The 69,275-nt window shown below is 34.4% G+C and overlaps 5 protein-coding genes across 40 annotated transcripts; 4 read left to right on the top strand and 1 right to left on the bottom strand.

Annotated features, from left to right (window-relative positions):
• Positions 1 to 4,616: 4,616 nt before the first annotated feature.
• On the top strand, positions 4,617 to 7,895 carry LOC18427809 (Peroxidase superfamily protein). Its single transcript, XM_006836855.4, has 4 exons — positions 4,617 to 4,865; positions 5,263 to 5,451; positions 5,527 to 5,689; positions 7,366 to 7,895. Exons 1-4 carry the CDS (start codon positions 4,650 to 4,652, stop codon positions 7,755 to 7,757), a joined length of 960 nt encoding a protein of 319 aa, XP_006836918.1. The 5' UTR covers positions 4,617 to 4,649; the 3' UTR covers positions 7,758 to 7,895.
• An 8,484-nt stretch (positions 7,896 to 16,379) lies between these two features.
• Positions 16,380 to 21,384, top strand: LOC18427810 (Got1/Sft2-like vescicle transport protein family). 15 transcript variants are annotated; one of them, XR_016043841.1, is made up of 6 exons: positions 16,380 to 16,967; positions 17,409 to 17,462; positions 19,532 to 19,605; positions 19,885 to 20,002; positions 20,124 to 20,186; positions 20,953 to 21,384. XR_016043841.1 is itself a non-coding variant. In XM_088851312.1 (6 exons), exons 1-5 carry the CDS (start codon positions 16,836 to 16,838, stop codon positions 20,144 to 20,146), a joined length of 318 nt encoding a protein of 105 aa, XP_088707438.1. In that variant the 5' UTR covers positions 16,383 to 16,835; the 3' UTR covers positions 20,147 to 20,186; positions 20,953 to 21,384. The 15 variants fall into 15 exon arrangements, 5 of the variants coding, with proteins under 5 accessions (XP_088707438.1, XP_088707437.1, XP_006836919.1 ...); XR_016043843.1 differs by having other exon boundaries at positions 16,383 to 16,967; positions 19,532 to 19,609; XR_016043842.1 differs by having other exon boundaries at positions 16,383 to 16,967; positions 19,532 to 19,609; positions 20,128 to 20,186.
• Positions 21,385 to 22,765: 1,381 nt separating this feature from the next.
• On the top strand, positions 22,766 to 29,310 carry LOC18427811 (P-loop containing nucleoside triphosphate hydrolases superfamily protein). 21 transcript variants are annotated; one of them, XM_088851302.1, is made up of 10 exons: positions 22,766 to 23,151; positions 23,663 to 23,725; positions 24,924 to 25,001; positions 25,814 to 26,034; positions 26,303 to 26,391; positions 26,741 to 27,025; positions 27,250 to 27,393; positions 27,704 to 27,954; positions 28,250 to 28,408; positions 29,099 to 29,310. In XM_088851302.1, exons 1-5 carry the CDS (start codon positions 22,918 to 22,920, stop codon positions 26,370 to 26,372), a joined length of 666 nt encoding a protein of 221 aa, XP_088707428.1. In that variant the 5' UTR covers positions 22,766 to 22,917; the 3' UTR covers positions 26,373 to 26,391; positions 26,741 to 27,025; positions 27,250 to 27,393; positions 27,704 to 27,954; positions 28,250 to 28,408; positions 29,099 to 29,310. The 21 variants fall into 21 exon arrangements, with proteins under 21 accessions (XP_088707428.1, XP_088707429.1, XP_088707415.1 ...); XM_088851303.1 differs by having other exon boundaries at positions 27,704 to 27,754; XM_088851289.1 differs by having other exon boundaries at positions 26,319 to 26,391.
• A 7,586-nt stretch (positions 29,311 to 36,896) lies between these two features.
• Positions 36,897 to 38,209, top strand: LOC18427812 (RmlC-like cupins superfamily protein). Its single transcript, XM_006836858.4, has 2 exons — positions 36,897 to 37,081; positions 37,798 to 38,209. The coding sequence occupies exons 1-2, from the start codon at positions 36,996 to 36,998 to the stop codon at positions 38,000 to 38,002; spliced, it is 291 nt and encodes a 96-aa protein (XP_006836921.2). The 5' UTR covers positions 36,897 to 36,995; the 3' UTR covers positions 38,003 to 38,209.
• A 2,023-nt stretch (positions 38,210 to 40,232) lies between these two features.
• Positions 40,233 to 52,735, bottom strand: LOC18427813 (CLP protease regulatory subunit CLPX1, mitochondrial). Of its 2 annotated transcripts, none has more exons than XM_088851288.1 (15): positions 51,750 to 52,735; positions 49,932 to 49,993; positions 49,647 to 49,747; positions 49,394 to 49,477; positions 47,865 to 47,911; positions 44,100 to 44,174; positions 43,917 to 43,994; positions 43,549 to 43,605; positions 43,113 to 43,183; positions 42,911 to 43,010; positions 42,444 to 42,548; positions 41,994 to 42,056; positions 41,781 to 41,903; positions 41,095 to 41,253; positions 40,233 to 40,456 (listed from the first exon to the last, which is right to left on the bottom strand). In XM_088851288.1, exons 1-15 carry the CDS (start codon positions 52,680 to 52,682, stop codon positions 40,385 to 40,387), a joined length of 2,130 nt encoding a protein of 709 aa, XP_088707414.1. In that variant the 5' UTR covers positions 52,683 to 52,735; the 3' UTR covers positions 40,233 to 40,384. The 2 variants fall into 2 exon arrangements, with proteins under 2 accessions (XP_088707414.1, XP_088707413.1); XM_088851287.1 differs by having other exon boundaries at positions 43,911 to 43,994.
• Between the last annotated feature and the right edge of the window lie 16,540 nt (positions 52,736 to 69,275).

Below are 69,275 nucleotides of genomic sequence, written 5' to 3' on the forward strand. Positions count from 1 at the left end.
GAATTAGGAAATTTCGAAATGTAGAGAGAGAGAATTGCAAAATTTCGAAATTGGGAAAATTTCAAAATCCAGTGCGCGCGCGCGGGCGAGAGAGAGAGAGAAAGAACCCGCGGACTAGTAGAATTTAAAAATATAAGAAGAGCCCGCTGGTTCTCCTCTATGAAAAAGTAGAACGTGCGTAAGGGGACGCAGTTCTACACTAGCGTCCTCCGGCACACGTAACATCCATCGTGTAAATGGATGTCAATGAGTGGTGGCCCACCTAAATTGACGATTAAGGGCGTTAAAATAATATTTTCAAATCTTATTTCTTATTTTAAATATTTATTTCTTTTCCAAGGTTATACTAATCATTAAGGTTGGCAACAAGCAAGCCCTAAGTTAGGTCAGCTGTGGCCCTGGTTCAGCCCTTATCCCTATAGGGCAGGGCATGCCGCACACAAATGAAGCAAAAGTAAAAGAAAAAAAAAAAAGAGGGTTGGACCAAGCCAAACTAGGCCAAGCTGTTTGGAAATCCTAATCATAGTTTAGATTCTCAATTTTTAAAATTTTAGATCTAAAAACTAAAATTTCAAATGGATTTTATAGAGGCCTCATTTAAATTTGTTGGCACGTGTGGCCATGAGGCCTCATGTGGCCTTGCCAACAATTTTAGGCTTCCCTACTTTTATGAGAGGAATCCTATGTTTCATTATATTTATCAATTAATAAGAGTGTAACAATTATTTATTTTATAAAACATTTTTCCAACGTTCATATGGATGAGTATCCTTGATATCAGGGAGGACTTTTTCTCATATACCCATTGAAGAAATATGAACATTGGCTCATCTTCTCCCTATAAATATGTGAAGCAAGAGAGAAGGAGACACAAAAAATACACGGCAAATTACATAACCTTTAGAAAATGATCATTCTCTCAATTAGGTAGTTCTTAATTAAAATCATAGCTCACCAACCTCACGGCATCTCCCACCCCCCCCCCCCCCCCCCCCCCCCCCCGCCCTTCCTTTCTGATATCAGGTTTGGTCTCATCCGCACTCCATTCAAAATTCACCTTAGAGATGGATTTTCTGACTCCAAAGTTTCGGAGTTTAGAATCTCAATCATGGTGGACATGAATATGAACAAAGAAATTATGTTTTAGAAATAATAAATAGCATTGTAATGTAATACTTGTAAGAATGGAATGAAATGTTACTGATTCTCAAAAAAATCCCAAACCGGTTGGCCAAACACGCCAAACTAATTCGCTAAAAAGATTGGATCGAGCTTGTCAAATCTCTGGAGTTTCTTTCTATTCAAAAGGAAAATGAAAAAAGCAGTAGGAACCAGTGGGAATGAGCAAGCACAGGGAGTCTTTAGACCCGAATTGCCCATTCGCCGATTCTGACCTGGCTTGGCCAGTTAGGAGCTGTCATTGGGTTTTTACAACACTGATTGAGGTCTTGTTGATAGAAATGAAGTACGAGTAGAACTTTATTGGTTACCTTTCCCACTCATGATGTTATGTGAATATCCTTCCAATGTGTTCCATATGCTTATAAGATGGGATTGATTACAAAGAGAGTCCTAAAGAAATTGGAAAAGTTTATAACTTAGTCTTGTTTTTAAGTGGGAATAACCAGTTTACTAGTCCTTTACCCGAGGGTTTGATTGGGCTTTCCCAATTGGAGTTGCAAAATAATAAGTTATTTTTTACATGGATTATCTACAAAGAGACCATTTGTCTTTTGTATATAGAGGTTATAATCATTCTTGTCTTTTAAATTTCAAAATGGGTGGTTATGAGAGTTTCATTAAATATACCCAAGTTCCAAAAAAATATTTTTCAAACTAGGTGACTCACACCAAGTCATACAATTTGATATCAAAAATGATTGTGACCTCCATGTATAAAAGATAAATGATCTCTTTGTAGACAATCACATTTATAAAATCTTGAATCTAGAGTGCGGACTCACAGTGATTGGTACATCCCAAAGCCCACCTCAACCCAAGAGACTAGCATGCATCTCTAGAGCTCCACTCCTCAAGCAACTCCCTGTTCCTGGCATCTCCCTCAAACACATATACACACATGCATGTCTCCCATTCTTTTACTTTATTTTGCCCTGACTTAGAAGCAAAGGAACCCTCAATGTGTACTTCACTAAGGTTGCTTAAGGACCACAAAATAACTATACAAAATGAATGTCAAAGAGACCCACTCAAATCTTCTCCACTTGGCATTCTCTGTCTCCCACCAAAAAGTAGTGTTGTGACCATAGGTCATTGGAAAATGGAGGCAACGCGCTTTCCTTTTTTACTGTCGAAAAAGACCACCATACTAGGGTCATTGAAATTTTAAAAGATATTTATGCGGAATTGTATATTATAAAACTATTTAATTTTGGTATATGGAGGTCTCAAATTTTAGCCATTGAATATGAAGACTTCCAACATTTCAAAAATTTTATATTAGACTTTGTGCCCAATCAACGACACATCCTCAAACATGCAATTTCACGTTTGATTGTAAATAATAATTATAACCTCCTTGTTTCAAAAGTAAATGGTCTCATTGTATATGTTTCTTACTATATATATGTCCTATATATAGTTCAATGGTTTTATCAAATGGATGTGGTTTACATAAGGTTGCAACCTTAAACAATCCAATTAAGGGGCACCTCTAAATTCTATCATAAATGTAATTTTGATGTAAAAAATTTTAGGATGGCTTGAGAATCTATTTTCATCTTTAATTATAAAATTTTAAACTGTAGAAATGGTTCAAATCAAGTAGATCTATAAACACATGAAATCTTGAAAATGGATGATACAGATGATGTGTTACAAGATACACTATTTCGTGGACTAAATATTTTTTATTTTTTTATATTCATACATCTTGATGTCAAGATGATCAATTAAAGGGTTTTCCAACATTCAAACAACCTTTTATAAATGATTTTTGAGGTGCACCTTTAATTCTACATTTTAAGGTTGTAACCTTATATAAATTTTTTCATTATCAAAATGCATATAATTTATGAACTATTTAAGGTTTTACCTATTTTCAATTACTCCAACTCGAACATAGGTACTTTGATGAGCTTTTAGAAATTAGATCACTATATATGAATAAAATGTTGCATAGTTTATATGTTAGGCTGCAATCGCTGATAATTCACTATTACAATAAAATTAATCCTCATAATCATGACATAAACTTACAAGCAACTTTGTGTATAACTTTATATTCATGAAAAGCTAATTTACCTGGTTGCTTATTCAAAGTAATTAGCTGAAATTACACATTTTTAACTAGAAATAACTAAAAAGAGCTAAAAATCACTAAAGAAGTCAAACAATTAAATAATATGAAATAAATAGTACGTATCAAATAGCTAACAGAATAATATTTTACAGAGTATGTCATGACATCATCCACTTACATTTTCAAAAAAGATTCCTAATCTATACGACAAAAACAGGTACCGATCTATCTGTCTTCTCCAACAAAAAAAATAAATAAATAAATAAATAAAATTCCTTCAACAAATGTGCTTGGCCTGAGAACCACCAGGGAGCCCAATTCTCAAGTCCATTGCATGGCCCTCTCTCATTTACCAGTAGGGTCCCACACGTGTGCAATTAGTGGACATAAGATCGACACTTATACTTCAAACGTGTGGAAATGCGCATTGCCTCTACCTATCAGAGTGGGCAGCTCATGTAAATGGTGCAAAATAGTTAAGTGGAGGCATGGACCAAGGCACTAGCACACCCTAGCCATACTCTTTACTTAACACCTCTCTTTCCTCTTTGATCACTTTTTGACAAATATCATTTCTTGCTTTGTATTGGGAATCCTTTTCATCATCCATTGAACTCACACACTTTGGTTTGTGGAAGAGAAGACTCCAGATGTACACACATACATTCTTTCTCTCTCACACACACACACTATCTCTCTTCTCTCTTCTCTCTTCTATATAAGGACTCAAAACCTCAAAGTTATATGACTTCCACTTTCCATGCTAATTTCTTTGCAAGTTTTTGTAGCCAGTTATCATTCTTTGTTTGTTTGCTCTCTCCCTCTCTCTCTCTCTCTCTCTCTCTCTCTCTCTCTCTCTCTCTCTCATATATCTATTAATCTCCTAAGAAATTTTCCTACCCCAGTTACTATTACTTTCATTTGCTCTTTCTGTCATACTAATTTCCTAAGGAGCTTCTCCACCCACTTATCTCTCTCTTTTTTTTGAACATTACCCAGTTATTTCTCTCTCACTTAACTAATTTCCTAATATGCTTTCCTAACCAGCTACTATTTCATTTGCTTTCTCTCTCTCTCACACACACACACATACACTAATTTCCTTAGAAGCATTCATACCCAGATATCATTTTTTCATTTGCTCTCTCTCTCTCTCTCTCTCTCTCTCTCACACACACACACACACACACAAAATTTGCATAGAAGCTTTTATACTCAGATATCTTATCATTGCGCTCTCTCGCTCTCACACACACAAGGGTCCCAAGAATCTTAATCTCTAAGAGTTCCACATTCTATTCCTGAAGACATTCCATATTTAATATCTCATAATTCAGGTTTGCAACCCCTATTAGAGCCTCTAGAATCTCTTGTACATATAGCAAACATGGTCATGTCCAATTTCCTAGAAATGCTTTTGCTAGTGGTGTTAATAGCAAGTAGGGCCATACTTAGATCAAATGCTCTCAGTCTGGATTATTATGGTGCAAGGTGTCCTTTCGATGAACCAATTGTTAGGAATACTGTGAATAGAGCTTTGCAAAGGGATCCTACACTTGCAGCTGGGCTCTTGAGGATGCACTTCCATGATTGTTTTGTTGAGGTTAGTTTTTTTTTTATTCTTTCTTTTTTAACATATTTTTCTTTGTTAAATTTCATTTAGATGTAACCTCAGTTTTAAAGCAAGGACTGGGTTAGGACTTTGCCAGGTTCCAAACCCAAGGCAAAGTACCCGACCCGACCCAATATCATCCGGATCACAAATTTTTATTTATTTTTGGGTGAGGCACTCGGCAAGCTGGCTTGCAGAGTACGAGTCCCAGTCCGACAAGTCCCTTAGGATCGACCCAAATAAGGTTTCCCGAGAGAGTAACTGTGTAGTATGCTCCCGTGGTAGTAGTCTGTAGGCTATTATTATATCAAAGACATCAGAGCATCCTAACCATAAGAACCTCTGTCTCTCTCATGATCACATATGTATTGAAAGGTTTCATTTTTAGGGGTGCGATGGATCAGTTCTAATTGATTCAACAAAGGATAACACGGCAGAAAAGGACTCTCCTGCAAATCTAAGCTTGAGAGGTTATGAGGTGGTTGATGAAGCCAAGCAAGAAGTTGAGAAACAATGTCCAGGACTCGTCTCTTGTGCAGATATTCTCGCCATGGCTGCTAGAGACGCAGTTCTTTTGGTGAGCAATCAACTTTAAGACTCTCTCTCTCTCTCTCTCTCTATTTCGTAGTAATTATAAGTTTGGTTTGTGCAGTCAGGAGGTCCCTTGTATGATGTCCCAAAGGGACGAAAGGATGGAAGGAGATCAAAGATTGAGGACACAATCAATCTTCCACCTCCCATCCTCAACGCCTCCCAGCTTATCAAAACCTTCTCTCAACATGGTTTCAGTGCTCAAGAAATGGTAGCCTTGGCAGGTCTCTCTCTTTCTCTTCAAATTTTTGTTTCTTAAACATAGTAACACCTCGAGATCACGGCAGAGTGCATTACGTACAGACACAAAAAGATACTGAAGTACAAAATGAGTCAATTTTGGATTAAAACTATGCGGAAGGTCAATCGACTGGAGGTTTTTTATTTTTTTCAAAATTGCCTCTCAATCCAAGGATATGCTATACTTTTTCTTTTTTGAGTTTTTTCAGTAGTAGGGTTGTGCTTTAATGTTTGAAGCAATGCCCAATTGATTCCATGTTAACATCATCGGACCACCTTCTTTGGTGCTTTTCAAAGCGGTCTGAGATTGGCATCCTCTAACCGCAAAGACTGACTTTGTTAAGCATTCAAAAGCGGTCCGTGTTGCCTGCCCATTCTCGGACCACCTTCTCTGGTGCTTTTCAAGGCAGTATGAGGTTTGCATCCTCGGATGGAATTAACTCATTTATTTGCCAAGAGATAAGATGATACGAGGATGCCACCTCGTACTGCCTTCTGGATTGGGCATTGCCCCTCATACTAGGGCACTGCCCCTCACACTAGGGCATTGCCCTGCTAGCGATAAAGCTAAAAAATATATATGATTTAAAAATGGTCCAAAGATGACATCCTCAAACTGAGGGGAAACCTTAGAAAAAATAAAAAAAATTATGGGTTGACGACCTTCTACAAAATTTTTGTCCAAAATTGACCCATTTTGAACTTTTTCCTATTTTTTTATATCCGTACGTAAATTATTCTTCATTTTATATTATATGTCCGTATAATATATTCACTGTGAAAATGCTTGTGAACATGTAGCGCAAGTACAGTAACAACACATGTTATAAATAAAAAATAAATGATAAAAAATAGAAAAGTGGGGAAATGCACATAGAGGAAAGGATAAGACAAGAGCTAGTGCAAATGGGGCATTTCCTTTCTATGTATATTTCACAAGCCAATAAGAAGCTAAGAAAAATAAGAAAATGGTGAATTATATAATTAAAGGGTTTGTATATTATCTATAGTACAAGATCACAACTATGCCTAGTTGTGGGTTATCTAACTAGTAGCTAGGAATTTGTCACTGAATTTTGAAAAAAAATAAATTAGCCATATGGTCAATTAGTACACCCCAAATTGAGAAAAAGATGATGATGATCTCGATGGCACACCCTACTGTTTGATTTCGCATCTAACTACTAAGGGCAATTATGACATTCTCGTATCAACACTAAGGGCAATTATGACATTCTCGTATCAATACTTAGGGCAATTATGACATTCTCGTATAAAAAATAAATGGTATTATTGTATATTTTTTTTGAAAGTGTACAACAAAACTATTTACCTTTGATAGAAAAAATGCAAAAAATTCATAATCATCCAAAACCTAATCTTTTGTACAACATAATCTTAATCATCCGCAGCCGTCACATATGAAATCTGGTAGATGGGGTTGGAACAACGTCTAACCCCCATGTGTGAGAAAGTTTTCCTTGCACTTAAGGAAACCACACACTCTAGCCATCAAATTTTACATTTGGTAGCTAAGGGTGTTTGTGACCTCTATGTATGATCGGTAACAGTCTCATTGTATACAATCCAAAATTGAAAAAAGCATGAAAGTATAGATTGAATATAAATTGGCCTCGTGTCTCTTTCAATGACAATGTAGGTGGCCACACCCTCGGTGTTGCCCGGTGCTCCTCTTTCAAGGGTCGCCTAAGCGACTCAACTCACAGTGCAGATCCAACCATGAGCCCGGACTTCGCTAAGACACTCTCGAGCACGTGTGCAAAGGGAGACAACACCGAGGCACCATTTGACCCAACGAGAAACATGTTCGACAATGCATATTTCGTGACCTTGCAGAGAGGGGCTGGCCTCCTCTTCTCTGATCAAGCCCTCTTTGTTTCTCCTAAGACCAGAGGAATTGTGAACAACTATGCCATGAACCAGGCCATGTTCTTCTTTGATTTCTCACAGGCTATGGTTAGGATGGGGCAGCTTGATGTGAAGGAGGATGATGAGGGAGAAGTGAGATTGAATTGTAGAAGAATCAACTAAGAAAATAAAGAAACGGTGGATGGTTGAATGTTCTTTGTTGAATGTGCAATCACACCAATATTGTAACTAGTTTTCTTCTTGTTAATTTAGATTTGTTTGTTGGAGTACTTAAATTAAATAAATACTATAGTTACATTAGAGAATGGCCATGTCGGAAAAAGATGTCATCCCGTCTTTCATAAAAGTATTGGGTGTGTCAGTCGACTTGTGTTTGCCATGGTTTTCGAATGATTTAGGACTAGAAACACATCCTAAATCATTGAAAGTCCATTACCACCTCGTATCCATGAATTGAAATCTCAAAAAATAGCACAAATATGATGGTCTTTGAAGAATTATAATAAATGGTCTAAAAAATAAGTACATCAAAAAAATATCATTTTCATGATCAAATTTGATGAGTGTCTCCTTTCATATTCATCGTCGTTGTCTAGATGATAAACTTGAGACCAGTGTTGTCAAATTCGCTTTGCTTCGGCCAAAAAAACCAAAGCCTTCGGATTTTAGGCTTAGACCGAAGCGAAACGAAGCCTGATGCTGTCGCTTCAGTCAAAATTCAGGCCACTTTGGGCTGCTTTAGTCAGATTCGAGCCGATTCAGTCGAAGCTTCGGCATTTTTGGCCTAAGCAAAGAAATATCTATATAAAGTTTTTTTTTTTTTTTTTTTTTTTTTTTTTTTTTTTTTTTTTTTTTTTGAAATTTGTATTTTTCATTATTTTTATACATTTTTTATATTTAAATATCTAATTTATTATATTAAATTAAAAAAAAAAGGTCTGAAGTCTTCTCTCGAATCTGGCGAAGCACTGAACTACTTCATTTTTCTCACCAAATCGAAAAAGAAAGACTCTTAAGCGAATATGACAACATTGCTTGAGGCTCATATTTTCCCATCATCGTTGTTGTGGTCTACTCCAACTAAAAATCATGTGATGGGTATTTTAAAATTAAATCAAAAAAATATATTGAATAGTTAATATCTTAGATGTATTTTGACAAATTTCCCAAAAAAAAAAGATCTATCTTGGTGGCTCATATAATATGAGCGACAAGAAATTCTATTTGAAGGAAAACATCACCAAAATGCTCTCTTGTCATTCGACGTAATATTTTCCTTTTCTTTCTTTTTTTGGGTAATTAAGTAGAGAAGATATGTCTCTATCTGTTTTTTCAAGTAGATTAAGGATTAGTTTTTTTAAAGTATTATTAGAATGGTGTTAATGGTGGGAATGAAAATCACAATGTGGTGAATAGAGTGTGGGGTGCTACCACCACAACCCCATCCCCTTTCCCTCAATGTAATATTTTTCACTTATTAATGGGTAACTCTGCTAATTAATTGCATGTTGGACCATTCAAATTGATCTTGATATATTCATAAGATAATAAACAGGAGTATAACTTTTAAAATTCTCACCATTTCTTATCTCCCCTCCAAATTTCTTGAGCTCTTAGGCTCTTTTTTTCTCCATCTAAACTCTCAATCCGAAATTTTAATTACTACAAAATCATTTTGATTTACCTAGTTTATGCTTTATCAATATATTGATTTAAGAAAAAGTATGTCATGAAGAAGAAAAAAACAAAAATAGAAGACTCAATTAAAATTTTCATAAAAGGCTATTACATGCTAAATATGCCCGCTTAAAAGATGAATTTTAAAAGGGTGATGTTATATAAGGTGCCCATCTTATATTATACAAGTAAGACGCACCTTTAAAATTTGTCGGAAGATATAGTTCTGCTTTTGAAAACTTTAAAATGGTATGAAAATCTATATTCAACTATAATTATAAAATTCAAAAATCTATTTTAAACTATAATTATAAAATTAAAATTCTAAAATGGTGCATATTGAGCATATCTATATACACTTTAAAATATTGAAAATAGATGGTTACAAGCTAAATTATTTTTAGACTTCAAATTCTTTTTTTCTTTTATATCATACATGTTGAGGTGGAAATTATCAATTTGAAGGTTTTCTAACTTCATACGTTATTTTCTACTAATTTTTTTGGTGCACATTATTTCTATAGTATAAAGATCATAAATGTGAAAAATAAATAAAACTTTAAAAAGTAAAAGTAATAATATTATGAAGGAAATATTTGGACCGTTAGTTTCAATTTACTTTAGATGAAGTAAACCCATTTGCATCTATCTTTAAGGTTAATGCTTTAAACCTCAGGGGATGCAAATGTCGAAATGTATCTCCAACGCATGAAATAATTTTTCGAAAATTTTTCCATTATAAAAAAAAATTCTATAAAGTATTCAGCATTTCCAAAACAAAGATACTCAAATGATAAAAATTTAAAATAGAAAATTAAACACCTGTAAATATAATATCAAATAGATTTAAAAAATATAAAATTTTTTAAAAATGTATTTTGATTTTTTAACAATTGGCAAAACTTTTCAAAACCTCATCAATACTCAAAACGTTTCAAAACCTCATCCATACTCATTTTTGGGTGAGTAGATAAAAATTGTCTTCATAATAGTCTTAAAACAGTGAAGACACCATGGTCTATTGAAAACCATGATGGTCATAGCAAGTTGTAAGTCAAATATAGCTTTGAAGCATCATATCACTTAAAGAGTTTATTGGATGATCATGGTTCTAATTTAAATAATAACAAATAAATAAATAAATAAGATGTGGATGGAGTTTGTAAAAAGAAAAATGATTTTATAGAATTTTTTTCAACTTATGTGAGTAGGATCCCAAAAAATCACCATTAAATTTGGTACGAATCTATAAAAAAAGTTAAATTCTACACTTATATTATAATTTTTTTAAAAATCTGTATCAATTTTAATGATAACCCTTTATAATCCTACCCAGCGTTTTAAAAAACGCCGAGTCGAATCGGACTCGCCCGGTTCGACTCGAAAATCGTGAAAAAGGGACCGGATCGGTGAAAAAATCGGAAATCGTCCGGTTCTAGAGAGAACCGGACGATTCCGCACAGTGACTCGCCGATTCACTGTGCGGAATCGGCGAGTCCGTGAAGAACACGGGTTGCACAATGTTCTTCATGGATTCTTTGAAATTTGTCATTCTTTGATCATTTTTCTTGTTTTTTTTGGCATGTGATCTGATTTGCAAGCTGTAAACAGCTTTATTCAGCTTTTTCAAGGATTAAATGGTAGAAAAATTTGTTGTTTTTTTATCACAAAAAATTCGGTGTTTAGGGTTTCCGCCTTTTCTGAAATTTCATGCCAAATAGGGCATGAATCTTTCAAAATTTGTAGGCATTTTGATCTTAAAGCTGTGAATCAAAACCTTTTGTTACTAATTTGTGATAATCGTTGAGAAAAACAGAGTTTTTTGGAGATTGAAGGCTTCGGTTCACAAAATCAGCCCTGATTGCTCTCGCCGACAGCTGGTTTTTTTTTTTTTTCCGCCATTTGATTTATTTCACGGCATATTTTGAACATAATGAGTTCAATAATTAGGTTTTTAATCTTTATTGTGTCTAGTATGATTTAAAATTTTCAATTTTACTTAATCTGGTCAATTACAGCAAGAAATTTGATATGAACACTGAGATGTCTGCGGAACCAAATTCCGCTGTTTTTTTTTTTTTTTTCCGCCTTTTGATTTTGTTTTCATTATATATTAGAAATAATGTGTTAAAAATTTAGGGTTTTGATTCCTTATATTGTTGTTTATCAGAAAATATACTCAATTGGATGTAATTTATTCACTTAGAGGTGAATTTTTGAGTTAAAATCGCTTATGTAAAACGACTATGTGAAGAACAGATTTTTTTTTTTGTAGCCGATGATAGAATTTTTTGTAATCCATGATCGAATTTTTTGTAATCCATGATCGAAATGTTTGTTTTTTATTCTTGTAATCCATGATCGAATTTTATTTTTTATTTTTTATTTTTGTAACCCATGATAGAATTTTTTGTAATCCATGATCGAATGTTTTGTAATCCATGATCGAATTTTTTGTTTTTTGTTTTTTATGTAACCCATGATAGAGTTTTTTGTAATCCATGATTGAATTTTTTGTTATCCATGATGTAATTGTTTTTTTCTTTTTTTGTAATCCACGATCGAATTTTTTGTTTTTTTATGTTTTTTTTTTTTTTTGTAATCCATGATCGAATTTTATGTAATCCATGATCGAATTTTTTGTAATCCATGATAGAATTTTCTGTAATCCATGATCGACTTTTTTGTAATCCATGATCGAAATGTTTGTTTTTTTTACTTGTTATCCATGATCGAATTTTTTATTTTTATTTTTTTTTTGTAACCCATGATTGAATTTTTTGTAATCCATGATCGAATTGTTTTTTTCTGTTCTTGTAATCCACGATCGAATTTTTTGTTTTTTTATGTTTTTTTTTTTTTGTAATCCATGATCGAATTTTATGTAATCCATGATCGAATTTTATGTAATCCATGATCGAATTTTTAGAAAATTTGTGATTTTTTTTTTTTTATCCATGATCGAACTTTTTGAAAATTTGTTAATTTTTTTTTTTAATCCATGATCGAATTTTTTGAAAATTTGCTGTACTTTGTTTTTTTATTTCTTTTTATCCATGATCGAATTTTTTGAAAAATGATGATTTTTCAAAAAGATGTGAAAATCGTGATAAAGTTTTGATTATCATGATGTATTAAACCCAATTTTTTATTTTTATTGTTTGAGTTTGCTGTAATTTTTTTTCTTTTTTTTCCATGATCGAATTTATTGAAAAATGATGATTTTCCGAAAAGATGTGAAAATCGTGACAAGGTTTTAATTATCATGAGGTATTAAACCATATTTTAAATTTTTATTGTTAAAGTTTTTGTGAAAAAAATTGTATGTTGATGGATTATTTATGCAAAAAAATGCATGTTATTATATTTTTAATACAAAACTGTATTTTTTTTTATCTGTTATTCATGGATTTTTTAGTTGGAATGACTGATGTTAGCCGGCTCTTTGAAGAATTGTTTTTATTATTAATTTTTTAATGCAAAAAATGTATGTTCTTGATAATTGAGTTGTAGCCATGTTTGGAGCTTGCATTTTGTATTATTCTAAATGTTTGTAATTGATATGTACGAAAATATTATTGTCAAAAAAGGTATTTTGCAATAACAAATAACAACGAATATGACTACATGAACTACCGCAACATATTATCACTACATATGATAATTATTTTTCTTTTTGAACTGTCAGGTTAATTTAAACTTTTTACGTCTTAAAACAGTTGAATCATGTCAAGATCTACAGAAGACCCTGCATGGCAACATGGGGTCAGACTTGATCCCAACAAGAAAGACAAAATTATTTGTAATTACTGTCAAAGAGTGATAAGTAGTGGGGTACATAGGTTCAAGCCACACTTGGCAGGGGTTAAAGGAGAAGTTTCTGCATGCACTAGTGTCCCTAGTAATGTAAAAAAACAGATGGTGGCAATTCTTAATGCTAGCAAAGGTAAAAAAATTGCCAAACATAGAATGAATGAGGAGATAGCTAGTTTATATACACCATCAAGCAGGAATGATACAGAAGAGCAATATAATTATGACCTAGAAGAGCAATATAATAATGAGCTAGACATAGCCACAAGATTGAGTTTTTATGAACAATATCAGAGGGAATGTGGGTTTAGAATGCCTGGTGGGTCTAGCTCAGACATGCATGGTGGGCTTAGCTCCGATATGCATGGTGGGCCTAGTTCAGATATGCATGGCGGGTCCAGCTCGAGCATGTATGGCGGGCCCAGCTCAAATATGTATGGAGGGGTTGGTGGCAATATGTATCAAGGAGAATCAGTTGTTGAAGAAATTGTTTCTAAGTTACCTAGGAGTGCCAGTATTGCAGGTCATGGTCGTAAAGACCTATTTCTCTCAAAGCCTAAGTCACAACAGATGACCATAAAAGGCATGGTTAAAGGTACAAGAAACATGTTATGGAGATATGTTGGTAAATGGTTCTACGATAAAGGGATTCCCTTTGATGCAGCCAATAGCCCATATTTTCCACCTATGATTAGTGCAATCCAGAGAGTCGGGCCCGGGGTAAAACCCCTGACGGCATATGAGCTCAGTGGGCCAATATTAGATGAAGAGGTAGAGGAAGTTAAAAAGTGGATTGAAGAATATAAACAGAGTTGGCCAAGGACAGGAATTACTCTCATGAGTCATGGTTGGTTGAATAAAGTTAGCAAAAAGGAGTTTTTAAACTTCTTGGCCTATTCCCCAAAAGGTACAGCTTTTTTGTCTAGCAAAGACGTATCAGAGACGAAGAAGGATGCAAACTTCTACGTACGACTATATGATCAGATAGTGGAGGAGGTGGGAGATAAGCATGTAGTCCAGTTTATTACGGACAATGCGCGTGCATGTGTTTCTGCGGGCAGCAAGTTGATGGATAAGAGGAAGCATCTAGTATGGATCCCGTGTGCTGCACACAGCATCGATCTTATGTTAGAGGAAATCGGTGAGATCAAAATTGTGAAGGAGACTCTAGATGAAGCAAGGTTGGTGTCGAGATTTATATACAACCACTCTAAAATATTATTTATGTTTAGAGAACACTCTAAGAAAAAAGAGATAATCAGGCCTGCCATAACTCGCTTTACGACCGATTACTTAGCTGTGGACTCCATTCGACAATCTGAAGGTGCATTAAAGAAATTGTTTACTTGTGAAGAGTGGTTCAATGACCGCCTCTCGAAGTCCAGTACCGGTATAAAAGTGGATAACATAATCTCAAATAGGCTGTTCTGGTCTCGATGTTCTAGTGTTGTAGAGGCCACTGCCCCTTTGGTCACGGTGTTAAGAATGGTGGATGCTGATAAGAAAGCTATCATGGGTATCCTTTATGAAGGTATTGAGAGGGTGAAATCAGCTATTGGGGAGAAGTGTAATTTTGCTAGCAAAGTGATCGAGATTATAAAAAAGAGGTGGAACACCAAATTTGGACGTCCAATTCATTATGCTGGTAAATATATATTTATATCATTACAATGTTTCAGTTTAAATCATTTTTTTATGAAATTGTAAATGACATTTTTCTACCTATATATTTTTTAGGTTACTACTTCAACCCAAAATTTTTCTATTTGACACCTGAACAACCCCACAAGATTATGGAAGGGGTCAGATACACTATTGCAAGGTTGGAGAGAAGCCATCGAAACCAAGTAGCAGCAATACAAGAGGTATTATTTAATGTTTGGGTAAGAACTTCATTGAGTTGTTATATTTGTAAGGAATAATGCACTAAAACGTAATATATTTGTTTTAGCTTGCTATGTATAGGGATGCTATAAGATCCTTCGGAACTAGACTTGCCAGAAATTCTCGAACTATGATGGATCCAGGTTATCCCCTCGCTAATATTTTGTTTATTCATATATTTAATTTTATGAATTGTTCTTGCCCTTACAATGCTTTTTACATTTTAATCCAGCTGAATGGTGGGAGATATATGGTACCGATGCACCTCACCTAAAGAGGATAGCAATCAAGGTGCTCTCCCAGACATGTTCTGCTACTGGCTGTGAGCGCAACTGGAGTACGTTCCAATGGTTGCACCCTACTAGAAGGAATCGACTCGCTTCTGAGAAGCTTCATAAACTAGTCTACGTTCATTATAATTTAAACCTCAGAGAGCGACAAATAAGAAGGAAGCTTGAAGACTATGGGCCGATAGACTTAGACACAATATTTGTCACAGACATAGCAGACCAATGGGTAGTAGAAGAGGAGGAGCCAGTGTTGCACAAGAGAGCGCTCCTTAAGGCTATCGGTGATGAAGATATTGAAGAAAGTGATGAGCAGCATGAAAGAAGAAGCAGCCAGCCAATGTATCCACAATATGTCGGTGATATTGCACCTAATGAGGGAGAGTGGGAAGGGGGTCTAAGAGAAAATGAGAGAGATGATGATTCTGAGGCCACCCTATCCCAGCCATATTATTCACATATCGAGTCCCAACAGCAACAGTGTAGGGATGAGCACGACAGTGCAGGTGAGCATGAAGGATGGACAAGCTTCGAGGATTTTGGATTGGGAACACAATAAAACACTAACACTCAGGGATTTGGGAATAGTCAGACACCCGCTAATATCGATGATTCGTTTTTAGATCGAATCAATGAATTGTCAAACGAATTCAATCAATGGCACCAGCGTGACCAAGAAGAACAACAACGTCGTCTATCATTTTATTTTTAGATCGTATGTTACTAATTTTATGCTTTATTGTAGTATGTATGTTGATATACTTATTCCATGATAATTCTATGTTTATCCTTTTGTGTGATGTAAATTAAATGTTGAATGGCGGTTCATACAGGGAAAGAACATATCAATATTCGCATATTCATTCAAAAACAAGAAAATTCTTAATGGAGTACCCTTATTTCTTATTGAATTCCTAAAAAAAAATATTTATAATGAATTTTAATAATTTTTTCGGATTTTTTTGAAGCTTTATTCTTACCAATTCACCCGATTCTCAATCAGAATCGCCGATTCGCCGATCCGGATCGGTTTTTTGAAAGCCTGATCCAGGTCACCGATCCGATTTTTAAACCATTGATCCTACCCATTTGGGTAAAGGAGGCCCTGCGTGATCATTACTCTTACGAAGGATCTTTCCTCTTATAAAAGTTGAAAGCTACTTTTCTTTTTCTTTTTTTTCTAATTTGTCAAAAAAAAAATTAAAAGTAGATTTATGCTAATTTCCCAGCAACAAACGACCTTTTTACTGATTCGAGTGAAAAGTGTCACGACATTCTGGCGAATGTATTGCAGGAAGACTGAGGGTGAAATAGTAAAAGCTTCTCTACTCGAGAGCGACCATAAATTTAAATAAGCTCTAAAATAGTCTGAGAGCCCTCTCTTTCTTACGCGCCATTACTGAATGTTGAAGCTAAGAATTCTTCTGATTTTTCAGATTAAGCAATAAAGTGTGCTAATTCTGGAGCAAAATGCAGTAGAATTATCAGAAGAGATAAATTCCTGGTACTTGTATTATTATTATTTTTTAGCATTTTTTGCTCTTATTTTTGGCTGGATCAAGAGAGGAAAAAGCTGAAAATGGAGAAAGTGAATGAGGCCATGGGGAGGCTAAAGTCATTCGTGGGAATGGAGGTGGAAGAAGAAGTTGCAGAGGAAAATGTCTCATTTTTTGATGATTTCAATCGCCAGTGCACGCTCTCAACGAAGCAGGTCAGACTACATATATTTTCATACTCTGTTTCGATTTTTATTCTTAATAAATGATCTTGAATTATGTATTCTACTATAAATTTATTGTTCTACTATGAATTTGTTGTTTTCTTGGATTCAGGGTTTTGTATGATCCGAATTAGGGTTTTCGACCGGATTTATGGATCTAGGGCTTCTTATTCATGATTTTGAACCATATTAATGCATCTTAGGAATTGATATGGCTAGATCCGTAGGGGTTTTTGGAACGGATCTGTGGATTTAGGTCACGTTAAGATTTTATTTATATGGTTTTGGCTCAGATTAAGGGTTAACTGTTTTGGAATGTCTAACTTTAGGGTTTTGGATATATTTATGGGATTTATGGTTTAGTCTGATCTGCTTTAGGTTTTTTTTTTGCTTCGAGTTTGAAATTGAATTAATTTTGGTGTTTTGAAACAGAGGATGACTGGCTTTGCAATATGCTTAGTTGCGGGTTTGACTTGCACACTCATGGTACATCATTCTCTTTTTATCTCCTTTTTATTTTGAGCTTTTTCTTTTAAACTTCTACACCTTTAATTTAATTTTGTTACTACAAGTAAAATTTGTTCATTGCATTTTGATCGGAATGTATTTTGCATTGCAAACAAGTAGTGGTAATTAATTTAAAATTGCATATCATAAAACTAAAAATAAAATAAAGACAAGGAAAACTTCAAACCGATAATGTTATTGTGACTTCTTCTATCATATGCATATTTTACTGATATGTATTGCATACCTTTTGTTTTTCTGATTGATATATGCTTTTGTTTCATATTGCTAAAGGATAACACAATTTGAGACCTCTTCTCTCTAACTGGTGTGTTTGACTGATATGGCATTTTCCCCTCACATTATACTTGTGATTTGGCAACTGTCACTGTTGAGTTATTCAACAATCACTGATGGGGCTTGTGATAAGAACTCTGGTCTGTCATGAATCCAATTATGAAGTTTAAGGTTATAGTCAAGAGTATGGCTTGGACTATGATGAGATATGTCACTCTTAGGTAGGCCTGATCATTATTTGGGCCTTTCTTGTGATATTGATTGCTTTCTTATAGCCTTTATGTGAAGAAAAGGTAATACATAAGACTATGCATTCACTCAAAAAATACATAAGAGTGTGTTTTCTTGGTTAACACTGGTGTTTCATCATTTTGGGGCTGGTTATGATCTCAAATGAGTGATATACGCCCCTTTTGAGGCATTTCATATTGTAATTATTTGATCCAATTATTATAGGACCATATGGCATTTCTTTTCTTTGAATAAAGTTAATTGGAAGCATCATAATGTTCTCATTCACGTATCTATATGCACCTGATTTTCTTTGGGCATGAGTCTTCTGGTGTCATACTTTTCTGACTTAGAGCCTGCCGCTAAAGTTGGATTAGTGCAACTTACATATTTTTTCATCGAGCTGTGTTAGCTGAGCCGATGATCTTGTCTTCATTAATTGTGCAAAACTTTATTCTAGGATGAGTTTGGAGGGGTATTAAGATTTAAGAGTGTGTCATTCTTTTATTTGTTTGCTGATGTTACGCATATTTGTCCATTGAGGCAGTTTGAATACTAGGTTTCCGTTATCATCTTGGGTAATTGTTTGTATGCAAAGGCTGAATTTTCTCATACATGAACTTTAAAAAGGATGCTGTCGTTTGAGAGCAGGGAATTGAGTTGTTTGTTTTCAATTCTGTTATGGAGTTTTAGATCTATAAGGTTTTAGATCTATCAGGGTATGCCATAAAAGGGAACCCTGGTAGAGTATCTACAATTAATTATTTGCTATTATCTGACAAGATCCCAACTATTGGGCATTTGAGGTTCAGAAGCTCCAAATTTGTATTATACTACATGGACAATGCGGAATAAGATATGGAGGCTTCTTGAGGGAGAAGAGGTCTTTTAAGAGTGCTTTTATTTCCGAGGGAGAAGGGGAGAGAGTTGGGGCTATTTTTTGCATTTAATGTGATGAAATTTGAAACACTTCTTAATCTGGAACTTTTCCTCATGGATGGTGTTTTATTAGCATGGCACACTTCTAGTTGTTAGTTTGAGATTTTCATGCCAAAACTAATTATTCCATTCCTGATGATAAGAGTGGGTGCATGAATTCTTTAGCTTTGATTTGTCAACTAGTAGCGTTTGCAGATGAATTCTGACCTTTGATTGTGCTTGTGACTTTCTACACCCTTGAATCTAGATATTGTTTTTGAATCTTCTATTTTTGTTTCAGAGAATTCCGATAAGGACGTTTACTACTCACAATTGCATACGTGAATATGTTCCGATTTAAGCACCGTGGGAAATTATTCTGTGTGTGTGCGTGCGAGCACACACACTCCTTCTTGCATCTGTTCGTTCATGTTGAATTTATCAAAATAGTTGCTCTTGTTAATCAGTTTCAATGTCTACAATCTGAACAAAGGCCCATTATTGTGCCATGCTTCATTTCCCGCAGATTTAAAGGTGCTGGTCCAGTGGAAAAAAAAAATGGTCACCTGCAAACTTACAAAATTTGTTCAATTTTTGTGCAGTCAATTCTTGTTTTCTTCAATCCCATCAAATTCGCGGTAGCTTTCACCTTGGGCAACATGCTTTCGCTTGGGAGGTTTGTAAGTACATTAGATATCTATTTACATTTTACTTGGCATATTTCTTTAGGTCAGTCTCATTTATATGATTGCCTAGTCTGAAAGTTGTGATTAGTTTCATTCCTTGTTGTTTAGAGAAATATTCACTATTTTATTCTTGTCATTCTCTTCTCGTTATAATGCTAAGTAAATTCTCATTGGCTCTCTTGTTTTGTTGCATACCCCTGACCAAGAGACGTCTACGATTTGTGGTTTTGTTCATGAGTTGCTAAAGTTTGGTGCCTTTTCTATGACAGCACAGCCTTTCTCATAGGACCCAAACGTCAGGTGAGAATGATGCTTGACCCTGTACGGATTTATGCAACAGGCATATACATTGGGAGCATAATTGTTGCACTTCTATGTGCTCTCTATGTAAGTCTGCAACAGTCCTGTACTTTTTAATATCTCCCCCCTTTAATATCTTGTTAGGCCTTTGATAGTTTTCTCATGGCTTTATATATAATGTAATTATGCTGTATCTCTTCCTTGTCAGGCAGGTTCATAGCAAGCTCTTGACACTTCTGGCTATCATCATTGAGTTTTGTGCCCTTTTTTGGTAAGGATCCCTCAATAATTTCAATTTTTTTTTCTTCAGTTTTGTTCCCCTAGAATTTCATTTTAAATGATGTTGCCAGTGATATATGTTTGAAACTATGGTTAAATAAGAACAATGTGACAGATATTATAACAGTGGCTGCCATTACTGCAAAATATAAGAATGCCTGTGAACAAGGAAATAAAAATGAGGTTTCTCATTTTAGTTATTTTTAGTTTAGGCTTCACTTGGGAAGGTTGTGTTTAGTGTATTCCCGACCAATGCATATGACATTTTGCTGGTGATCAATGGAGTATGTCATGACATGCTCTTCGCACCGGTTTTACACTAGGGCACTGATGCCAAATGGGCAGTGATTTGCATTCTATTTGGAAGGCAATTCGTCTCAATTTCCATCCCTCTATGTATGGCAAGCAAGGAAACACCGCACTGATGCATTATCAATGTCACGAGGTCTTGCCCCCAAACCCTGCCTTACCTTTCCAAACCAAAAAAAAAACAAAAGAAACTCAATTTCACATCTAGGGGTATATCATTGATGCAGTCTAAGGACTACAACCATTCGATTTCAAAACATCGACGGTAGTGATGAATCTTTGTACATTTGAACAGCAACATGGATATGAGTCGAGGAACAATTCATCTCAGCCATCCACTTTTAGGACTGGCGGTTAGACATCATGTTTGTATTCTGCATGTAGAAATGGTATATACTCTACACTATATTTGACAATTTGTCATGTTTCATATTTGGGACCTCTTGCAGGTACAGCCTCAGCTACATTCCCTTCGCACGAGCTGCTGTTTCAAAAGCGATGCTGGCGTGTTTCGACACCGAGTTTTAGGAATTTGAACACAACGAGAAATGGGGGGTAGAAATGAGGGGCATAATTGTCTTTTTTCCTTCTAGGGAAAAATGGGGAGTTAAAATGAGGGGTATGGCGGTCTCTCATTTTGATGATATAGCTCATGTAAGCTAGTTTCAAAGCCAAGAGAGAGGGGTCGGTGGGTGTGTGTCAGAGAGAGAGAGAGTATAAATAATTTTTTGGTTCTCTATGAAACCCTTCCAATTTACCTTGATTGAATGATACTGAAAATATCACATGCTATGGAGGAAATTTAGTCTTCCCATGGGATTGAAAAGAGATTGTTTAAATTCTATATTTGCTTGAAAATGAAGTCTCGGGATTGAACAGAAGTTGTTCGGCTTTTGGATGGTCAATCTTACGGTTTAGGAAATTCATTCTTTTGATAATACTCATTTGGTTAGTGTTGTATTTTATAAATGTTGGTGTTATTTTAAAATAGTGTTTGCCAAAGTGTGAGAAAGGTGTGTTATTTTTATATTAATATAGATAGAGAGGTGAACCTTTGATTCCTATTATAGATTCAGAAATGGAGAACGAATGTATACACGAAGGAACATCTTTTGTCTTCTGGTCTTATGGTCATGGAACAAAGGGGGCCAAGGCTTTTGTGGAGTATATGGTTCGGATGTGCGTGAGTAAGAGTGCTTAAGGTATAATTTACACTCGGTATGGTCTAAGAAGGGTAAGGGCTTTAAACTTTTTCTTAATCCGCCACATGTTTAGATAAGAAAGGTTGGGTTGTATTAGGTAGTCAATGTAAAATAAAATTTTATCAAGAATTTATCATGAATAGTTGACTCCAATTAATTGAAAAAATACTATGATGATGATGATAGTAGAAGTGCTATTAGCCTGTATATTGTTTGGGTGCACTCTCGCAACAAATAGTCTTGAGGAAGCATTATGCTTGCCAAAATGTTCTATTTTAGTCGCTGTCCCATCACCCTCAACTATTCCCAACGTTGCAGATTGGATTTCAAAATTTCAATTCTACATTTACCTAAAAGATGATGTCCCAAGATTGATTAGAGAAAAAAAAAACTTTCCAAGAGGGTTAGTTCAAAAGGAACTCAGATTCTAGGGAATAGTTTAACTATTTAACATTTTACATTGTATTATTCGATTTAATTTCAAAATATTTGTCAACATACATGAGCATGAGTTGGAACAGTTGAAAAAGGTAAATTATTAAATTATTAAGAAATTAGATATATTTTTATAAATTTTCCTAAAATTTAAACCCAAACTAATATTCAAACAAAACAAGAAATGCAATTCATTTGCTTTTGCCCAATTTTTTTTTCTCTTGTAAAAGGAGAATTTGGTTCCAACACAACTAGGGTGACAGGGTGGCCCAGCTAGGTCCTAAAAAACTAGAGCATGAGCCACAAAATGTGACCCACTGGTCGGACCATCATATCTAAGGATAGGACCGGCACCGGCTAGGAGCTAGGCTATTGTCTGTTCGACCCTTATTTTCTTTATTTCTTCCCTTGATTTTTCTTTTATTATATACTAAAGCTTCTTTGGCCCGGTTGAGGCTGGTGGGCCTCGGCTAGCCATATGTAAACTAGACCAGGCTAGGGCCTTGCCAGCCCTTAACACAGCCCGAAATTGCGGCTTGGCGCCAAAAGAGCATGGAACCTCATGGTAAGGATTCTTTTGATATTTCCCGTAATTACTTAGGGCAAATCATTGGAGATAAATTTCAAATCTGAAGCTTAGCAGCGTCATGCCCTCATCTGCTTATGCCCCCCCCCCCCCCCCCCCCCCTCTCTCTCTCACAATTTCAAACCTGAAGCTTAGCAGCCCCATCTGCTCGTGATAATCTTCTCTCTCAAAGAGGTGTCTGCAGGAAGGACATGTCTGCCTTCCTTTCCTTGTCTTCTTTTCTCTCTCTAGAAATTCATTCGAGACTGGTTTCTCTTTCTTCCCCTCGCTCTTTAGAACTACATATAAATCACCATAATCTGTACCTTCCCCATTTCAGAAATGGTCCCAAGCTCCATCTCTCTAGAAATGGGAACATTCCTGTCACAAATTTCTCAGATGAGGGAAGCTTAACTGTTCAAGATGATCTCGATGAGCTTTTGGAGGTAAACATTTTCCAATAATTCAGCTCAAATTTGAACTACGTTGATGCTTATGACTTATAATTAAATTATAAAATGATTTCAAAACATTTATCTTTATGTGCTCTATGCAAAATCATAGAAATGTTCAGAACTCTCTCTCTCTCTCTCTCTCTCTCTCTCTCTGCAAAATATGGGATTGGCTTGAAAGTTATTTCTCAAATGCTACTTTTATTTCTGTTTTGTTCATTCACTTGCTCCACTTGAATTAAGTTTTCCATTTGTCTCTATATTAGCTTCACAATCTCCATACAACTAAGTAAATTTTGCGGAACTGAAATATATATATATATATATATATATATATATATATATATAAAATCTTTATTTGTTCTCTTGTGACTAATTAAACTCTTAATGAATAATTGATGTATGTGTTATTTAATTAAATTTTTGGGTGAATATGTTATTTAATTATATTTGATTTAATATTCTTGGTTTTGTATGCTGAAGGTAAATTTGAACTTCTTTCCAGATTTTACCAGTCGATTTGTGTGAAACTCTTCAAAGAGATCCAAGAAGAGCTAAACTTCTAGAGGTGATAATTTTCTGATCTAGTGAGTCTTGGTTTAAATTAAATTTTCCTTTGGATTTAATTCTTTTCGCCCTTGCTTCATTGACTTGGTTCTGTTATTTGCTATATTATTTATTCATTTTTTGTTCATTTATTTTACATTTGAGAAGAGTTACCCATTATCTGAAAGAGCCATAACTCAACGGTAAAGCAATGTGCTTTTCGTTATTGTTATTTTTCTTTTTCTTTTTTTTTGGTTATTCATTGCTATTCTTGATTATGTGCCTTATCTATTGGTATAAAACAATCCATTGAATGTTGGGCCAACATTTCTATCAATGTGATGATCCTCTAATGCCTTTCTTGAAAATCGGTACATGTCTTTAAACTACAATGTTATCCATTGCAAGGTAAGATCTAGACATTGAGCTGAAAAAGCATTTTCTAGGCTATATACTGAGTAATATGTGGTTTAACTATGCAAAGAGGATTATGGAAGTACACCTTGCGCTTTTCATATTTATGTTATATTATTAAATTACTTCTTCATGTGGGTAACTGTTGAGTATATTAACTATGAGAAATGATCCTATAGGACCCTCTCCCACCCATGTATGTAGGACCCCCAAAAGATCACCATTAAAGTTTGTACGGATCTCTAGAAAATTCAAATCCCACACCCATGTGATAGCTTTTTTAAAGATTTGTACCAACTTTAATGGTGATCCTTTGGGGTCCTACACACATGCGTGGGGGAGGGTCCTATAAGATCACTACTCATTAACTATTGGGAAAGCTTCCTACAATATAGAAGTTCTATCCTCCCCCTACCATCCAGCCGCCATTTTTTATCAAGAGAGCCACTCACTGTTTGTTCCCAATGCAAGAAAAATGCTTAAAGTTACTGATAGACCTAAAACTCTTTCAGAAAGATTGAGGCAAGGACCAAACGAAAATGAAGAGCAATTCTGATTTGTTGGGACCAACTTATACAATGTGGGTTGTAGGAACTGTAGGTCCTATTCCCTTATGCCATGTTAAGCTTTAAGCCAACAGCTCTTTAAAGGGTTCATTATGGTACAGATACAAATGAAATAATTTAAAAATAAAACAGTGATTAAAATGCCCCTAGGGACCTTTGCATATCTGTATATTGCTACAACATATTGTATCAAAGGTTAGACATCCTCCTCTACTGATAATATCTGTTGTTTGATGGCAGGTTATATTGGACCTAGGTCGTTACCCCGAGGCCCGTTTTCTTGGTGAATGTGGGGGTCAGTATTTGCGCAATACCGAGGTAGGTAGTAATAAATAGTAAATAAATTTCCCATTTTTATTGAACACATTGATACATGGAAACTGAAGGTTTGCTTTGTGTACTATGTGAGAAATTTGAACTTGGAGATGCTTTTTGTTAAGGTGTCCATATCAAGTAAATAGGTGTCAAATAATGGTAATCTGCCCATGCTTTGTCTTAAACTTGATAGAACTTTTTATGACCCTCGATACCTTGTATTGTTAAATCTGATGTTATCAATTAAATATTCTCCTAAGGCATAATAGTGGTAGCAAATTTAAATGTTGCTCTACCATAACCATATATGATCTAGTAAACTATTTAATTTATGTTATATAGCCTTTAAATGAAGTGTGGTGTTTTATTTGCTTCATACAAACACACACACACACACACACACACACATCTCTTTTAACTGGTGCACAGTAGCAATTGAAAATGTTTTAAACTTCCACATAAGCCAAGATATCCAGAAGATGACCTTGTTATAATTAATGTAATTGATTGCTCAACAACTTCTGGTGCATTGAGATTTATGACCCTGGGTAATCACTTTAAAAGATGAGCCTCATAATCTATTACACAAATTTGTTTTATGTCCCTATTAAAGTGGGTGTAAGGAGATCAGCCATGGAAATTCCATTTTTATCTCTTATCCAGAGAATGCATCTTACTTAGAAGCCAAAAGTATGTGTGGCTCTCTACGCCTCTTTCTCAATGACCTTCATCATGCTACATTTTGGACCTATCCAATTCTTCGCAATGCTGGAAATACAACTATTATTTTTCTTTTATTTCTCTAAATTGAATAGGTATCAAAAAAGGAGTTGGAGGAAGCTCAGAATGCTGTTGGTGAATTTGGAGAGGATAATAGGGCAGGCATTGAGGGTACCCTGCATAGAATATCTGCTATACGTAGTAGGAAGGGCATAATAGTTGGCTTGACTTGCAGAGTTGGCCGAGCAGTTACTGGTCACGTTCAAATGGTACGCGATCTTTTGCATTATGGAGAGAGCATCTTGTTCCTAGGAAGGTAAATTTTTTGTCTGCCAAAACCATGATAACACGTTATATTGGGGAAGCATGCAATATAGCCGAATGATCCAACCATTGTTCATTAAGATCATGTCCTGCTCTGGCAGTCTTATTTTGTCTTCATCACCATCCGTCATTTCAGTGGATGGTTATGACCCAACCATTGTTCATTAGCAGAATATGGTTTTCCATAGCCTATTTGATTATGATAAGTTTTTCATTTTATATATGTTGAAGTGGGGTTGTAAGATGAAATTTGCTCCTAGTTTCTTGTTTTATCAGGCCGGGAGTAGGAAAGACTACGGTCATGCGAGAGATTGCACGTGTCTTGGCTGATGAATTGCAAAAAAGAGTGGTGCGCTAATCAATCTTATATCTTAGTTCTTTTCAATGTTTTTCATAGCAGCTTCACCTCATATTCCACTGTAGACCCTACTGATAATCAAGATGGGAAGCTAGACCATAATCCAATGGAGTATGGTATACAGCACTCCAGAAGGGGCATCCACCATCCTTTCTTGATGATGGACAGTGGGGATTAATCACTGTGGAGCCCTGGTACAATTAATCTCTGCCGTCCATCTATTGGATTGGATAATAATTCTCTTTTGGGCACTGTATGCTGTACTCCATTAGATTATGATGTAGTTTCGCTATGAGATACAAGTATGGTGTACTCCATTAGAGTATGGTGTATGGAACAGGTGATTGTAGACACTAGCAATGAGATAGGTGGGGATGGGGATGTACCCCATGCAGCAATAGGGGGAGCTCGAAGAATGCAGGTCCCAAAACCCTCAATGCAACATAGAGTTATGATTGAAGCAGTGGAGAATCACATGCCTGAAGTGGTCATTGTTGATGAAATTGGCACTGAAGCAGAGGCAATTGCATGTCGCTCAATTGCAGAGAGAGGAGTGATGCTTATTGGTACGGCCCATGGAGAAAGGCTAGAAAATATAATCAAGAACCCAACTCTTTCTGATTTGGTTTGTCTCTTTCCCTCTCTTATGGCTTGAAAATTTCCAAAGAGGTTTTTTTCCATGAAAATGTTGCAAATGGTTTTGCTTTTTGCTATTCCACTTTTAAAGGATCTGGTATTCTTAATCATTTGGTACTTTCCAAATTTTGTTGCCTGAATGTTTTGAAACCTTGACAATTGAAACCTGCTTTATCTTTTGTTTTTATTTGGTTCTTGCTCATGTTTATCTAGGTCGGGGGCCTAGAGAATGTCACCTTGGGAGACGATGAAGCCCGGGCTAGGGGTTCTCAAAAAAGCATTCTTGAAAGGAAAGCCCCTCCGACTTTTCCGTTCTTGATTGAAATGAGGGAGAGGAACTATTGGGTTGCACATCGGGTACATTTAATTCCTCAATGTTGTAACATTATTAGTATTGTTCTTGATATTATTATTCGTATTGCTATTGTTTTGGCCCCATTGTTGGCCAAATCAAAGAACTGCCTTGATCCATAGTGCCAACCTTTCTTGGGTAAAACAGTTTGTGGATTATTAAAATTGTGGTTGTCTGAATTTTTTTTTCTCATCATCATCATTGTTATTATTAGTATTAGAAAATTTGAATTGTAGGAGGGTAATGACAAAATGACCATGACTGCAAGTCTTAACTTGTAAGTAGCTATTTGACCCAGAGTATCACTTTATGCAGACGGAAAGAAGTGTTGATGCTTTACTCCATGGCGAAAAGCCTCTTGTGGAGGTAAGTTGGACTGTTTTGATGTTTGTCTCAAAATGTGCAGGACTTGGGATATTCACGATGTTCAATTTACGAAGGACCTATTCTAGTGGGTTTGTCTAAATGATGGAGTCATAAGAAATGATCATCAACCTTCTGTTCCAAGAGTTACTTGAAAGCAATTATAATTTGGATGTGGCCTCATCAAGGGTCTGCCTTCAAATGTCTCTCTCTCTCTCTCTCTCTCTCTCTCTCTCTCTCTCTCTAACGCACACACACATACAGATATGGAAAATAGTTTTATGTAATTAAAAAATTACAAAAGATAAAAGAATGTAAAGGCTCCCCATGAAAGCGTTTGACTGAACCCCAGGATTTCTAGTATGGCTGAAGCATCATTTGTGTGGTTTGGAGGTATTAGTTGCTCTCTGCAGTGCCTGTGGAAGTGGAGTTTCTAACCTTAAACACTATTGCTTCTTATTCTTTACAAAAATGAAAAAATGCTAATTGCTTTTGCAGGTGAGAAAGAGGGATGAGAACTTTAAGGTTGTTATTGAAAGATGGAAACCATATGATGGTGAGGGTATCTAACCCTCATTGCATTTATTTGCAATGAGCAGGCTTGTAATAAGACTCTATCACTGTTTCTCTCTGAGCAGTCAAATGTGCTCTCTCCAGGTATGTCCATATTAAAATACGTTTGAATTTACTGTGGATATACATGTGCTTATTGTGTTTCAAACTTCTTCTCGTTAGAAATCTATTTTCCCTTCATATATGTGTTTATAGTTTGAAATTTAGGGAGCATAGTTAGCCATAGAAAAGGATAGGTGCTTAGCCCATGGAAGAAAATGTCAAGACACAGTTTTAGATTCTGGAAAACTCAAAGAGCATTCGAGGGCTACTACTCTGAACCATAAGCAATAGAAACACTTGCACATGCGCATGCATGTGCTGCACACGCATACATGTATATTTCTAATGTAAGCACTGGGTGTTCAAGTTTTAAACATGAGTGAGGAACACAATCAACACATATTTTGTGTGTCCAATTGGTACATTTGGTTGTAACGATACCTAATGAATCCAATATTTTAGGCACCCCACCATGCTATTTTATTTACATATTAATCAGTTAAATCTGTGGATTTCTTTTGGGTAGTTCATGTAAAGAGCATGAATCCTTAATATGTGTGTTAAAACTCTGTTGATTTTTTAATGTGTTCTTGCGTTTTCGGACTGTTTATCAGTGAATGTGTACTTACGCTTTCAGACCTTTTTTTTTTTTTCCAAATTTGAATTTCCATTTTATTAGGTGGTACACTTGCAAAACGATAATTTCGGCTCACTATAGATGTGTTAATTCAGTGAAGCATGAAGGCATACTTGTGATGACCAAGATGGTGTAGAGGTTACCTCCTGCTTTATCTTGAAGTTCTACTAGTAACATTGTGTCTATTACAACCAGGAATTAACAAGAATGTGTTATTTTAGAGTGCATGATTAATGCTGGGTGTAGCATATTATTCGATTATATGACTTTCTCTAGAGTAATATATTTCCATTTGGAATGGTTCAAATTCTTAGCCGACCGCACATTGCTTGTACTATCACGTGTTTCAAGGTGTTAATTTTTTTTTTTGAAATAAAGGATAAAGCAAAAGATTAAAGCCCATAAGCAAGATCAAACTACACCATTTCAAATAAAGGGTAAACGAGTACATAGACCAAGCGCTTGCCTCGATGTAATCTTGGAGCAGTCCTAGGCTCGGTTAGGCCTGGCGCTTTGGCCAGAGAGAAGGTAGGGAACAACTCCCATCTAAGGGGTCGAAACCTTAGTGGATAATAATGGTTTGGCCCAATGGTTTAAAAAACGGATCGGTGATCCGGATCGGGCTTTCAAAAAACCGATCTGGATCAGCGAATCAGCGATCCGGATCGAAAATTGGGTGAATCGGTAGGAATAAAGCTTCAAAAAAATTCGAAAAAATTATTAAAATTTATTATAAATATTGTTTTTTAGGAATTCAATAAGAAATGAGGGTACTCCATTAAAAATTTTCATGTTTTTGAATGAATATGCAAATATTGATATGTTCTTTCCCTGCATGAACCGCCATTCAACATTTAATTTACATCACACAAAAGGATAAACATAGAATTATCATGGAATAAGTATATCAACATACATGGACTACAATAAAGCATAAAATTAGTAACATACGATCTAAAAATAAAATGATAGACGACGTTGTTGTTCTTCTTGGTCACGTTGGTGCCATTGATTGAATTCGTTTGACAATTCATTGATTAGATCTAAAAACGATTTATCGATATTAGCGGGCGTCTGACTATTCCCAAATCCCTGAGTGTTAGTGTTTTGTTGTGTTCCCAATCCAAAATCCCCGAAGCTTGTCTATCCTTCATGCTCACCTGCACTGTCATGCTCACCTACACTGTTGCTGTTGGGACTCGATATGTGAATAATATGGCTGGGATAGGGTGGCCTCAGAATCATCATCTCTCTCATTTTCTCTTAGACCCCCCTCTCACTCTCCTTCATTAAGTGTAATATCACCGACATATTGTGGATACATTGGCTGGCTGCTTCCTCTTTCATGCCGATCATCACTTTTTTCAATATTTTCATCACCGATAGCCTCAAGGAACGCTCTCTTGTGCAACACTGGCTCTTCCTCTTCTACTACCCATTGGTCTGCTGTGTCTATGACAAATATTGTGTCTAAGTCTATCGGTCCATAGTCTTCAAGCTTCCTTCGTATTTGTCGCTCTCTGAGGTTTAAATTATAATGAACGTAGACTAGTTTATGAAGCTTCTCAGAAGCGAGTCGATTCCTCCTAGTAGTGTGCAACCATTGGAACGTACTCCAGTTGCGCTCACAGCCAGTAGCAGAACATGTCTGGGAGAGCACCTTGATTGCTATCCTCTTTAGGTGAGGTGCATCAGTACCATATATCTCCCACCATTCAGCTGGATTAAAATGTAAAAAGTATTGTAAGGGCAAGAACAATTCATAAGATTAAATATATGAATAAACAAAATATTAGCGAGGGGATAACCTGGATCCATCATAGTTCGAGAATTTCTGGCAAGTCTAGTTCTGAAGGATCCTATAGCATCCCTATACATAGCAAGCTAAAACAAATATATTACGTTTTAGTGCATTATTCCTCACAAATATAACAACTCAATGAAGTTCTTACCCAAAAATTAAATAATACCTCTTGTATTGCTGCTACTTGGTTTTGATGGCTTCTCTCCAACCTTACAATAATGTATCTGACCCTTCCATAATCTTGTGAGGTTGTTCAGGTGTCAAATAGAAAAATTTTGGGTTGAAGTAGTAACTTAAAAAATATATAGGTAGAAAAATGTCATTTACAATTTCATAAAAAAATGATTTAAACTGAAACATTGTAATGATATAAATAGATATTTACCAGCATAATGAATTGGACGTCCAAATTTGGTGTTCCACCTCTTTTCTATAATCTCGATCACTTTGCTAGCAAAATTACACTTCTTCCCAATAGCTGATTTCGCCCTCTCAATACCTTCATAAAGGATACCCATGGTAGCTTTCTTATCAGCATCCACCATTCTTAACAACGTGACTAAAGGGGCAGTGGCCTCTACAACACTGGAACATCGAGACCAGAACAACCTATTTGAGATTATGTTATCCACTTTTATACCGGTACTGGACTTCGAGAGGCGGTCATTTAACCACTCTTCACAAGTAAACAATCTCTTTAATGCACCTTCAGATTGTCGAATGGAGTCCACAGCTAAGTAATCGGTCGCAAAGCGGGTTATGGCAGGCCTGATTATCTCTTTTTTCTTAGAGTGTTCTCTAAACAGAAATAATATTTTAGAGTGGTTGTATATAAATCTCGACACCAACCTTGCTTCATCTAGAGTCTCCTTCACAATTTTGATCTCACCGATTTCCTCTAACATAAGATCGATGCTGTGTGCAGCACACGGGGTCCATACTAGATGCTTCCTCTTATCCATCAACTTACTGCCCGCAGAAACACATGCATGCGCATTGTCCGTAATAAACTGGACTACATGCTTTATCTCCCACCTCCTCCACTATCTGATCATATAGTCGTACGTAGAAGTTTGGATCATTCTTCGTCCCTGATACGTCTTTGCTAGACAAAAAAGCTGTACGTTTTGGGGAATAGACTAAGAAGTTTAAAAACTCTTTTTTGCTAACTTTATTCAACCAACCATCACTCATGAGAGTAATTCCTGTCCTTGGCCAACTCTGTTTATATTCTTCAATCCACTTTTTAACTTCCTCTACCTCTTCATCTAATATTGGCCCACTGAGCTCATATGCCGTCGGGGGTTTTACCCCGGGCCCGACTCTCTGGATTGCACTAATCATAGGTGGAAAATATGGGCTATTGGCTGCATCAAAGGGAATCCCTTTATCGTAGAACCATTTACCAACATATCTCCCTAACATGTTTCTTGTACCTTTAACCATGCCTTTTAGGGTCATCTGTTGTGACTTAGGCTTTGAGAGAAATGGGTCTTTACGACCATGACCTGCAATACTGGCACTCCTAGGTAACTTAGAAACAATTTCTTCAACAACTGATTCTCCTTGATACATATTGCCACCAACCCTCCATACATATTTGAGCTGGGCCCGCCATACATGCTCGAGCTGGACCCGCCATGCATATCTGAACTAGGCCCACCATGCATATCGGAGCTAGGCCCACCATGCATGTCTGAGCTAGACCCACCAGGCATTCTAAACCCACGTTCCCTCTGATATTGTTCATGTAAACTCAATCTTGTGGCCATGTCCAGCTCATTATTATATTGCTCTTCTAGGTCATAATTATATTGCTCTTCTGTATCATTCCTGCTTGATGGTGTATATAAACGAGCTATCTCCTCATTCATCCTATGTTTGGCAATTTTTTTACCTTTGCTAGCATTAAGAATTGCCACCATATGTTTTTTTACATTACTAGGGACACTAGTGCATACAGAAACTTCTCCCTTAACCCCTGCCAAGTGTTGCTTGAACCTTTGTACCCCACTACTTATCACTCTTTGACAGTAATTACAAATAATTTTGTCTTTCTTGTTGGGATCAAGTCTGACCCCATGTTGCCATGCAGGGTCTTCTGTAGATCTTGACATGATTCAACTGTTTTAAGACGTAAAGAGTTTAAATTAACCTGACAGTTTAAAAAGAAAAATAATCACCATATGTAGTGATAATATGTTGCGGTAGTTCATGTAGTCATATTCGTTGTTATTTGTTATTGCAAAATATCTTTTTTGACAATAATATTTTCGTACATATCAATTACAAACATTTAGAATAATACAAAATGCAAGCTCCAAACATGGCTACAACTCAATTATCAAGAACATACATTTTTTGCATTAAAAAATTAATAATAAAAACAATTCTTCAAAGAGCCGGCTAACATCAGTCATTCCAACTAAAAAATCCATGAACAACAGATAAAAAAAATACAGTTTTGTATTAAAAATATAATAACATGCATTTTTTTGCATAAATAATCCATCAACATACAATTTATCACGATTTTCACATCTTTTCAGAAAATCATTATTTTTCAAAAAATTCGATCATGGATAAAAAGAAATAAAAAAAAAAAAGTACAGCAAATTTTCAAAAAATTCGATCATGGATTTAAAAAAAAAATTAACAAATTTTCAAAAAGTTCGATCATGGATTTAAAAAAAAAATCACAAATTTTCTAAAAATTCGATCATGGATTACAAAAAAAAATTCGATCATGGATTAAAAAAAAAAATTACAAATTTTCAAAAAATTCAATCATGGATTACAAAAAATTCGATCATGGATTACAAAAAATTCGATCATGGATTACATAAAATTCGATCATGGATTACAAAAAATTCGATCATGGATTACATAAAATTCGATCATGGATTACATAAAATTCGATCATGGATTACATAAAATTCGATCATGGATTACAAAAAAAAAAAAAACAAAAAAAAACAAAAAATTCGATCTAGGATTACAAGAACAGAAAAAAACAATTCGATCATGGATTACAAAAAATTCAATCATCGGTTACAAAAAAAAAAAAAAAACAAAAAAATCGATCATGGATTACAAGTAAAAAAAACAAACATTTCGATCATGGATTACAAAAAAGTCGATCATGGATTACATAAAATTCTATCATGGATTACAAAAAATTCGATCATGGATTACATAAAATTTGATCATGGATTACAAAAAAAAAAAACCAAAAAAAAACAAAAAATTCGATCGTGGATTACAAAAAAAGAAAAAAACAATTACATCATGGATAACAAAAAATTCAATCATGGATTACAAAAAACTCTATCATGGGTTACATAAAAAACAAAAAACAAAAAATTCGATCATGGATTACAAAAAAAAACAAACATTTCGATCATGGATTACAAAACATTCGATCATGGATTACAAAAAATTCTATCATGGGTTACAAAAATAAAAAATAAAAAATAAAATTCGATCATGGATTACAAGAAAAAAAAACAAACATTTCGATCATGGATTACAAAAAATTCGATCATGGATTACAAAAAATTCTATCATGGGTTACAAAAAAAAAAAAAAAAAAAAATTTTTGTTCTTCACAGAGTCGTTTTACATAAGCGATTTTAATTAAAAAATTCACCTCTAAGTGAATAAATTACATCCAATTGAGTATATTTTCTGATAAACAACAATATAAGGAATCAAAACCCTAAATTTTTAACACATTATTTCTAATATATCATGAAAACAAAATCAAAAGGCGGAAAAAAAAAAAAAAAAAAAAACGGAATTTGGTTCCGCAGACATCTCAGTGTTCATATCAAATTTCTTGCTATAATTGACCAGATTACGTAAAATTGAAAATTTTAAATCATACTAGACACAATAAAGATTAAAAACCCTAATTATTGAACTCATTATGTTCAAAATATGTCGTGAAATAAATCAAATGGCGAAAAAAAAAAAAAAACCCAAAGTTCTTACCTGATTTTGTGAACCGAAGCCTTCAATCTCCAAAAAACTCTGTTTTTCTCAACGATTATCACAAATTAGTAACAAAAGGTTTTGATTCACAGATTTAAGATCAAAATGCCTACAAATTTTGAAAGATTCATGCCCTATTTGGCATGAAACTTTCAGAAAAGGCAGAAACCCTAAACACCGAATTTTTCGTGATCCAAAAACAACAAATTTTTCCACCATTTAATCCTTGAAAAAACTGAATAAAGCTGTTTACAGCCTGCAAATCAAATCACATACCAAAAAAAACAAGAAAAATGATCAAAAAATGACAAATTTCAAAGAATCCCGTGAAGAACACTGTGCAACCCGTGTTCTTTACGGACTCGTCGATTCTGCACAGTGAATCGGCGAGTCATTGTGCGGAATCGTCCGGTTCTCTCTAGAATCGGGCGATTTCCGATTTTTTAACTGATCCTGTCCCTTTTCGCGAATTCCGAATCGAACAGGGCGAGTCCGGTTCGACTCGGCGTTTTTTAAAACGCTGGTTTGGCCCATATGTTGCCCCCCATCCCTAGAGATCTTATGTATAAAATTTATCAAAGTTTGAACAACCAAATCTTGATTTGCGTTTTGATCTGCATTAGCTTCTCTTCCCATTCCTCTTATCCAAATCACCAGGTGTGTCCAAGCATCGCCAGGGCCCCGACCCGCCCGCTATTGGCCCGATAATCTCTTTTGGTCTGGGCTTGGGCCATCCTGTACATACCTTTTTTTAAGAGTAAGATCACTCTTTCAAAAAATTTCTGTCTCCCAAAAAAAAGTCTTTTTTTATAGAAAAATTATACTAAAATATTTTTTTCAAATTCTAATAAAATCTAACAAATAAAAAAATATGTTTTTAAAAATTTAGCAAGGCACGTGGTAACCCAACCTGGTACATTGACCAGGAGATGAAGGTACAAAACGAGTCTCACGTTGTGGGCATGCGCCCTAGAAAGAGAGAATAATTAAGAGCTACCTAGAGGATCAAAATTAAAATTTTATATTTTTTAAAGAAAGTTTATATAAAACCGAGGCTCCAAATGATCAAATTAGAACCCACATCAAAAATTTCACTAGAAGGGTTTGTTTTGATATCCACATATCGTTTAAATTGATCACCTCGACATCAAAATGCATGGACATAAGAAATAAATTGATTGAAAGTTTTAGAAATAATGCATCTTGTAATGCATTTTTTATTGGTTAATTTTCAAGATTTTCAAATTTTCATAGATATGTTGGATCTACATTATTTTTTAAGCTTTGTTTTATAATTAAAAATAAGAATATATTTTAAAGCTATCATAAATATTTTTAATATTGAAATTACATTTCTCGATACTATTTAAAAGTGCGTTTTAGTTTGATTGTTTAGGGCCTTGGCTCTATACAAACTGCACCGTATTTTTAAAATCTATCGGCCCTACAATCTTACCCAATTCTGGCCTGCCCTATCAATTGGGAAGATGGTGAACCATCATTGGAGAATTTGAATGGCTAGGAAACATTGTGTCTCTAAATCCCTAAAAATTGAATAATTTTACAAAAAATTGAAACCCTTGAACAAGATGAGATAGGAGACTACCGGAAAGCAGCCCACCACAAGTCCCATGTTCCACTTCAGAGAGAGAAGAGGAGGAAGGTTGACTGTCTGTGTGGATTGTAGAGAGAGAGAGGAATTTCTATGTAACGCACAATTGCTAGAGAGAGATTGTGTATATTCCAATGGGGGTCACTTTTGCAATTTTCGTGGCCTCTATGTCCTTTTGCTCTAATTCAAGAGTCTATCCAGAAAAAAGAAGGAAAAAAAAAAAAAAAGGACACCTGACTTACAATCTGACATCTGGCATTCTTTTACTGAGATAACCACAAGAACCTATGGCTCTAAACAAATAAAAAACCTATATTTAATACATTTTCCATTAATTTCCAAATTTATCATTTCTATGAATAAACCATTTATAGTAATAATAAATAGCACAGTTTCCCTTAGTTTCAAGGCAAAGCCATTCTGGTCAAACTTGCTTTAATTCATGGCATCTTCCTCCACTTTTATAAATGGTGCACTAGCCACTGGTTGTACTTTTACTGGAAAGGGAAACCCTAGGATTGTTTCAACTTCTGGCAAAAGTTTTCAGAGCAAAAGCTTCATTTTGCGGATCAGGGCTGAAGCCATGGCTACTGAGAAATTGGGGGTTAAAGTCCAGAAAAACCCACCTGAATCAAAGCTTGCAGAGCTTGGTGTGAGGAAGTGGCCCAAGTAAGTTTGTTCCTTTTACTGTAAATGGCAACTTAAGTCTTTTCTTTTTTCGTTTTTTTTGATAAAAATGGAACTTTAGAAATTTTGGGGTTTCAGTATCTTTTGTTTTGGATATAGAAAGCTTGATTAGTATTTGTTATTATTATCATTTGTGAGAAATGTTGTATGGTATCTGAAGTCCGTAGGAGTATCATGATAAGCATTTTTTTTTCTAATTAATTTCCCTGAGCTTGTGGGAAATTTTTTGAAGGAAATAGTCATGCAATGGCCTAGTTAAGTCTCCTGTTTTTTTTTTTGGTAAAGATTGAAATTTTTACAAAAATAGAACCTCAAGAAGTTGAGCTCTCATTCTTTTTTGTTATGAATTTGTAAGAAAACAGCTCTAGTATTTTTGGTCTTTCTTCTGTACATTCAAACATAGAATAAGCCTTTCTTTATTCATTTTTCTCGTAAAACTTTTTCTAAAAATCTATAGTAAAATTTGGCCATGAAATGTATTGTAGAAGAAAAAGAAATGTCCAGCTCCTCTTTGCAATCCCTATTACCTAATGAATAAATGAGCTCTTTCTCTATTTTCTTTTGTTTGTTTCCACCCACATCCAATAACTAAACCCATGGAAATTGACAAAAAAATTCAAGTGAGATTAAATTAAAACTTAGGTGAATTTAATTAAATTCCAGCAAAATTTAGAGAAATTTGGGGCTTGATGTTTTAGGTGGGGTTGTCCTCCTAGCAAGTTTCCATGGAGTTATGAAGCAAAGGAGACGTGCTATTTGTTGGAAGGGAAAGTGAAGGTGTTCCCTGATGGTGCAAAGGAGTTTGTGGAGATTGAGGCTGGGGATTTGGTTGAATTCCCAAAGGGAATGAAGTGCACTTGGGATGTCTCACTCGCTGTCGACAAACACTATAACTTTGACTGAATCTCTCTATCTCAGATCACATACATATATATCTATTCTACTTGTATGCTCTACCATCTTTCAAGACCTTTGCCCTGCCCTAACATCTGATGCTTCAATACCAACATTCTCTCTCTCTCTCTCTCTTAATATATATCTTCTCGGATGCTTCAATACCTTTGGCTTAACATGTTTTATAATTAAGTGAGCACTCTATTTTCTTCTCTCTACCTTCTATTTATTTGTACTTAATTGCCACTTTTACTATCATAGCATAGCAAGTAAGTTGTGCTTTTGTATTAATCTCATGCAATGCTTTCGGTCTAACACAAAATAAGGGTGGTCCGGCATTTTGGCCATGCTGTCCCGGCGGCAGATCCGTACTATGAGCATTTTCGTCAAGAAAAATATATATATAATTTTTTTTAGCTTGGGGGTTATTTGCAAAAAAAGTTAAATTTGAGGTAAAAATTTGTTTTAAAAAGGAACTTTACTGGGCGTAGGTTGTTTAAAAAGTCTCATTTTGGGAGTTTTTTTTTTCACATTTTTTGGACCGGCCATGACTTGTCCGGATAGGTCGGTTTATCTTTAATTATAAATTTATAAAATGATATAGATCAAGCCCATCAAGAAACATTTGAAATCTTGAGAATAGACGGTCCAAATAACTTGTTATTGGATGCACTATTTTTTGAACTTATAAATTTTTTTTTCCATTCATGACCATTCATCTCAAGGTCAAGATGATCTGTTGGAGGTTTTTTCAATGCGGAAACACTCTCCACTAAGAGAAACAATAATGATTAGGGTTAAATATAAAATAGATCAATATAAAAGAAAAAATAACGACCGGCAAGGTATACGTGGTTCTTCACTGATGCAATTGGATCCATAGGCAAAAACAATCCATAACTTCGCTAATGGAGCTTTCCAAAGAAACATATCAATGTGGCCAAATTTTTAAGTGAAAAAATGTCTAGTTTCAACATAAAATAGATAGCTATCAAGCTACATCAAGAATTTTAAGACACAAGACTTGAAAATGTCCTTTGGCTAAGTATTTTCCTATGATGAAATGATATGGTGTATTAGTTACTTAATATGTTAGCTTCAAATAGTTGGGATAAGACTTTAATGAAAATGATTGTACAACTTAATATCTATTGGCTCCAAATAGTTGGGATTAGAGTCTAATGAAAATGATTGTACGACCTAATTTCTATATGATGAGACTGCAACTGAAGTGATTAAACACATTGGAAATATCAAATGGAAGTGCGCAAGGGATGCGATTCTAAATCCCCATGCATTTTTTTCCACAAAGATAGCTTATGTTTCATGCTCAAAGTTTAAATAGCTTTAGCGCATAAAGTAAATTTCAAAAACCAAAGCCATTATCTATTCATCTTAAAAGCTAAAGTTCAGATATAATGCCAAAGTTTGGCTCGCTCTCTCTAATTTTATCATGGAAAAATATACAATGATACTATTTAACTTTAATAGAAGATGGTCACAATTAATCTTGACCATTGGCAATTAATCTTGACCATTGGATGAAAAATTGGGTGATTACATTTATTCCATTAATTAAGTTCAAATTTTCTCACACATTGTAACATATCTAAATTATGAGATTTTATATCAGATGATTAGAAGTAATTGTATCCTCCTTATCTCAAAAGTAAATAATCTCATTGTAATCAATCTCAGGCTGAACAACTCCCACGATAAATAAAATATGGAATTGTATATTAAACCGTCCACTTTTTAATACAAAGAGATCGTAATCACCTTTATTGAAATCGTACAGCCCGCCACATTGTTCAAAAAATTATGTTTTTAACTTTATGTCCCATTAATAGCACACTTCCAACCACTTAATTTCACATCCTTGGATAAATAGATGTAACCTCCTTATATGGAAAATCCATTTAATTTCACATCCACGGGTGGATGTAACCTCGTTATATGGAAATAAACAGTCTTATTGTAAACTTCCATAAATATGACCGTGGCGTGTCACTATTCAAAAAAACTTTTCAAAAGAACTTCCTGTAAAATAGCCCCAAGAAATTATGTGCTGGATATTTATAATTTAAACAAAATTTCGAGCCAAAAAAAAAACTTGACAAATAACTCCAAGTTATTTATTATGTAATACTCGTAAATCGCACTTAAGCGTCATTCAACCAATTCCTCTCTTTCTCTCTCTCTCATCAAGTCCAAGAGTCTATGATCAATAAAGAAGTAATTCTGTGAAATTTTAACCTATTTTCTTGGATAAATATTAAATCAGAATGTTACATTTCAGTGAACAAACGAAAGCTGCCTTACAAGGATAATTACATCATTTCTTTATGACTGCAACTATCTTTAATTTACACAATGAGAGACGGGTAAAAATTACATGCTCATCGCTCTTGAAGCGAGCTCAGCTTCAACCTCTGATTCTCCCTCAGACCCATCGACGGATAACTGTCGAAAAGAGCAGCCAAACCAAATTCAACAGATCTTTCCAAGAAAAACACTGCTTAAATTGTTCTGCCAAAATACTAGCTAAATGAATAAGAAAATATCCCACAATTTCCAACATGTATTAGAGATTCAGCCATTCAAAAAGGATGAGAGATACAAAAGCAATCAAAGAATAATCTCTGCCTGAACATGTCCATGCTTCATAGAACAGACAGATAAGTGAAAGAACATTTGGGCATCATCCCTAGAGCACCACTCTTGAATTTAGAGAGAGAGAGAGAGACATAGAGGAAGGAGTGTGAGGGGAGAGGGGGGAGGGGAGTTGCAGCTACTGAAACAAAGTTTTGGGCCACTGATACACCATGTCTTTCTCCTTTTTTCTCTCTCCTCTCTTTTTTTCTCTGTTTTTTTCTCTTTTTTTTTTCCTGAAGAGAGAGAGAGAGTCTCTTGTTTTCTACAAGAGTTCATCAGACAGTACAAAGTCTCCCAGTCTCTGACGGAGTTCATTCAGATGATGACACACTGCCTCACAAAGGACTGTACAAGAGTGCCTTAAGATATTCTCAGAGGGATATGGATAGCATAGAAAATATCTTGCGGAAGTAAAACGACACAGCAAATAAAAATGCACAACATACCACTGGGTCCTTTAATTTGTGGTCGGCAAGATAGCAGTCCAAGGCACCATCTCCACGGAGAATTTTAGCACCAGTTCCTGGCATGTCACCATACCCCACAGCCTCCTCATCAACCACAACTGCATCAACTCTATCATTTCCAGTTTTGACATCTGGGATCTGATAAAAAGTGTAAGATAGGTACATCTATAAGAAATCTCATGTATGCTATTTATGAAGAATAGACAGATAAATAAAACAATGAAGAAAAGACAGTTACATAAAACAAGATTCAAGGATCCCCTCTCTCTCTCTCAAACACACCCACACACAAACAGAGGAACACACCCCATGTCAAAGGGTACTTAATTGTTGCTTTTTTTTTAGAACTAAAAAAATACATCATATAAAATAAATAAATAAAAAAGTGCGGTTGAGGGGTAAGGTTGGGGTTGAATGAGGGCTTCGTAGAAAGAGGCTACTGAAAATAGCCCAGAAGGGGATAGGCTCCATACGGTACTTAATTCTTGTTGTTTCTGCTGCTACCAAAACCCAATTTCTATAAATTAATTAGAAGAGTATCACAATCAACAGACCAAAGCTAAATATTGGACTAAATTTGGCTGTTATTCACCGGCCAAAATTTGCTGAAGTTAGAGACCATGGATCTAATTTGTGGAGAGGAAACAAGCATATGATTGGCATACCTCATACATAGCCTCAGTCAAAATACTCTCCAGAATGGCTCGAAGACCTCTGGCACCAGTATTTTTAGACATAGCTTTTTTAGCAATTAGTCGCAGTGCATTTTCAGTAAAATGCAACTTCACCTGTAAAAGGAAAACAACTGAGGCTTGTCAAGATCAATATAAGTCAATGAGATTGACAAGTTACAGCTCATGGGGAAGGTAATTACTTACATTGTTCATGCTGAACATCTTCTTGTACTGTTTTCCAAGAGCATTCTTAGGTTCCGTAAGGACCTATGATAATTGCAAGCGAAACAATTATAACATGCTAGACTCTCTAAGAACCAGAAATATAATAGCAAAGATTTGATGAAAACTATGAATGCTAAAGCTCAGATTTTCTTTGTTTTTCCCTTGTTTATGTTTCCTAGAGTTTTCCCTTTTTTCTTCTTAATATATATTATGTTGTTAAGTAAGTTTCCAAGTGACTTTTCCCAGAAGAACTCAAAATTTTGCAATTTTACCTATCAACTACGTCACCGAGATTTTGGCAATAGAGAGATTTGTTACTTAGTTGCTAGAATTATTAAGTATTCCAATAAATCTAATCTACAAGCATAGTTAATAGAAGAATCGTGTCATGCATGACAAAAGTACCATAATGGGATCAAAATAAGCTACCTGAACAAGTTGGTCCTCATTTAAAGCTGACAAACTAACCAGTATAGGAAACCGACCAATAAATTCGGGTATTAAACCATATGCCATAAGATCACCACTTTCAACCTGCATAAAGCAAAGGCTTCAACTTTATTGGCACTCTTGAAACTTAGGAGTTCTCCTGTACATTCTAAACAGCCTCAATTAAGGCAAAAGAGTTCAACCTGTTAATCATAAGAAAAAAAGGAGAAAAAGAAAGACAAATAGTTTCACCAATGCAAGGTTTTAGCACAATCCGATGGTCTATGTCCAATTATACGATGGACACCAGTGGAGAGAGAGAGTTGGACAAATCACCAACTGCAGTCATGTATTGTTCTGGTGGGTCCCTCTCTTCATCACAAACATAGTCCAATGGAAAAACAGTATGCCAGACCTGAATGAATACCAAATGTTTTTGTGTGAGTCTATGATTTCCTACAGCTTACCGATTCCAACAATGAAGATGTAACTACGGCATTCGTGAGACCACCAGTTCTCATGTTTGCTCGCACCGGAGCTCCAAATCCAATAGAGGAATCTTGCCGCCTATTAAGTCAAGAATACATTTCATCTTCAATATAAATTTATGGGAAAAGTTATTTATTTTTATAAAGACGAAGAACACTCATATACCAGACAAGAAATTACCTCTCAGAAATGGTTTTTTCTAGGTCAACAAAAGCACCACCACAGATAAAAAGAATCTCCTTTGTATCAATCTGCAAAGGCCATAAATCCAAGATAAAGGATTGAAGATGATTAATATCTAAATGGAAAAATAAAATAAAAACCGACTCTAGAGATGCTTCAGAAAAAAAAATTAGAGATGCTAAAATAAATGACACATGAGCATAAACAAAAGCCAACCATGTGGAACAAAGGAAACAGAGAAACAATTGCACAGTACATAATGACATAGTCCAATCAGTTTCTCAGGTTATAGTCCAATCAGTTTCTCAGGTTGTTTGGATCAGAAAAGAAAAGAATAAACAATGACAAGAAAAAATATCTAAAATTCGAAATACCTGCCTGGAATGCAGAGATCATGCATTGTTTCCAGATTTATTAAAGAACAAACATGTACCTGAATATTGTCACCACGTGGATGCTTCCGAGCACCCTTCTCGGGAACATTCACAACCTAGAAAAGAAAATATCACAAATGTCAGGGAAGTACAGTTCTCTAGGAATGCAAGATTTTATATACGAAGGCTCAAATAGTACAAAACCAGCACCATGCAAAATATGCTATATGAAGTAGTAACAAGATAATGACAATCCTACTTATACTAAAATAACACTCAGAAGGGTGAAGAGAAAACATTAATTATGTTGTCACTTAATAGGGAAGTTCCAGAGTTGAATCAGTTTGCATGAGGTGAGGGCCTCGAGCTAACACTGCCCTTAGGAAAATGGAAAAATGGAGGCCAGGTGCAGTGTATATACACTCACAGTTCCTTCTAGCATCTTCAGCAATGCTTGTTGTACACCCTCCCCAGAAACGTCCCTACTAATATTTAGGCTCTCAGCCTGCACACAGAAGGAATCAAAGACAGAATACCTGACCATAAGTAAGCAAGTTATTGAATAGAATGCATCATATTCTTTGTAAACTTGTACTTAAATGCAAGAGACCTTCTTAGTTATTTTATCGACTTCATCAATATACACCATTCCTTGTTGAGCTGCAGCCACATTGAACTCTGCCACCTGCAATAGGCAAAATAATTCATTATTGAAGAAGAGAGTAACTTTCATTGCGTAAGCAAGTATATCTTTCAAATAGCCAACATAACTCATAAAATGACTCTACTGTACACAACCGCTTCCACTGTATCTACAATCTGGATTGAATTAAACAAATAAATATGTCCGGATTCAATTAAAGAAACAAATCTTATCATGTCATTCCTTTTCAATAAGTAACATAATTACAGGCATCAATAACTCAGTCACGTGGCTAAAGAACGATGAATCATGGAAGGAACACATAAAATACAGCTGCAGATACATATAAAGACCACAATAAAAACCTACTATTATATAGTTGGAAAATGAGGCAATATGAAGACAAAACCAGGTGCAATAATTTGAAGCAGCTACTCAATTAAAAATGGAGGAGGCCCTTTCTTCTAAGTTTCCTAGGCCATCCAATTCAAATCATTCTTTACATGTAGCCTCTTCAAAATAACCTTTTCTTGAAAGTGGGGGGCATGGGATACAATTCCACTAACCTACCAAAAAAGGAAAATAATAAGATAAGCTTTTTTTATCCAAATGCACTTTGTGACATTAACTGATCTTATTACCTCGATACCAAACTCATGGTCAATAGAAGCAAAGGCAGTTCCAAGAAATAATTCAAGAAATGAGGTACATGAAATCTAGCATGATTTAAGAAATGAGATACATTTAGCAAACTACAAGTAAACTTGCATCATGTCAGTTTTGGTGCAAGGGAGAGAGGCAGGGGGAAGAAGAATTAGGGAGAAATTCATAGAAATGCGGGAAAAAAAGACAAGCGGAAAACAATGAAGAATGGTTTTATGTTGATTTAGCATGAGGCTCCTCCCTCCCCGCCAATGCAAATTTATTTTTAGACTCTGCTTCAAAGCCTCCATACCTCCCTCCCTCCCCGCCAATCCAAATTTACTTTTACACCCTTCTTCAAAGCCTCCATACAATAAAGCAAAAACAAACTAGCCACATTCTATAACCTTTGCATTTGGGCCCTAGCCACATTCTATAACCTTACATACCACAAAAAAGATGTCAAAATTTCCTAGCATGATCAGGGTGAAGAAACATACAATTAGCATCAAAATCCTTATCTTCATAACCAGCCATAGAGGGTACCATTAGAGTAGATCTCGGCATATCATGTTGTTGTGACAAAAATGCCACCTCCTAAAAGAGAGAATATAAAACAGAGTACCACACAAGAAAATGTCAGCTACCAAATGGAACGGTTAGCATTTCTGAAATGCATCCAATAAACACAATAAAAGACTCATCTCTAGTCCCAATCTATCACCATCTGTGCACCTACTGAGGATATTCCACACTACTCACTCTTCCACAAGATCTAATTCTAGCAGTTCAATCCAAGTCACCCAAGTACTGCATGGGCACTAAAATTGTAGAACAATTGCCTTCTCATCATAGCAGATGCTTTCAAATCCCCACGAGAAAAATTTACATGACCATTTGCGTTAACGTTCATGATCATCATCACATCATCCGTGCACCTACTAAGGATATTCCACACTACTCACTCTTCCACAAGATCTAATCCTAGTAGTTCAATCCAAGTCACCAAGTACAGCATGGGCAGTAAAATTGTAGAACAATTGCCTTCTCATCATAGCAAATGCTTTCACATCCCCACAAGAAAAATTTACACGACTATTCACATAGACCTTCACCATCATCATCATCATCCGTACACCTCTTGAGGATATTCTGCACTACTCACTCTTCCAAAAGATCTAATTCTAGTAGTTCAATCCAAGTCACCAAGTACCGCATGGTCAGTAAAATTGTAGAACAATTGCTTCTCAGTATAGAAGATGCTTTTACATCCCCACGAGAAAAATTTACTTGACCATTCACATTAATGTTCTTCATCATCATTATCTGAGCCTTATCCCCAACTATTTGGGGTCGGCTACACGAGTCCTGTCCCGCTCTATTGAGGGTCATTCCCTCAATCAGACCGTCAGTCACTATATCTTTTCTCACTACTTCCATCCATGTCTTTTGTGAACTTAACCTGGCCCCTTTAGAGCCTTCCACTTGAAACAAATCACCCCTACCAACTGGTGTTGTTCTAGGTGGACATTGTACATGACCAAACCACTTTACTTTCACTTATTTTATCGTCTATTGAGCAATCACTAAGTTTATTTGAATGTATTCATTTCGAATTCTATCTTCTCAGCTAAACTCATTCTATGAATATGTTGTTTCTTGACCATGCAACCACCCCGTAAAACATGGCTCATCTTACAACCGTCCTATAGAACTTCCCCTTCAGTTTCATTAATATGCAACGATCACATAAGAGTCCAAAATCACATCTCCAGTTTGTCCATCCAGCTTTGATTCTATGAGCAACATCTTCCTCAATCTCTTCTTTCTCATGGAATATAGATCCAAGATATTGAAAGTATTCTCTTTTAGGTACCTCTTTGCCATCAATCTTAACTAATTCCTAGTTTCTACTCCTATTATTACTAAACTTGCATTCCCTATATACTTTCTTAATCCGGCTAATTTTAAAACCTTTAGATTCTAAAACATCCCTCCAAATTTTTAACTTTGTGTTTATGTCTTTTCTAGTCTCATCAATCAAAACTATATCATCCGTAAACAACATACACCACTATACCTCATCGTGTAAACGCCCAGTTAACTTGTCCATAAGCAAACAAAGACATATGGGTTCAACGCTGACCCTTGATGTAAGCCAACTATTATCGAAAACTCACTTGTCTCTCCACTGGTTGTCCTCATATTAGTTAGCGCTCCCTCATGCATATCCCTAACCATATCAATATATCCTCTTGAGATGTCTTTCTTTTCAGCGCCTACCAAATTATCTCTCTAGGTACCCTATCAAATGCTTTCTCTAAATCAATAAACACCATGTAAATGTCTTTCCTCTTCTCCCTAAGCTTCTCAATCAATTGCTTAAGTAGCAAAATAGCCTCAATGGCTAACCTCCCTGACATAAATCTAAACTGATTTTCTGATACACTTGTTTTATATATTAGACGTTGCTCAATCACTCATTTCATGCCTTAGTCGTTGCTCAATCACTCATTTCATGCCTTAGTCATTGCTCAACCACGCTAAAATTCTCAAAAAAAAAAAAAAAAAATGAGTCACATGGCCATTCAGTTGTCAAACTAAAGAGCACCATTCGCCATGTTGTTGTCTTCCTCTTAACCATCAGTCTGTCACTCATCCCACACAGAGGAAACCACTCTATTTTGGTATTCTCTGCAACCATAATCAGCTCCACACATCGTCACATTCCAAATATTATTAACCAACAGACTTCCACTGAAATATGTCATCCTTCTAGGACCCAAACCTACCTTGATACAAGACCTACCTTCTAATTTACATGTTGGATGCTCTTTGCACCAGAACACATGCACATATAAGAATGCAGCCACAGAAACAAATGGCCACACATGCACATACATGCATGTAGAATCTTAGTACATCCTCGAAATAAGAATGCTATGGCCTGTAAGGAGTTACAGTAAGATGTATTGGCACAAATTATGAAGACAATGAAGAACAAGAAAAGCAGCCCATACTTTATGTATTCTGATCCCAAACAATAATTATAAACCATTGAGTATCAAAGCAAATAATAATAACCATTACCGTAAGTAGCTTGTACAGTATAGATTCTACATCTTCCCCTACATATCCTGCCTGCAAAAAGAGTTACAACCTGTCTCAGTGATGTGGACATTCAATACAGGGAGTGTCAAATAAGAATTCTTTCAAGGACAAATATACAACAAAGCAAAGAGCAAGTATACAAAAGTGACATAGACAGAAAGGGGAAGTAGACAGAACATTCAGAAATCCCAATTGTATAAAAATTCTCTTTAAAGGGGAGAAGAACGGGCATGTTTTTCCTTCTTTCCTCAATATGAAAAGTGCCATAGAATAGCCAGATAAATACTTCCTAGAATGAAATTTCATGTGGCTTGTATTGGAGTTCACACTGAAACAGCTAAGTTCCTTTTTAAAAGTTCTGTAAACAAAATTCTGTAAACAAAATTCATGGACAAAGTTCTGTAAACAAAATTCATGGACAAAGTCACAGAAAAAAAAAACATTTTTCTGGTTTCTATAAAAAGTTTAAAGCTATTCAATAATTTCCTTAAATTTTGTAATTATTGGATATTGGACACATGAACCACCAGAACCATTTCTTTTCCTTAGTATTATCCATTTCTTTCTTTAAAATATTTGATATTCCATTCATCAGTTGTGAAGTTCAAAACAAATGAAAAGTCATGGGAACCAACATCAGATGCAAAGATCTTAAGAATGTGGGCGAATGTGATAGAAATAAGGAAACATGCTAATTTTAATCAATTATAGTAAGCACGAATTTTTCCGCAAGGAGCATTATGCGAACCACAACACACACACAAACGCTTGCACAAGCACACACGCACACGCACGTGCATGTGCACACACACGAGATGTCCCGGGGACTTTTGTCCCCGTAACAGGGGCACTAGATATCTATTATTAGTCTACTAATGCTGTATTTTTCTCCATCAAACCAGCCACACACAATAGAATATCTCCATTTCAATCATATACAACTTGGCTCATATTTCCAGTAACATATTTGGACTAACAGCCATGTGTAAGGAGAAGCATTAATATAAATTTGACCAGCAAATTACAAAAAACATGAACTTAGACAACATCAAGCAATCAGTAGTCCATGCGCACACATGCACACGCACACACGCACATGCACACACACACGCACACGCACACACACGCACACGCACACACACACACACACACACACAAGAGATGTACTGGGGAATGAGAAAATGAAAATTTTGTCCCCATAACAGGGGTACTGGATATCTAATTATTGGTCTACTTACGCTATATTTTTCTATCAAGCCAACCACAAACAATAGAATATTTCCATTTCAATCATATACAACTTGGCTCATATTTTCAGTAACAAATTTGGACTAGTAGCCATGTCTAAGGAGAAGTATTAATATAAATTGGATCCGAAAATTACAAAAAAATGGTGAACTTAGACAACATCAAGCAATCAGTAGTTCATGCAGCATGCTCTCAAAATAACAATGGCAAACTCAAATAATTGCATGTTCCCATATTTGGCCAACTTTGCATATATCAACTTGCCTGCGTTAATGTTGTGGCATCTGCTATAACAAATGGCACATTCACAAAGCGGGCCAAAGTTTTTGCAAGTAACGTCTTCCCTGTCCTTGCACAAACATTGCAATATGCAAGTCAGGCAATAGTAATGGACACATATAAACAAAAAACAAGGTATAGTCATGTTTGTAGCACTAAAACCCAATATAATTCGTTTTTGATAGAAGTAATATATATCTTCAATAATCTGAACTCATGTTACAAAGTTAATACCCGAGCCTGTAGGACCCATCAAAAGCACATTGCTTTTCTCAAGCTCCACATGGTCACCATCATCAGTTTCAGCTTCAGAGCAACTTGAATCTCCTCCAATTCTGAAGCACCAAGATCCACGTTCAAGTTCATTAAAGAGGAATCAAAAGAACAAGAAGAAACTATCGTCTTCAATTTGCAACATTTGGTGAAGAACAAAACCATAAAAAGAGTATAAGATGGAAATTGGTGTATAATAATATTAATATTTAAGGTGATTGGAAGTGAGGTTCATCAGATGCTAACCCTTTTTGCAAAGATGCATGATAGATCCTTTTGTAGTGATTATAGACTGCAACTGAGAGCACCTGCATTCATGAATATGAGATTATGTATCCTCTAAAATGCAATGGATTGAATATTATACAAAGACACAGTATACCAAGAAAAAAAAAAGTGTTTTGATTCTAAAGTGATATTAGCATAGAACAATTAAGTATTTTAGATTGTCCAAAAAACATGAATCTCAATTAAAAAGAAGAATATACAAGAAAATTCAATGTGCCACACCCTTTCAATATCAATTTTTTTGGGTTTTTAAAAAAAAAATTACCTTTCAATATCAAATTCTTTTTAAATTTTAATCAAAATCATCGAAACAACATGTACATCTGCTACAGAAAACCAAGTCACTTCATGCAAAAAATGACACAAATACTGCTTAAGTAAATATCTTAACCTTTCTTCTTGAGAAAGATTAACTTAAATACCTTAACCTTTTCCATAATTCTTTCTGAGAAGCACTCAAGAGTTGATAGATGCCCTACAGAAAATGGCAGTCACACCCATCTTTAATAGATATCCTATTTTGATTGACTGTGTGAATTGACATACTTTTATGTCTCACACCTTTCCCAGCAATTTCTTCCAAACTTCTAACCCTTTGCAACATTTTAAAAAGTAAAAACCAGCAAAATGCATACTTTTCCTAACAATCCTGCCAAACAACATTTTCACAGTTCAAACACATTTTGTATTATGCTCCTTGAATTTTCATCCTTTCCTAGGCCCCTCTTAAAACAATCTAAAGGTGAATAACTATCCTATAGAAGCGTGAAGAATACCCCTCATATCTCGCTCATGCGCAACCTAAACACAATTTATGTCAAATCTCCATCTTTTTGGTTGATGTCTTCCTCATTGTCCATACCTCTAGAATATATACACAAAAACAGTAAAAATTAGCAAAATAAACCTTTTCTAACCTGCTCCTACCAAATAAAAACTCTAATTTTGCAAATTTCCCAGTGTTTTATTTCATTCTTCCTGATTTTCTGTCCACCTAAAATCACCTTTGTAAAAACTTGTAAAGATAGCTAAACATGCACCTTTTTCTTCCCAATTTCCTATTCCTCCAAAATCATTTAAAATATTGACTAACAAAACAAGAAAAACACTCTCCATTTTTGCCCATTGCCACCCATTAAAAACTCTGAATCATGGAATGCCCAACTTTTACATCAGTTCCATCCCAATTTTGTATCCCGCACCTAAAAAAAAAAAATTCATAGCAAGAATAAAATCTCGCACCTTTCTGGCCTCCTTCCCAATAACAACTCTAATTTACAGAATGCTTCAGCCTCTCTATTAAATTTCTCCCTATATCACCAAAGCCATTTTAAGGAAAGGTTAAAAACTAGCGTAATTACACATCTTTTGCCCACTCCTGCCCAATAACAACTCTAATTACTGCAATGCCCTCACCAATCTCTAACAACACTAATTACTGCAATGCCCTCACCAATCTCTTTATTAGAAAACTAGCAAAGCATGAACCATTTTCACTCATTCCTGCTAATAACAACTCCAATCTATGCAAATCCCCTATCCCAGTGAAAAATAGCTAGATAATAATCTTTTGGCGCACTCCAATCCAACAACAACTCCAATACATGCAAATTTCCCACCTTTCGCTCTTAATTCAGCCCAATTCTCGACACCCACATACCCAATGAAAAGAAAGAAAAGGAAAAACAACAAGTACAATGCATTTTTTTCACAAATTGATGCTCAAACAATCAAAACAATAAGAGAGAGCCACTAAGAACTATATAAAAGTTGCACCTTTTTCGCACGCTCTTGCCCAATAACAAACTTATCCAGCCCCTTGCAAATCTCCTTTGGAGTAGGCAAATCTTTGCCCAGATTAGCACCACCCCACGCATCTTTTGAGCCAAACGAGCCCCCACCATTGCTCGAACCACCGCCACCACCACCAGGCCCACTTGCCCTAACAACATTCAAATTTGGAGGGAATGGTGGGCCTGGTGGGCTTTGAACTGCAATCCCATTACCAGGTGGAGGTTGCCAATGTTCCGGTGGATCACCATATGACCTCAACGTCTCCCAAAATGAAGCCCTTAGCCTATTCTCATAGCTATTGTTACTGTTTTCACCTTCTTGTTCCCAATTCGAATCCCCCTTCCCATCTGAAACCCTAGTTTTCAAAGAAACCCGGGAATCCTGCACGGGTGGATCCTTCGAATCATTGGAGTTGGAATCATGGGAGTTGATTCGACCGATCTCCACGAAACTCCCCTGCAATGGAACCAGACGAAATGGCCGGAAATAGTATGCGGTCTTGCAATTAGGGCACAAATTCACAGCTTGGAAGCTTTGATCACCAATAAGGGGCCGGTTAGAGAGAGACCTCACAGATAATGAATTGGGTGCTATCAATACATCCATTTGTTTTGAGCATCGAGGACAATTCACCTCTGCCCTAATTCTCTTGGGGTGAATCCCATCATCTCGACCTCCTTCCCATTTGTTCCTCTCCTGAAACCCTAAATTCTCTCTCCTCCGATAAGCTCCAACATGCAAATGGTTAACTCGGGTCGAGATGCTCGATACCTGGTAGAGAGAGCGAGTGAAGGGCTTCTTAAGGTTGCTGTGGTTCTCAAAAACAATGGGGTAACTGGATCTGGAAACGGAGACGGTGAATTGAGAGACCTTTGCAGATTCCTTTACGGTCTTCCACCTGAAAAAGCCGGACATCGTCCCGTAGAATTGAACCTGGTTCTTGTGAAGGTATAGAGAGAGAGTAGAGAGAGAAACTGAGAAAAAGATGGTTTTGAGGGAACTAATGGCGCTTTTTGCAATGATTATAAAGGGGAGAGCGAGAGAGATCTGGTAAGTGAGAGAGTTTTTAGAGAGATAAATATTGTGAGAGAGTTTTTAGAGAGAGAGGGAAGAGAGAGATTTGTATCGCAGAGATCCCAAGTGAGGTGTTATTGCATGTAGGATAATGCATACAGGAAATGAACGATGAAGTTTCTATAAGGCCTAGGCTCCATGAAAACAAAATAAAGCCCCATTTAAAATCAACTTTCAACACCGATAATGATATTTCAAACTTAAAAAAGATACGAAAATATATAAAAGCTTATTTTTAAGGCAAACAGTTTAAATAATACGTTATAATATATATTATTTTTAGAGCTTTAAATTCTTTTTTTATTTTTATTTTTTATTTTACGTCTGTAACATTCAAGTCAAGATGATCCATGTAAAGTTTTTCCAATCCTTAAATAATAATTTCATTAAGTTATGAATTGAGGCTTTATTTATTAGAAAATAATTATATAAGGTTGCAATTTTAAAATGTAGAATTACAGGTGCACCTTAAAAATCCATTGAAAAATGTTGTTTTAATGTTGAAAAACCCTCCTAATGATCATCTCTACGTTGAGATACATAAATATAAACTATATATATATATATATATATATATATATATATATATATATATATATATATATATATGTTCCATAAATAGTGCATCTTGCAACAAATTATCTAGACCGTCTATTTTTTATATTTTCTTATGTTTATAGATCTACTTGATTTTAACTATTTTTTAAATTTAAAATTTTTATAATTAGATATGAAAATAGATTTTCAGATAGTTCTAATATTTTTTTATGCAAAAAATACATGTTATGATAAATTTAGAGTTGCGCGATTGTTTAACATTGCAACCTTATAGAAACCACACCCTTATTAATTTCAATAGGATTGCACACTTATCAAACTATTTTTCAGAAATAAAAGTTGGATTTTTTTCTTACATTCTTAGATAATTAATAAAAATCGATCCTTCTAAATTTATAGAATACCAATAATGTTAATTGTCTTCACTTAGAGCCTCTTTAGATGACAATTAATTTTATTTAACTATCTTTTCTAAAATTAATATACTTTATATAATATTATTATATTAGCTTTGTAAGAAATAATTTGTATTGTGTACAACATTATGTAATTATTTATTTTTTTTGGATGATTTACAGGTATTTTTGACAAAATATATATGATTTTTAACTAATTATTTTGAATAAAATAAAAAAACTAAATAGATAAAACATATGTAAGGAAAAGTATGTAACGAGACCATTTACTCTTAATATAAGGAGGTCACAAATCTTGATGACCATTAGATGTGAAATTGGATATTTGAATGTATGTCACTTAGTAGGCACAAAATCTAAAATAAATTTCTTTGAACTTATGACAAACTTAAGCCATTGAGTTTAACTTCCAATAGGTAAGATTAATTGCGGATCATTTTTGTATTAAAAATAAATGACAACGTAGTATAAGGGAAAAGTTTATATAGAGCCAAGGCTCTAAATAATCAAATTTTAGCCTACCCCAAAAATTTCCCTAGAAGAGGTTGTTTTGATGCCCAAATATCTTCAAATCGATCATCTCGACATCAAGATGCATGGTCATGAGAAAAATAAATGGATTTAAAGTTTTGGAAATAGTATATTTTATAACATATTTTTTGACCGTCAATTTTCAAGATTTCAAGTTTTCATCGATTCATCGATCTATACTATTTTTTAAGCTTTAAAATTTATAAATAAATATGAAAAATATATTTTAAAGTTATCACAAAAATTTTCAATATTAAAACCAAATTTCTCGATATTGTTTGAAGGTAGGCTCTAATTGTTTAGATCCTAAGCTCTATACAAACCGCACCCTATATATAATTGCCTGTAAGTTTGTATTTTTGCTTTTAGGATCAACTTTATTAAGATAGGGAATCACTAAGTACGAGTACATTTAAACATGCCCTTAAATTGCAAACTTTACATGAATTTTCGTAAACTTGCACAGGTATTAGGTTTACTCAAAAATCATTTGGAGCAAAATGAAATTCTAAATACATGAAAAGAAAAGTCGTTATTAATTAGGTTTAATTCCAAAATAGAGGTAAAAAAGACTTGAATGGTTCACGGAAAAATATGAAGTTTCTATAAGGCCTAGGCTTTATGATAAATAAATAAGGCATCATCTTAAATCCTCATGTGAAAAACACTTTTGACATCGGAAATTTTCATGATCGTTCTAAAATTATTTTCTAACATTATCAATAAAATTTTAAACTGAAAAAATAATACAGATCTTGTGGATCTATGAACACTTATTTTTAGGGAAAAATAAATGATCTAAATGGTTTGTTGCAATATACACTGCTCTTAGAATTTGAAATTATAATTTTGTTGTACAACCATAATGTTCAAGCTGAGATGATTGATGTAGAAGTTTTTCAAAACTTAAATTACAATTTTTGATGAGCTATGAGGTGAGGCTTTACTTGTTTTGATAAAGTTGCAGCCCTATCAAACCATTTAAAGACATAAAAAGAGTGATTATTTCATATTCAATTTAGAAAAATTGAGCTAAAAAAGTATGAAAAAGGAGGATGGATAATCAAGTTCAAGTAGAACATAAAAAAATCACAATTCAAAATGTAAATACTCAACAATGAATCGATATCAAGGCCATGTTGGTGCTCAAAGGAAAGTGTATTAAGTCGCAGCTCATCAAAAATACAAATAAAGATAGGAATCGGGCTTGAGCTAAGACGGTAGCAGCTCGGTTTTCATAGCACTATGTCTCAAGTTCTATTTATATGAACCTTGTTAAAAAAAACCAACACAAATAAATGTTTTAAAGAAAGTTTTAAATGCTTTTCAAATGAAAATGCTATGCAATAAAACTTAGTTAATTTTTTATAATTTATTTCTAAAAAATGCCCTTGAAACATGTTTAAAATAGGAATAGTTCTGGAAAGAAGACCTTGTTTTAAATAGTACTCCTATACGTTAAAAACACAATAAAGCCTACAATTACAATAGGAGAATGGGCATGGGGTGCCATGTCTTTGGCACAAAGGGTTGGGGCATTATGTTTGACACCTTTAAATCTATTTTATTTGTTAACAACTTCTTTGGCCTTGGGATTTTCGGTGAAGTTTTAGATTAATGATCAAACAAGTCACACGAGATCTCCACCGTTCACTCCCAGTGCAAATAATGGATTTAAATGCATTGCTCTAGACCTCCTAAACACTTCCTATGCATTTGTATGCATAATAGATGATAGATATGTTGGATAATATATTTAATATAAAGTCTAATAAATAAAGGGGAAAGTTTATATAGAGTCAAGGCTCTAAACAATCAAATTCAAGCCTGTCTGAAAACTTTCTCTAGAGTAGGTTGTTATGATGCCCAAATATCTGTCAATTGATCATCTCAACATCAAGATGCATGGACATGAGAAAAAAATGGATTTCAAGTTTGAAAATAGTGTATTTTGTAACATATTTTTGGACCATCAATTTTAAAGATTTTCAAGTTTTCATAGATCTCTCGATCTACATCATTTTTTAAGCTTTAAACTTTATAAATAAATATGAAAATATATTTTAAAGCTATCAAAAAGATTTCTAGAGTTGAAACCACATTTCTCGACACTATTTGAAGGTAGGCTCTAATTTGATTGTTTAGAGCCTAGGCTCTATACAACCCGCACCCATAAATAAAACCAAAAAAGCAAAAGGATTGTATACAGACCACTTAACTTTAATACAAGGAGGTCATAATTATTTACAGCTATCTGATGTAAACTCTGATAGCTTGGGTCCGCCACAAAGTTCGACAAAATATTTTTTGACATTTGAGCTTTGGTCAATCGAATAAATGTAGCCATCTAATTTCATATCTAATGGTTAATATTAATTGCTACCATCTTATACTAAAGATAAATAGTATCATTGTATACTTTTCTAAAAATAAATACATAATATATATTCAATATAAAGCCCAAGAGAAGGATTCTACAACCTTGCTAGAGTACTCCAATGGGAGTACATTTACTTCGTAAGGTGAAATAGATATTCAAGAGGAATTTGGATTTCTTCACCTTAAATTTGATGTAAACATTGGAATGACCAGATGAGCGTTTTCAATTAGAAAAAAAAAACAGAGATTGATTTCTCAACACTTAAATCTAACTGTTAAAAAAAAAACTGACATACTTTGCTCAAATTCTCTTTTTCTACATATTGGTCTATACTCTATAGTTTATAGTCAATTTAAGGATGTTAGTCTTTCAATAATAATGAAATTAACATAAACTTTTTCCTTTTCTTTTTTTCTCTTTTGAGGACTTTTGGGGTCGTTTACTTGAAAGAGTAAATGGATAGTATATTCATTCACATCTAATCTTTCAACAATATCTTTTAGTCTTATCTTTTACTAAAATAATACCAAAAACATGGGTGGCCCTAGTAGGTCAGAGACCCCAAGATGTAGATCACAAAAGAAGCATGTTCACCTAAACTAGTGGCAAGCAATAAAAGCTGCCTAGTGAATAAAATAATCTCCTAATTTGGAGGTGGTTAGTTATGAGTAATACTATTATAAGGGTGTACTCTGTATAAGGTTGCGATGGTTAATAATCAAATTAATACGGGCCTTCAAATTTTATCATAAATGTAATTTTGGTGTAAAAATTTCATAGGATGGCTCGTGAATATACTTTGATTTTTAATTATAAATTTTTAAACTAAAAAATATGGTTCAAATAAAGTAGATATATAAACACATAAAAATCTTGAAGAAAGATAGTCTAGATAATATGTTACATATATATTATTGTTTGGACTCCGAATTTTTTTTCCTTTTTATATTTATATATCTCAATGTTGAGATGATAAATTATAAGGTTTTTTAACATCAAACGAGTTTTTATGATGGCTTTTTTAAGTAGACTTTAATTCTACATTTTAAAGTTGCAACTTTATATAATTTTTTTCCATATTATAATCTTATTTTGTTGGTGTAGATTATTGAGGCGCACACGAGACTGAGTCGGCACGTGTAATGAGACAAGGCTGAAGATCAAAAAGAGTTGTGCATGAATGGATACGATATTGGTCGCTTTGGATTTTCTTTTTGTGTTTTCAAAATATAATTAAAAAAAATGGAAAATACAGTTTTGGAGCTTGAAATTCTCTCAATATTGGGTAAGTTTGTGGGAGAGAAGGCCCCAACCCGTTATTCATTAAATAATAAAAATAATAAAATAACATCTAATAAATTTACAGCTATTTGAAACAAAAATGGTGCAAGATCATGAAGTAAAATTGAGCGGCTGATAATATACCATTAACCATATGGATTTTTCCTTTCAAATTTTTTGCTAGACCAAATAAACCCCGTGGCGATTCCATTTTACAAGTGGTAGCCAGGGGTATAACAGTATTGTTTTACAAACCTGTAAATATATAGAAGAGACCACGCAATACCTATGGGCAAAAAATGAACAGTATTTTTGCCCATAAGCTCGGTACCGTCCAAATTTTTGGATGGCATGGATTAAAAGACCGTCACGGACATAGCATGTCCGTAGCAGTATTTTTTCATGCAAAAAAACATGAGCAATTGACACGCCTCCCGTAGATCCGTGGTGATTTTTAAGGCAAAACCACACGTCCGTGGCGGGCCGAAATACTATTCAATTTTGCGTATAAACGTTTTTCAATGTTTTTTCAAATATATATAGAATATAGTTTATATATGTGGTAACCTTACTTGTAGAAGTGCGGTTGCAATATTTTACACCATCCATTTTAATTAAAAAATATAAATTTAACACGTTTTTAAGATAATGTCTAAAAATAACATATCCTTTAAGAGAATAGTACATGTTATCCAATTAAATTCATGATATAGATTATCATAATCTTATTTCTACAAGTAAAGTTGCAATAGTTGGGTGAGGGACATACACATTTTGTGAACACGATTTAACCATAATTTCAGCCCAAATAGCTGTAGTTATATTTTGGTGGTGAGATGAATGAGTTTGGAGAGAGAGAGAGGGCATTTATAATAGGGAAATTATCGCTAATATACCTATATTTTACTATATTTGAAAAAAAAACCCCAATCTTTCAAAACCTCACCTATACCCTTTCTCACAATTTTCAGCTTTTTTTGGACCAAAATAACATTTACTATAGTTTTTTTACCGTAAAGAACATTACGGTAATTTAAATATCTTAATAAGTTGAAGGAGTATTACGGTAATTTAAATTCCGTAATACATACTTTAAGATATTACGGTAATTTAAATACCGCAATAAGTTGAAGGAGTATTATGGTAATTAAAATACCATAATACTTTAAAGTAGTATTACGGTAATTTAATTACCGTAATATTGCCCACGCCTCATTAAAAGAACACAAAAGATTTTCTACTCTCCCGGGAGTCTACTATCTATTTACTCCCTCGACAAAAATTCATGCTAGCTGTATTTTTCAAATCTCAAATTTTTAGGATATAGTCTCTATTACTTATCGAATAATTTCAGCAAAAGAAATTTTCCAAGTGAATTCTTTTGTATATTAGAAAAGCCTAACACTTCAGGATTGAATAATAACTATCCAATTTTCAATGAGTTAGATTTAAATGTCATAGAACTCACAATTCAATTCTTTCAAAAATAATGTAGTAATTTTTATATGGTTTTCAAAATTTTAGAACAAAAACATTTTTAAATAGATGTTTTTGAGCGAGGGAGTAGATTCACATTGTGCTCCCATGGGAACATGGATTTTTTGAAAAATACAGCTCTGAATAAGACTACCGTGAAGGGAGGAGAGGGGTAACCCTGATATTAGCCTCAGTTTGAAGCTTTCCAACCAACAGGGGTTTGCATTTGACCGGGAAAGTATTATGGTAATAAAAATACCGTAAAGACTTCCCGGTAATTCAAACTATTTCCGCATTTAAATTACCGTATACTCTTTGAATTTTTTACAGTGTTTTAATTATCGTAAAGCTTAACATGTATTACGGTAAAAAGACTACCATGAATGTCATTTTCGTTCAAAAAAAGCTGAAATTTGTGAGAAAGAGTGTAGGCGAAATTTGTGAGAAAGATTGTAGGCAAGGTTTTGAAAAGTTAGATGTTTTTTTTTTCGATTTACTAAACTAAAGGTATATTAGCGATAATTTCCCCTTATAATAGTTAGGATCGTCACTGGTCCCAGGGGCTCTGGGGTCATGCCTTATTTCAAACCAGACTCTAACCCTGAGGCCAACCCAAAAATATAGATTCAACCTTGGCTTAGCCCTTTTCTTTTATCTTTGTTTCTTTCTTTTTTTTCCTAGGTTAGACTTGGTTTTGGCCTCAATGTGTTGGTTTCTCGCCATTTCTGAGTCCACACTCAAACAACATCTTCAAGCTTGGGCTAGGCTTGAGCTTAACCAAAAATGTGTTCGGACCTAGCCAAGCCTAAGACTAACTCATTGGCTGCCCTAATAACTGTAATCATCATCATCATAAACTTTTTTCAACTAATTGAAGCTTAGGCTACCCTAGTAGTGCTTATAAGGAAGGAGGCACTGGCTAAGAAAGAGATCCTCCGAAACCATCAAAGGATGTGTAGATGACAACGGAGTAAGAATCTCTTTGCGGAATGTGAAGATGAAATGCGATACAATCTTTTTCTCTAGGTAACATGAACATGCATGTTCTACACTTTTTTTTCTTTTTTTTAGCATGCCGATACATTGAGGATCTGACATTTATATCTGGCACTTTACAAATTCAGAAACCTCTTGTTAATTCATATTGTTGAAATTACACCATAAAAGTACTTCAATACTGTCTTTAGGTTTATACAAGGTGCCCTCCTTACACCTCTAAATTTTGCTTTGAAATATAGTTTTGATCAGGGAAACCTTATGATAATTTAAAAACCTGTTTTCAACCCCAATTATAAAATTTAAAATTTCAAAAAAATGGTTCTGATTGAGCAAGTATATAAGTATTTGAAGATCTTGAAAATAGACGGTCCATATAACTTGTTGCAATATGTGCTACTTTCAATATTTGAAATTCTTTCTTTCTACATATAGATACATCTCATGTTTGATATAATCAAATTTAAGGTTTTTCAACATCGCGAAAACTCTATTCTAGGGGATTTTTGAGGTGTACCTTACTTCTATAGTGTAAGGTTAATACCTTATATGTAAGGTTAATACCTTATAAAAACTTTTTCCTTATCTAAGTAATATATCGATGAGTAATGTTTAAAAAGCCGACTTTGGGATCAATATTTTTTATACTTGTATCCGTATAGACACATATTTATATCTCTATAAATATCTCTAATTGGCACGTTTTAGAAAAAAGTGGAAGAGAGGCATGAAAGGCACCCTCTTCCACTTTTGTGGAAGATGAAACTTTCAGGCCACTTGGAAGCCTCGTCTTCCAAAAAAACCCTTTTGAAGAGGGGCATGGAAGACCGCCCTCCTAGGCACCCACGTCATGACAACAAACACGAAAGTGGGAGTTGCCGAAACATTCAACTCTCACTTTCAAAAACTCCCATAAATCAAACACGCCCAATCTATAAAGATGCATCTCACATCTACCTTCTTTTTCGCCTTTCCGTCGCTGGAACTCAACACAAATGATGATAGAGAAAGGAACGAACATTTGCTGCATAAATCACTAATCATGTGTTGAGAGAGAGGGAGGCCCATTGGGGATAGGTGTCGAGGAGAGAGGTAAACTACATGGCATACAATTGTCACTAGATTATAATCACATATGTTAAAAGGATTGTATACTATGAGATCAATTGCTTTTAGTATAAAGAGGTCATAATCATTTTTAGCTATTGCATAAGAAATCTAATAGATTGAAGTGTGTCACTGTATTCAATAAAATTTATTTTAGACTTTTTACATAATCAATGACACTTCTATAACTATCCAAATCCATATCTAATGATCAATAATGATTATGACTTCCTTGTATAAAAAATAAGTGGTCTGGTTATAGACATTTCTATGCTTGATAAAAAATAGAGGGAGGCAATTTCGTAGACCAAAATATTATAGCTCCTGCAAGAGTAAATTAGTTTAAGACCCAAAATTTGGAGATGCGACTTATTCAATTGAAAAATAAAAAATATCATAGCATTCTACCCCTAAAAAACAACTTAGAATGAATTTTCTATATGCTGAAACATAACTAAGACTGAATAGACTAATCAGTTTTGTGATCGTCAGATTAAGTGCTTAGGCATTCAAAATATATCTTATAATTTTATAAAAATTATTCGGCAAGTTTGAAGTTCATCCCAAATTAATTTTTTTTAAAATACTCATAAGTTGGTATGTTACCCAAGGGAGTAAATGTATAGTGTACTCCCTAGGACACGCTATAGGCACTCAACTCTTGAGACGCATTGTGCGTGTAACTCATGAATAAATATGCTTCTCACGTGTATTTTAGGATAAATGTGCTGCATTGCACCGTCCTTTGAAAATTTTATTCTTTGAACGAGCAAACGAGTTTCATTTGTTGAAAAATAAAACAAAGTTAAATGGTTGAAAAAGTAGGTTGAAAAGTAGGGTTGAATTTAGGGAAATTTATGAGGATACATCTAACTTACCAATTATTGAATATTTTATTAAATTTCAGCTATTTTAGCTTATGATCATGTGTATTTTGGTGAGATTGTTGAAAACTTGAAATTAAATAAATATTAAAATATTAAAATTATTTATATTTTGAATATATATCGATAAAAGGTGTAGTTTATGTAAGATGTGACCCTTAAACAATCAAAGTAATGCACACTTCTAAATCGTGCTAAAACATAACTTCGGTGTTGGATTCTCTCTAGTGGCTTAAAAATCTACTTTTACCTATAATTATGAAATTTTTGAAAAAATATGGTCGAGTAATATGTCAAAAGATGTACTATTTTTAAGATATGAAATCCTTTTCTTTTTTCATTTGTATGCATCTTGACATCGACGTCAGAACAACCCTTTCGAACGGATATTTGAGTTGCAAATTTTCACTATAGTAAAAGTTGACACCTTATATGAATTTTTTTATTAATAAATTTCTATATTATCTTTCATGAGTACACACCTCTCAAAACAAAAAGAGAAGTCTACGAAAATATACAAAAATACCCTTATCCCTTCGACGTGGCCATGTGCTCTCTCTCCATTAAACATCGTCACGTGCGCCGTCTCTTGGTTGAGTCACGTGCAATTATCCAATGTTACTACTTTATCTCTCTCTTAGGTTAAGTCATTCAATTATCCAATGTTACTCTCTCTTTGGCGTTAAGTCATATGAAATTACCCAAAATTACAAAATTAGGCATATTAGCCAAAATTGCAACAGGTCCCGACCTCACTGGATCTGAATTCACCAGACCTAGACTTGATCGAATCTGATTCAAAAATTAAAATATCTACGTATTTAACTATATTTAAATATATTTTACATATTGGAATTCAAAAAATATTACCCGACCTAGACCCAGACCGGGACACGATCGAACATTATAAGTATTTGGGGTCCAAGATTTGGACCTGGACCCAACCAATAGGATCCAATCTTTTGAAGACCCGAATCAGTTCTACCAGGTCCCGAGTCAGATCTAGGTCCATTGTCACCCCGATAGCCATGTCAGCCAGCTCTCGCCAACCAGCATCTTAGAGAGAAAACGGGATACTTATATGTGTCGCCAACCATTTATAATACATATGTGACCACTATTCCTAGTTTCTTTTTTAAACTAGTGCTTGGGTCCATTGTTAGTTTCTTAGTATTTAATCAATATTTATTATTATTTTATAAATTATTTTGCAATGGGATATAGGCCATGCACATCTATGCAAGGGCACACGCAATAAAAACAAAAATTTTGACAAAAAATATCAAAATATCTTTCATACTTTAGGATATTTTGGTAATTTTTATCACAAATGGTTTTTTTGTGTTTTTTTTTGAGGTTTGACTCAATTAGGGAGGGTATGCTCCAAATTTATGAAAAAATGATTTATATAAAAAATAAAAAAATAAAATTATATGACTGTGACTAAAGCTATCCCAACCATCTATAGAGGACATTGATTACATATACCTTATGTGTGGGTCTATGAGGGATTCACATCATTCATACCCTTTCCCCGAAAAGATTTTATGATCCCAAGGGAGCAACTATCCATTCACTCCCTCAGGCAAAACCCAATCACATAGTATTTTCAGGATCCCAAATTTTGGGATGTACCATTTCCAACCTATATGTTATACTCAATAATAAAGCTCAATGTGAAAATATGTTATGATCCCAAGGAAGCAACTATTCATTCACTCCCTTAGGCAAAATCCAATGACATAGTATCGTTAGGATCCCAAATTTTGGGGATGTAACATTTTTAAACTATATGTTATGCTCAATAATAAAGGAAAAAATATTATTGCATTATTTATGGGCTTGAAAAAATAATACCTTAAGATTAAATATAAACCGTCTAATTTTCGAATGGTGAGATCTATTAGAAAACTCAAAATTCAATTATTTTTATTTTAAATATAGTCATCTAATGATTTTAGGTAGTTTCCAAAATTTTAGATAAAAAAATATGAATAATGATCTTATAGGACCCTCCTCTACCCATGTGTGTAGGATATCAAAGGATCGCCATTAAAATTGGCACGGATCTCTAGAAAAATTATCACATGGGTGTGAGACTTGACTTTTCTATAGATCCGTATCAAATTTAATGGTAATCATTTGAAGTCCTACACATATGAGTGAAAAAAAATCCTATAAGATCATTTTTCAAAAAATATTATCAATTTATCCTTCTACCGGAGGGAGCAAGTTCACATCATACTCTTGCTGAAGCATAGTACATGGGCTCGTACATAATAGAGTTACTTGATAGTTATTGAAGTGAAATACGTGCAATTCTTGTCTCCAGGTTCCTTTCCTTTAATCGGGTCCAACAATGTTTCAATCTAATACCAAACCCTATTAAATAGCGACATGAGAAACCTAGAATTGCATCCTCAAAAGGGGAGCTTTTAATGATGATGTGTTTGGCCTGAGGACCAATGGAAATGCGTTTGGCCTGAGGATTAATGGAATTTTATTTTATTTTTTTTCTTGCCATTTGAGCTTATTAATATACCATGGTTTTCATTTTGGGTTCCGATTGACACCACCCCCATTAACACTTTAAAAAAAACTAACTTCTAAACTATTTGAAAAAATAGATAGGGGAATGTTTTCTTGATGCAGGGAGAAAATAAAATTAAAACAATAAAAATAAAATAAAAAAAATTATTGAGATAATATATCATCTCTCAAATTGTGTGAAGAAATCCATCCCAATAAGTCAGCAAAAGAATCTACTTCAAAAAGATATTATCACAATATCAACTTTAATCAATTCTCGGTTTACAACGAGGATATATTCTTTTTAAATAGACTTCAAATAAAATAAATAAATAACTAAAAAAAGAACCAAAACAAAATAAAATCTATCTCCTAAAAAAAGTATGTGCTTCCCTATTTTATCTATCCTTCCTATTTTCTCTTTGACTTTTTTTCTCTCTCATACTATTCATATTTTTTCTCTTTCTAGCTTCCACATTAGCTTTTGTAAGAGTAAAAGATAACTATAATTAATTATTTCTTAAACCAAAAGATATTTACCTTATCTATAAGTTATTCCCTAAATCACATACCAAAAATCCTCCCTCCTCCTGCTTAACTTTATACTTATCCTAGCTCACTTTCTATTCCTAATTAAAAATAAAAAATTAAATAAACTCTAAATTTTATTTGCATCACTTCTCCACTGTATTACTAAAAAAAAAACAGAAGAATGATTAAAAGTTTTTTTTTGGGGGGGGAATTTTGATCATCTTTATTAACCAATTTTTTAAAAATTAAACTAAAAAAGAATGTTCCAATTTAATAGAATTTGAGTTGTTTATTTGATGCATGCAAATATCTAGGGTTCTAAGAGCTCAATCTAAAAAAACTAACTAAATAAGAAATGTTCACTTGGCAAATAAAATATATGAACAAAATTTTCATAGCAAACGGCCCAAAATACCATGTGTTTTTTAGGAGAGATCATGTGAATAATCTAGTCTTGTAGGACCACCTAACAGTGCTCTATTCCGCTATATTTCACAAGTCAGGCGTTTTATAAGTTGGAATTTGACAAATTAGAAATCGTCAATAGGTTGTCTCATGAGTAGTGACAAAAATCAACTCGCAAACATCTTATGTTCAATGAAAACAAAGGGGCTTTCAACGCTATTTTGAAAGAACTCATTTGTTTGGAGTCTTTGGATTTTGGCATTTGAAAGAGGTTGAATATAAGAGATAGAAATTGATGCTATTACATGGGCTTGAGAGAGGGAGAGAGAGAGAGAGGAGAGAGAGAATCGATAAGTGAAAAAAAAAGCTCCTAATTTTTAGGGATTGTATACTATAAGATTATTTATTTTTTTGTACAAGGAGCTCATAATTAATTTTAACTATTGGATGTGAAATCTAATAGTTGAAAGTATATTGCAATAATGGTGAAATTTTATTTTGGACTTTGTGCTTAAACCATGACACATTTTCAACCACCCGATTTAATATCTAATGGTCAGCTATGATTGTGACATTTTTATGTCAAAAGTAAATGATCTCATTAGATACATGTCCAATACATTACTTGTGGGTATATCACGTGTAACTTTTAAGATATAAGATATATAAGATATATATATATATATATATATATATATATATATATATATATATATATGGATTATGTTCGGGTGTTCACACTGTAGAGTAATTTATCATTGTACTCGACAATTTTGGATACTTCTATACCATTATTTTGTATATGGAGCATTTTTTTAATAAAAGTGTTTTTTTGTTTTTAAGAGTGTGTGGCGTCATCCACATGAAGCATTAAATGCACTAGTGTGCTCTACATACGTGATGTCACACCCTATGTTTATAGAGAAAGATATTTACATGGTTTTTCCTAAATTTTCTCGATGGATGAGACATACTTCACATTTATTTATCTTATCATTTTCCTAGATATTGTAAACCTAGAGGCTCATCATGCACCTAGTCATTCTTAGGTATCATAAGAACCTGGATGTTTGCTTTAGTTATATTTCTTCTATGTTTAAATTCAATGATTTTCGATCCAGATTGTCGATCTAGATTGAAATTGGTTGGGATGGAGTTGGTTCCAATATTGTATAGGCCCAACTTGGTTACCCCTAAAACCCCCTTGTATACCTTTTGTCCTTCATCTCAAGCCTACTTAACATTTACATAAAAGGTGTGGTTTCTATAAGGTTGCAACCTCAAACAATCTAATTAAGGCGCACCTCCAAATTTTATCATAACATGTAATTTAGGTATAAAGAATTCTTACGATTACTTGAAAATCTATTTTTTTCCCTAATTACAAAATTTTAAACTTAAAAAAATGGTTAAAATTACGTAGATCTATATACATATGAAAATCTTAAAAATGGACGGTCTAGATAATATGTTGCGAGATGCAGTACTTATGTGACTCAATTTTTTTCTTTTTTCTTTTTATATTCATACATCTTGATGTCGAGATGGTTTTTCAACACTAAAACAACATTTTTCGATGGATTTTTGAGGTGCATATGTAGTTCATATGCAGTTCTACATTTTAAGGTTGCAACCTTATATAAACTTTTTCCATACATAAATCCCCTTTAAATTCCCACCAGAGGAACTGCTATTTTCAATTTTTATTTTATTTTATTTATTTTAAACCTTTTTTTGATCACCAGTTTGGACTGATCCCAAACATATAGATCACTGGTCCAATGATATGATGTGGATATGCGGATGAACAATCCACCCCACCATTATGGGTTCTAAAGCACTGATTTGCACTAAAACTTGGTCACTCTTGCATTTCATTCCTCAGTATTAAGATCACTAATCTCAAAGGGAAAACCAAAATTAAAATTCTCATGGCCTAGGAAATTCGTGGTAATGAGGATCATCACCTCTTAAAAAATCATTGCCCAGTAATGGAGAAAATGGAACCCGTCATGTGGATTCATGCCCAGATGCACCCCACCTTCGTTAGATTCGACCGTCTAAACACTGATTAGACGGTGATAACTTCATGACCATGTTAAATAATGGTTAACATTCAAAATCGTTAGACTTGTATATACGTTATATTTGAAAACACAAATCGTGATAAATGGGGACACATTTTTTTTATGTGGTTTTTATAAAGTTTAGGCCCTAAACGATAAAAGTAAGGTTGTCGAAAGATGACTTTTAGTAGCAAAAATCTTTGTGATGGTCTGGAAAATTATTTTTATATGTAATTAGATAATTTTAAGCTTAAAAAAAGTATAGATCGAGTAGATCAACAGACACTTGAAAATATTGAAATTGACGGTCTATATATTGCATTACAAAATGCGCTACTTCCCAAATCTGAAATCCTTTTTGTTTTTAATGTATATGCATCTTGAGCTTGAGATGATCGATTTGAGGGTTTTGTGACATCGAAACGACTTCTTTTAATAAATTTTTTAAGTGTGCCTTAATTTGATTGTTTAAGCCTCAACCTTATACAATTTTTTTTTTTTTCTTGATACGACTTGCAGGACCCATTTAGTTACCTTCAAAAGGAAAGAAAGAAGAAGAAATACACACTCCATATGTACATAAAAAACAACCCAACATCCTTGAAAAGAGATTGTCTATATTCACAAGGTGAAAATGAAGTGGATCCCAAAAGGAAAATCGATTAAAATACATCTAAATACCAATTAATATCTTGCTAAAATTTCCAAAAGATCTACTAAAATATGCCTAAAATTCATAAATTAGGTGTTGTGAAAAATTTGACAAAAAAAATAAAATGTCTCGACTAGTAATTCAAAATCTATCAATTCAGATTGAGAATTGCTGATCTGGATCGAGAATCAGTGGAAAACGATCCTAATTTCCAATTAGAGAATCTAGTTGGTTCCCGTAAAATCGTCTGGCTCCTTAAGAACTAGCCGATTCTATACTAGGTGATTTGGATCGTCCAATTCCTACTATTTATATTTTTATTATTTTTCCCTTGTTCTTTTTTATTTTTTTCAATGATCCATTCTCATATGGGAGGATGGGTCAGATATTGAGATCACAGATCCAGATTGGCAATTCGACCGATTTTCTGGATTGCCCGTTCACTTGGCTAATACAAATTTTGGAACATTTGTCCTCTCTCTACTACAAGTTGGACGTACTTTATAGTGTGGTCCCGCAGGAGTACATTGCTCGCGCTTTGTACTTCAAAACGTACTGAATCCGTTATTTTGAATTTTAGACAAAACGCAAAGGCCATTTTCGTCATTGTCGGCATAGATGG

The sequence above is a fragment of the Amborella trichopoda genome, chromosome 11 (genome assembly GCF_054954075.1).
Source record: "Amborella trichopoda isolate Santa Cruz 75 chromosome 11, AtrichopodaSantaCruz75HAP2 v2.0, whole genome shotgun sequence".
Taxonomy (NCBI): Eukaryota; Viridiplantae; Streptophyta; class Magnoliopsida; order Amborellales; family Amborellaceae; genus Amborella; species Amborella trichopoda.

Bases quoted from the DNA above. Each gene is read 5' to 3' on its own strand.
- LOC18427809 (XM_006836855.4), top strand. From the start codon at position 4,650: ATGGTCATGTCCAATTTCCTAGAAATGCTTTTGCTAGTGGTGTTAATA. The intron at 4,866-5,262 runs GTTAGTTTTTTT...TTTCATTTTTAG, and splicing joins TCCATGATTGTTTTGTTGAG to GGGTGCGATGGATCAGTTCT. The intron at 5,452-5,526 runs GTGAGCAATCAA...TGGTTTGTGCAG, and splicing joins CTAGAGACGCAGTTCTTTTG to TCAGGAGGTCCCTTGTATGA.
- LOC18427810 (XM_006836856.4), top strand. From the start codon at position 16,836: ATGGAGAAAGTGAATGAGGCCATGGGGAGGCTAAAGTCATTCGTGGGA. The intron at 16,968-17,408 runs GTCAGACTACAT...GTTTTGAAACAG, and splicing joins GCACGCTCTCAACGAAGCAG to AGGATGACTGGCTTTGCAAT. The intron at 20,003-20,127 runs GTAAGTCTGCAA...CTTGTCAGGCAG, and splicing joins CACTTCTATGTGCTCTCTAT to GTTCATAGCAAGCTCTTGAC.
- LOC18427811 (XM_088851289.1), top strand. From the start codon at position 22,918: ATGTCTGCCTTCCTTTCCTTGTCTTCTTTTCTCTCTCTAGAAATTCAT. The intron at 23,726-24,923 runs GTGATAATTTTC...GTTTGATGGCAG, and splicing joins GAAGAGCTAAACTTCTAGAG to GTTATATTGGACCTAGGTCG. The intron at 26,035-26,318 runs GTAAATTTTTTG...TTGTTTTATCAG, and splicing joins AGCATCTTGTTCCTAGGAAG to GCCGGGAGTAGGAAAGACTA.
- LOC18427812 (XM_006836858.4), top strand. From the start codon at position 36,996: ATGGCTACTGAGAAATTGGGGGTTAAAGTCCAGAAAAACCCACCTGAA. The intron at 37,082-37,797 runs GTAAGTTTGTTC...TTGATGTTTTAG, and splicing joins GGTGTGAGGAAGTGGCCCAA to GTGGGGTTGTCCTCCTAGCA.
- LOC18427813 (XM_088851287.1), bottom strand. From the start codon at position 52,682: ATGTCCGGCTTTTTCAGGTGGAAGACCGTAAAGGAATCTGCAAAGGTC. The intron at 42,549-42,910 runs GTAAGCTGTAGG...TGCTTTATGCAG, and splicing joins CATCTTCATTGTTGGAATCG to GTTGAAAGTGGTGATCTTAT. The intron at 41,904-41,993 runs GTAAGTAATTAC...TTCCTTTTACAG, and splicing joins AGATGTTCAGCATGAACAAT to GTGAAGTTGCATTTTACTGA.